The sequence below is a fragment of the Fulmarus glacialis genome, unplaced genomic scaffold (genome assembly GCF_000690835.1).
Source record: "Fulmarus glacialis isolate BGI_N327 unplaced genomic scaffold, ASM69083v1 scaffold5296, whole genome shotgun sequence".
NCBI lineage: Eukaryota > Metazoa > Chordata > Aves > Procellariiformes > Procellariidae > Fulmarus > Fulmarus glacialis.
Window position 1 is genome coordinate 49,778 of NW_009218617.1, and position 67,493 is coordinate 117,270.

Sequence of the window (67,493 nt, forward strand, 5' to 3'; positions counted from 1 at the left end):
ATAATATGAACCTGAAAATAAAAAATTTCCACTGCTGGTTTGACCTTCTGCCCTCTTTTTTATATAAGCAAATACAAAGACATAAACAAGACTGCTCATGTCAGCGAGGATTAGATTAAAGTTTGTAAGATCTGATCATATCAATTGTCCAATTAGACTGCCAGGTTATGGTAAAAACATTGCAAGTTCTGTAATTTTGTTCCCAAAGATTATCTTTCTCTGTATAGAAAAACATATCTTAGAATCCTGACATAATTTAATCTGTTTCTTCTTCAGGGGTGGTGAAAGAGGTTGGTTTTGGTTTGATTTTTTGCAGCAAGTTGCTATAGAACCAGTTGCTATGAGCATGGTAGAGAAAAAAAAGTTAGATAGCAATTCCATTATATGTAAAAAAGGAAACAAAGTTGTTTAGGGTCTGTTGAAATCAGTCTGTATTTTTCCCGCTGAATTCTCTAAGGTTCATTTTAAAACTGTTTCCTTTTGTAACATAGAGGATTCTAATGACTTGATGGTACACAATAGCCCTACACAAAAGGCTAAAGTGTGTTCTGTGATAACAATTAAATAATTCAGATGACAACAATGCTCAGAAATTAATCATAAACTGAGCTGAAAAATTAATACTTTTATACAGGAAAGCACATAGTTAAACTTATGTTTTAATTCATCCCTATTCAGCACATCATGAAAGCATGGGAATTTAATGGCATATTAAAGTTCACAGAAGTCAAGTTAAACATAAGAGAGACTTAAAGTTGCTTTAAAACTAAATGCCCAAGTGCTTTCCTAAATCATGGCCTTACAGCCTTGTCCTGGTGTATTCAATGAATTTTTTGCTAAAGAATTACATGACAAAAAACCTTGCAAGTTCATCCCCTGCAAAAGATTCAAAGGGGACTAAAGTGACTGGGCCATTAGTAAAAATCCAATTGCTATTGGAGGCAAAAAGCCAAGGCTTCACTAGTCAGAAGGATACTTGAATTAATGAGTGGCAAGGAGACTGGGACATATTGTGAGACATGCTGTCACAGCAGTTGTGTGATATTGTATCTGATAAGGCTGATAGTGTAGTGATTGATAAATTAAATAATCTGGAGTGAATAACAACAGAACAGATCAGTCATCAATACAGACACACTTTCATAAAAAAGCTCCTTTAGCAAACTAAGGACTTGTTCTAGTAATTTTCCCCACAATGACATTACTTGAAATCATGTCATTTACGGACTCTACCAAGATAAAATATGGGAGGCTGGAGAAAGATGACCTCAAAAGAACTGGACACCATAGAACTGGGGACCAAAGGCACATCTGTGCTGAGGTGAATAAATCCACTACTTATAACCCTAAACGGACACTTATGGTGCAAGTACATTGTCTGCTTTACCCTGTTGCTCTCCTGTATATAGAATAAGACAGAAGTGCAGGACCAAATTATCTGTTGGTATAAACTAGTCTTAAGCTGAACTTCACCAATTTACTACTGCAGCAGACTTCACCCACAGATAAAACTGTCCCTTAGATCTTAAAACAGAGAGCTGGCTTTGAGGTTGCTATTTACGTGGCCTAGTGCTGGTTCTTTGCATTTGGGTGATCTGGCCCACAGAAAGAATGGAGCACTGGGAATCAGTAGTGTGGACATATTTCTACCACTGAGCTGGGAACAAAACTCCTTAAACTGAATGTGAGCTTTGCTCATGGATATATGACAGTCTATGAGCCACAGTATTTAAATATTAGCATTCACAAATATTTACGAACCAAGAAAGCAAGAGTGTAATTAGTAGAGGGTATTTTAATGCTATTTACTTTTTTTTAATTAAAAAAAAATATACAACTGAAAATCAATGCTCTCCTCTTCATTGGTTCAATCTATAGCAAGGTATTATACAAGTTGAATCATTTCAAATACCATACTTAGAAAAAAAGAATGCAGAAGACTTCCATGCTATACAGCGACTTTCATGTTAAAATAGCTTAGTTTTAAAATTGTTTTGAAGTTACATGTCATACAGATTACTGAGAGGGGAGGAGGTTAACTGCAGTGTGACTAGCTCCCCTGGAAGATTTTCCAAACAAAAGAGTAAAGCATCTTATAATTGGAAGTTGTCTTTTTTTCCTCTAAACCAATAATTAGAAAGTACAATATTTCTAAGACAAAAAGTCTAATCTATTTTAGAAAAGAGCTAATGTTTGCTGCATATTTTTCATGGTACATTTAAATTATAGTTTTAATAAAATACATCTTTAGATCAAAGCTGAAAGAAGTCATCAGTAGTAGGCCAGTGTACTCCATATTTTTTTGTTCTTCCAGATGATGGATGGCTTATGTTGTTCAGATTTCCACAAACAATCTCATTCAGTATTGTTTTTCGTCTTCTAATACATATAAACAGGAGAACTGGTAGACAAAACAAGAACAAAATCCTTGTGTCCAATCACATGTTTAGACGTTCATCAGCTTAATGAGTTCATGCAGTTTTATATATAAGTTTAGAAATGGTAGTGCTGATGATGAAAGGTGGGTTTTGTTTTTCTTTTCTTTAAGATGACAGCATGAAATACAGCATTTTGTTTATATCTCAGGCAAAAGAGAAAGCAAAACTTGCCTGCTGAAGAACTTTTTGAGCAGTAAGCTAGGTCCAGGTGAGTTATCATCCTTGAAACTCCGGTCTTTCTGGTCTTAGAGCAGAGAGGAAGGACTTACTAGGAAAGTTAGAAATGGATTTTATTTAAACCTGGTGGAAATTGTTTGAACTTTCCACTCTTGTAAACATCCACATAATGCCATGAAAAAGTTCATGAATATTGCATTTTTTTCCAGTTATCTGTCTATACAAGTTTCTACTTGGATGAGGTTCCTAGAGGTAATGCAGCTCAGACACTCCGTGGTGCCCTCTCAAATTCATGGGTCCTCCTGTTCCTACCTTTTTTATTCTCTTGTAGGTGCTTCCACTTATTTGTATTCACCTGCGCATTGGCAGGCCTTTGCCGGCGTTGTTTGCGGTCTCTTTTCCAAACCTGCTCACAGAACTCATCCATTGTGTTGAGATTGGGGTGATTGATTAACTGCATGAAGTCTCTATACCAAATCTTTTGACTGGGGGTCATGCTATTGGTAGCATCCTTGGTCTTGGAGGCATCACCATCTTCTTCTTTATGGAGCAGCTCTTCCAGATGGTCAGTATCAATTATTTCCAGGGTCACTTTGAGCAAAGTTTGCATGAAACCATGCTCCACAGCATGACAAAAATAAATACCAGAGTCTCTCCGTTGAAGACTTCGTAGCAACAGGCCCTGTTCTGTCCGGATCATGCGATCATCCACTTTTATCTGTATTGGAAAAAAGTGGTAATTTCAATAGTTATCTTTCATATATGTGCAAAATTATCCTCTAACCATAGTAGTTCCGTAGTACTGCTCCTTTAAGCTGGTAAAACTTGACCAAAAATCCCTAAAACCACATGAATGGAAAACCCCTTGCCAGTCATCTGTAGTTATGGAAGGCTCAAATACTCTGAAAAAACTACTCAAGTACTGCAAAGAGTTTGGGGGATTAAGAATTTACTCCTTAGCCCCTACTGCTGCTGAACAAAGATCTGTATCAACTCTGTCAGATGGACTTGCTGTTAAGATTACAGAAGATGCAAGCCTGTAATCAGCAGAGTCAACACGGATGCATTTGGCTATATTACCAAGGTCATATTTATCATTATCTTTTAGTCAAGCCTAGATATACTTGTGAGAAAGGTTCTCTGTCTTCCTATTGTTCCTTACTACAAAAGCTCTTATGCATAGAAGTGGGTTCTGCATAAGTGGAGAATTTACAAAGAAACAATAAGGATTAAATCTCAAAATTTTAATATTCAAAAAGCAGCTGTCCAAAATACTGTATTTTTCTGAATTAATTAATATCTAGAATACAATTTCATTCTCCGAATGCACATGTCACTGCAGACAGAAAGGGCACAAACCTGTTTGCTGCTCTCTCCACCAAGAATAAATTCTAAATAATTCACTACTTATGCAAACAAAGCAAGCAACAAAAATATCTAAAGCTGTTAATGTAATTAAGTATTTAGTACGTGCTTTAAAAAAAATATGCTTCGGAGTAATTTGGGTATATTTACAAATACTTCAATGCAAAACCAGATCTACCTACCAGAGTAGATTATTCTCTTAAGATATGTGTGACCCAGCTTGATAGTAACATGACTTGAGAACCGGGGTGAGTAATAACATAAGAATGTTTGTGACAAGAGAAGGAGAAAAATAAAGTATCAGCTTAGTGTAATGCAAGCAGGGAAAGTCAGTGCTTTTGCCTCTGAGTATTGCTTTTGATGAAAAAAAAAAGTACAAGTTTTCATACCCTTGTGTCCACCCTTGTGTTCCCAGTTCTTCATTGTGTCTCTGTCTTATCTGCAGCAAAGTCTCAGAGCATGCAGTACATAGGAAATGCTCCTATTAGACTGTTTCAGTCAAACACTATAATTAGATGAATGCAGTTAGACTTTTTTTCAGAGGCATTTTAAAGGTCTTTGTAATATTTAAGTTAAATATAATCCTTGTACGATGCTTTAGGTGTCACTTATATAGCATGCTACCTTTCTGTATTTCTGAGATATCTACAGGAAAACCAGTGTGTTTTGCAGGTGGTCTGACCAGGGAGAGGATAAGAATATTTTCTGATGTAACAGTCTGTGAAACCTATTAGAGAGCTTATGGGATTTTATGGTGATAAGAGTAAGAATATGGTGAAGAACAACAGAAATTGTAAGATTCCAGAGAAATTCTGCTAAACTAAAAAACAGATGGACATTACTCTGGGAAGGATTCAGGTTCAGGTATATCTTCCTAGAGAAGACTAGTCGCATCTCTTAATTTTTTCTACTGTACCTCTTCTTTGCGGTCATCATTTTGCTTCTGGAATTGCCAGTAGACTACAGCACGCTGAGATTTTGGACTGCACTCAAGAAAAGTGCTGCTATTCTCTACTCCATAGATAATCTTTTCCTCCAGGGTCTGACCACTTGGGTTATCTGTAAAGCAAGAAAAAAAAGAAAAAAAAAAATTAAAATTACCAGGAAAGAAAAATCTTAATTGCTAAGTGAATTTGGTTGTTTAGAAATTGGGCTCCCTTAAGGTGTTTAGAGATAAAAACCTTAAAAGAAAAAAATTCCCTGTATCAATAAGCCATTTGGAAAATCTCCATCAAACATCTTTATCTTTGTAAGGATCCCTGGTAGGTTTTTTTTATTATTATTTTTGTATTTTAAATCCTAACAGCTGCTAACATCTCAATATGTGAAGTTAATGAATTTCATTGTGAAATTTTGTGTAAACCTCATTATTATTCATCAAGGAAAACATCTAGGACATGACAAGAATTTTTAATAGCAAACTGTATGCAGTGAGAAAACTCAGAGTGTAGTTGCGGAATGTCTGTAATGATGTCTCCTGGGCTCTATGATCATAATACTTTAGAGCAAAGTAATAAAACATGAGGCTATTTAAAAGTAGTATAATGTGTTGGATTATATGGCACTGCAGTTTGCTGAAGCTGTTAATGACCAAGAATAATGTTTTTGAGGAAACAATCTTCAATTAATCGTTTCCTCTCATACTGATATAATTTATGGAAATGTAACGAGGTCAATAAACCAGACATTATGGGAGGGGAAAAAGAAAGTTAAATAAATTACTTCCTTTTGTAACAACAATGTTTCAAGATATTCATCAACTTGCTGGAAATATCACATAGCTATAGGACTTATATGGCATTTGATTCTTCTCCAATACCGCAGAGGCTGTTAGGCATCATATTTCAACTCTCCACCTTAGGTCTTTAAAATGCTGTTATGGACTTAAGTGGCAACAGCACAATAATCCTGGAGAGTAGATGGGGAGGAAGGGGTTGGTAAGCTATTTAATGCTATGTTGATCTCATGGGGTTTCCTGTCTCTTTGCCATTATTTGTTATTCTTTCCATTTTCCATATTTGATCTTTAGCACTGGAAATCTTTAAGTGACTTCTATTGATACGTTTTAACAGGAAAATGATGTCTAATTAAAATCCTCTCAGAGAAATCCTTTGTCAAGTTTTGTTTGCTTTCACTGTGCCTTTATCATATTGGCCATGTTGTTTAGCAAACACAGGCTGTTTGCTAGATGACTGAGCCAAAGGTAAAAATAAAATTGAGCTCCTGGTTTATGTTGATACAGCAATCATATGTCTTTCCATAATGACTTGCAGCCCTGAGAGAGGATGGGAGAAGGGATGGGGGAGAGAATAGGAACTGGTGCTTGCCCAGTTCTCAGTAAGGAAACATCAAATGGCCTATTAACACTAAACAAATAGGGAAGGGGTTAGCTTGCTTTCCTCTGCTGGATTGTGAACCTTTCCAGCAAGTAAGTGGGGCGCTATATAAACAACTAAGTGAAACAACTTTTATGACACCTCTCAGAAACCACATCCCTATGAAGAATGTCGGTGCAGGTTTGGGCCAGAAAGATGGGGAGCAATGGAGGAATTAATTAGAAAACAAAGCAGCAAGAGAAGGGTAAGACAGCTGGAAGATAATGTAGCCACAGGTAACAGTTGTAAGGTCTGAGATGGAGCATGGGTGAATTTGTGTCATTGAAACAGAGGAACTGGAAGTATGTGAAGAGATTAACTGAATATAACTAGAAGTGATAAGATAAAGATTGGAAATGGAAACAATTGGCTAATAACTCATGGGTCCAGATTCAACATTGTGAATGGCTGACTGATGTCCTGACTCTTCTGTTTCAAGTTAGGTACTCTAATCTAGGAACAGAATTCACATGGCTGAGCTGGCAGCCAGAGATCCTCACATAGTCAACAAGAGGTAGTCTGATATCTGAACTGGGATCCAAAACAGATAGCACATGCAGGGCTGCAGCGTAAGACGGTCAGTAGGAAATGTCCCCTTTTATAGCCTGGGACACATATGTTACGGCTCCAGCAATGTGTTTCTGTGAAACAGAGATTTACAGGCTTCTAGAATAAAGGATGGAAACACAGGGATTTCACCTTAGGATGCATGCTCTATTTCAGTTCCTCTCTCCCAGGCTCCATGAACTTTGACTCATGGTTGCAGAATGGCCCAACTTCAACAAGAACAATCTGATAGTTTGGGTGCTTGTATTGGAAGTAGAGCTATCAAGTCAATCTCCTAAGCCTAAGTGGACTTTGAGTCCTCTTCTCCCACATCCTAAATAGCTGATTTAACCAGCAGGTTACTCATTAGGTGGCTTGTAGTACCACTTGACTATATTTTCCTGAACACAGGAACACACACATGGTCCAAGTGAATTATACAGGAGCAGAGCACATGTAACACTGGTCTTATTAGATCCAAGCAGACAGTCTTCTAGATCCTAAATATCAGTATGAAGGACAAAAATAGATATTTCTTTGGGAAAGGTCCTACTGACCACGAGCAGTAGCATATTTTTAAGTATACAGAGAAGTTTCTGCTGGAAAACTTACGTACCTAGGATATCCTTAGTATCTAAGAAGCTAGTCACAAGTTTTCATGGAAGTTACCTTGAAGGTGGGTGCTCTCATGTAATTTCAAACTTCTGAGTGTTTTCTTGGATCTGGTCCCTGGCATTCTAGTGTGTTAGAGATCACCATGGAAAGTGGCAGAAGCCCCCTTTAAATTTCTCACAGTTTCAGAAAATACAGTATGGGTGACAGTCATGCAATAAGAGAGGAAGGATTTAAGAGATCCTTTAAATTCCATTTCCATGATTTAAGGGAGCAGAAGGCAGGTCCAGAAATGTCTATAAAGTTCATGTAATATTGAGCACATGGAGTGCAAGAAAGTAAGCAGAGTGGTGGAATAATCACAGGATCAGAGTGCAGCTCTGGGACTGAGGAAGAAGCTGAAGAGACTAGAAGGAAGAATGAAAGTCTGGGAAGTTCAGAAGAGCAGCTGGAGGAATTAGAAAACTATAGAAGTCATGAAGTTGGTTATGAAATTCAACCCAAAATCCTGTCTGAGAGCTGTAATTCCCAAAATGAACCCAACAGCACTATCAGTTTACTACCCTGATAAATATTCTTTAAATACATAATTTCTGACATAACTGAACAAGTATGAAAGGCTAAGTACTTACACTAAGATTGCTTTGCAGATAAATGAATTTCACTATACAGTTAAATTCAGAGTGATTCTTTGAGCTTCCCCTGGGATAAATCACCTAAAAAAATGTGCCTCTTCTTTTACAAATTCTTCAAAAAAAAACTTGATAAGTTTCTTGATAGCACTAGTATGTTACGCTTTAAAAAAAAAAATTGTTCTTTAGCTGACACAAAGGTGATTGTGCTTTTAGATTTAAGCATTAATGTCTGGCCAAACACCTGTACAGCTAAGGATCCTCAGCTCCCTCTAATGTTGCTGTGTAGTCATTCTATACTACTTCTTATACATTTGCACAAAAGGGCAACTGAAAGAGCTACCTAAACCTTATTAAAAGCATTAGTGCTTCAGACTGATATCAAAGTAAGTTTCTGCAATGTCTTTAAAAGTGAGATATACGTTAAGAGATTGTTCTTTTTTCTTGTTTCTGTTCGTTCACATGGAGAATTAACTGGCAGTTACTGCAAAGGAATGTGTAGACAAGTAGTAAACGATTGCTGGAGCTTATTTTTGGCTATAGACAAACCCAGTTCTTCATCTGTTGTCCAGGAAACTACTAGTCATAACCAAGGAAAAAACTCAGCATAAGTTGGCATAGGAAGTTTATGGGCCATGCAGCTGTCTGTACAATGCAAGATCATGTGTAAATGGCAAGTAAATATAGGAAAATTTTATAGGTTTACAACTCAGAATTAATTCAGAGAAAATTTCACTCAAGAACAATCTAAAATATTCATTAAGTAAAGTATTTTGACAGTGCATCCTTAAAGTCTAAGACCTAGAACTGCATTCCCTCAGTATTTTTTGTAAGTTACTGATTCTTCTAATCATGCTGTCTTAATTTCACTGTTAAGTAAACTTTTTAGTGATACCTTGTCTCATACTTGCTCTGCTCATTTTGACAAAGCTGTATTAAAGCTCCTTGTGATCAGGTGTGCCATATAATAGTTTTCTCCTGACTTTGAGTTATCATGGTTGTTGTCATGAAAAAACTGCACTAGATTACTTTCTTCCCTTTGGACAGAAGATATGCTTTTATACAAACATTTTTACCAAATATGGGAAGACATAAAAAACAAAGTGTTTTGAAATCCTTTTCTTGTCTACGAAGATAAAGAACAGACCTGCAGTTGTATATAGCACAACTAGCAAGGGCAAGAGAATGTTAAAGAAACTGGACATGTCGTAGCCCAGATCACCATTTTATTCATGAGTAAAATGTCCAGATAGTAAAAAGGTAAAGCTAAGACATGCTTCTGTTGGTAATAAAATCCATGTTTAGTGCCTGGTGAAATTTTCCTATTGGGGAACTGAAAATGTCATCTCAGCCCCAATATATGGATGGTCTCATCTGTACTGTATAAGCATTACTAGATATCATGCAACTGGAAATTTGTGAACTTTCTACTAGTCCACGTAGACTAGTTCCAATCTAAACTAGTTGTACGTTCATGAGTTCTCAAAATGTGACAACTACATATTGATCATAGACTATTCATGCACTTGCCCAAACCCTTTTCCCCTCTCAGTAGCTTGGCCTGAGTCTGACAGTCAAGAAGTAAAAAAAAGTGCTATAGTAATATTAGCTGTGAGTTTCAAATGATTAAAAGGAAGATAGAGAAAACTATTACTGAAATGTAGTGGTGGTGAATTATAGCTGACACAAAAGTACAACTTTGGACTCTTTATCATTCTTGCTATTACAAGGACTGGAAGAACATGAGGGTTTTGAGGTATCTCCACTTTCAGCCACCTCTTCTTTATTTTTCCCAGAAATCTGTCCAGTGGTTTAACTGTTATTATAGATGTACCACAAACAAGAGTAATCATTTTTTTCCAGCAGAGGGAAGTATTGCCTAAGTGTTCTCTTCACTAACAGCAAAATGGACATCTTTCATTTTCTGAGTGAAGATCTTCTGAAGAATTTGGCAACAAATTAGTAACTGTGAGAAGTTTATCAGCCAAACAATTCAAGAAAGGAAGATCTGGCCAATACACTGTGAAAATGAAACAACCAACAAAAAACAAAACCAAAAGATGTCAAAGAAAACCCATGCTGAAAGCACATGGGACAGACCTACTACAAGGAACATCCTGACCTTAAGGGCTGCTAATGTGGCACCTACAACACAGACCATTCCATATTTAGCCGAGGTAGTTAATTATGCATTGGGTTATCATCCTATGCAAACTATATGAAGCAACATGTACATACTTCTTGCTATTCTGAAGAAGATACGACTCTTCTCTGACATAATATGCCTAGCCTGATGGTATGGTATTATCAGGTAGGCAAAGCAGAAAAATGAAAATGCTTAAAACTGTTAACTTGAGGGAAAAAAAAAAACCCAAACAACCCAATTTTTAGTGTCTGATCCAGGCCATTGTAAGCAATCTAAATTGGGATAACAATGTATTATATTCATCTTTCGCACATGTTCAAGACAATTTCACCAGCAAATCATTCATGTGCTTCCTACTCTACTCATGCATAGTCTGTAAATTACATACAAATTAGTTGTACTTCAGTCATACCCATAACTTACCATGATGCTGCAGGTCTGAGCAGTGGGTAAGCGGGTCTCCATTTCGGATGTCTTGTCGCCTAGTACGTCTGCAAATATCGTATTTGAAAACTGTTAGTGACCTTCTCAGTGGTCAGCATTCACATTTGACATGACTGAGGAGCAACAAATGGAACATATATATAATTACACAGGTCACAAGGGCACCTAAACAATACTAGGAAGGAAATCATATTGTTACTACTATATTCTATGCGTTATCACAGTTTGTAGAATCAGCTTTACTCTTACAGGTAAAGTCTTCAGAAAATACATACCTCTTGCACTGAGCCTATGAAGTTTATTTTCATTGGGCAATATTGATCACAGACAAATTCGTTACTTGATTCATAGATACAGTGACTTCTAAGAGATCAAAGTATATACAGTTTAACATGCACAAAACCCACGAAGAAGCTACAGCTTTTCTGCAACTACAGAATACTTTAAGTATCATGGCATCTTTTAGATAAATGAAATGTTAGGATGGATGGCTTTGAAAGAATGTCAAAGTGCTGTATTTTCTACAAAATGTAAATTAAAAAACACAGATCATTTCAGCCACTACAGATCTCACCATAACATTTCTGACAAAACCTTTTCAAAACTGTTGCCAATGGCTTTGTCTTTAGAATAAACAGAATAAAACACTTGGATAGGAAGATTTTGAAAAGTCATTTATTCCATCCTCTGTAGCTTGAGTCTGGGTTCTAGCTTTTATTGCATGTTCATTTAACATAGTATATTCTTTCCCCAGTTTGATTTCCACTGGCTTTTTTTGAAAACATACTGATCTGTGCTAAAAAATGCTGTATTTCACAAAAGAAACCTTTTTAATACGGTTTTATTTTGCATTTGTTGTTCTCTCTTTGTCTGCTCCTATTTTTATTTAAATAGCTGTGACACAAAATTCAACTGAGCCAGAGAAAAGCGTTTCGTATAAAAAAAAGAAAAAAGAACAAGGCAAACAAAGATGTGTTTCAAGTGTGAGCACTTTACTTTAGGAATCGGAGAAAGCCTGAGGGCTTGCAAAATTAGAAGAGAACAAAGAGGATTAGGCTGCTGAACAATGCTGTGATTTCAGATTATGGCATCCAGCAACGGATATGCAAAAGTCAAGTAGCCTTGTAAAAAACACTGTTGGTCACTCCCTTGTGACAACAGCCCACATTTTTAAAAAGCCATTGTTCTGCAGTACAGAGACCATCTCTCTTCTGTTCACTAGCCCTATTTGCAGACTCTCACTTACAGCCCAGCATCAGCACACACTAAGAGTTCTCACAGAGGTACCATCAGCTGCACAGCTGACTCCTCTTGGCTGAAAGATTTTAACCATATTTTTTTCCACTGAAAATTACTGAAATGTTAAACCTGAAATTAGTTATGTGAAGTATGGCAACAGTTTTTTGTTTTGTTTTGTTTTTTTGTTTGTTTGTTTGTTTTTTTGAAAAAAAATAGTCAGAATGTGTATTTTTTATATTTTTCTGAATAAAACTTTAAAATTATGAATTAGGACATCTTAGCATGCTTTAGTAAGAAGGAATCTTCTGTCGATTAATATATGATCCAAAAAATGTACTAATGCTAATTTCAGATATCATCTTCATATTACTCATTACCAATGAATAAAAATACACCCAAGACATGAGGAACCATAAAATTTTGTTACTTCTTCCTAAATTTTGAAATGCAGCATATTTATAGGATATTATTTGTAGAAAAGAAATCTGTGGAAAGACTCACATTACTGTCAATGGAGTTTGGATGAGATGTTTAGTTAGAATCTCAGGAAAATGTTGCACATATCACCATTGTATCAACACAATGATTTATGAAATATGAACCAGAACACCTCTGCATGGGGTAAAGTTAAGTGGTCACACTAGAGGAGCTCTGAACTGTCATTTAGACTTGTAAAATACACAAAGAAAGAAAAGTAAATTAAAATCATAAAAGCTCCTTTTTGAAAAAGAAAAAAAAAAAAACAAACCAAACCAAAACAAAAAACAAAACCCCAAACCCAACTATTAGTAAAGCATCTGTGCAATTGCCTCAAGACTTAACTTTCCCAATATTTCTGGAGCCTAAAATTACAAGGATTCATTATTAGGAAAATGTTGACATTTAAGCTGTTTCCAGCAATGCTGATTTTGTCATAGATGCATTCAAAGCTGCCTCGAGGCAGTGGGTACAGCAGGTACCAGGTAAATGGAGGATCCTCTCCCTGAGTAACACAGACCTTTATTCTGCTGCTGCTGCCAAGGGAAAAATGGGGGGAACTACGGGGGACAGCAGTTTTTTCTGAATGCACTGTCAGGGTCCCAGCTACCCAGGACTGACTTTTTCTTTCATAGTGGCCTCAAGAAGAGTAAACTCTGCACCCCAAGGTTTTCCTGTAGCTGTGGAACCCAGTTTAGCCCCAGTAACCTTGCCCCTTAATCCCTGTAAGAAGAGGTCCCAGTCCCTTTACCCCTGATGGCAACAGTGAGCTTGGTCTGCTATTTAATAAGTTGGAGAGATGGATAAGGAAAAGACGAAGAGCCCTATTTCTTCCATCAGTGTAAGCAGATGAAGGACAGGATGATGTGCTGTATGGGTCTTGAGATGGGCTGAGAGTGGGAACGGGTGCTAGTGAATGCTGAGAAAGGATGAGGTTCGGGATAAAGATTAGTAGGGAGGTAGCAGAGAAGAGTGATTCAGTGATTCCTGACCTTACTGTTTCCTTCGACTCAGAGGCAGTACTCAACCACACTGACTTCTAACTCTTAAAACTTTCAGATCAAATTAATCTCTCAGACTCTCCTTGAAAACCTCACTGTTCCCTCCCCTCTCTTTCCTCCTCAACCTACAGAGAAACTGCTGTGCTCCCACCACAAATTTGAATTTAGCCCATGCAGCTGAGAAAATTTGTCCAGCTCTTCTTTTGGAATGGGTTCAGTTTCTCCTTTCTAATTCTTCTCTAAAGAATTTCACAAAAAGCTTGTCTCAGATTAACTCTGTTTCCTGGTGCAAAACAGAACCTGATGTTCCATAAGCAGCTTTTTCTTTTGTCATCCGTGTTTGTTTAGGATGCATTGTAATGCAAACCTTGAAATTTTAATCCCCTCCATCTGAAAAGTCTGTGACACAAACGCTACTTCCTACCCTTTACTACATTTCACCTCCTTCAACAACCAATCCAAATCTGGAATTTGGAATCCCTACATTCTCAGCTAAGTATTTGCTACTAATTTAAAAATAAAGATAAAGGCTCCTTATGCATATAAACCCTTGGACTCCTTGTTTCTTTAAAAGGGTGAGATGTTTGGCGTATTTGATTTAATGTGAGCACGTATTTATCATTTTAGCCAATTTATCATGGGAATCTCAACACTACACCAATATGTGTTCTTATTTGCAAGTGATTATCAATTCAGTTATTCCTAATTTCTACTTCAGTAGCTAAGAGCTGTTCAGTAACTAGTTTATGTACTTTAAGATAAAGAATTTCAGAGATAAAGGCAGGCAAAGAAAGTATTATTTCAAATTTTCAGATCAGGCAACTAGGACTTGTAGATTTTTTATAAAAATGATATTTTTTTACTTGCAGATCTGTTTGCCCTTAACCTTCGCATTGCAAAACATTTAGCATCAGTGCAGAGTGAATGTAAAATAGTGACTGTGCTGATCTGGTAGCATTTAGACACACATCAACGCATACAAGTTATACTTTTGAATAACAACAATAATGTTATATGCCACTAAAAAATAACTTTCCATTCATGCTCAAACACTTTATAAATATTTCCTTCGAATTAGAATTCATGAAAATGTAGGTTAATTTACCTGGGCAAGTAGTTCTTTTATTTTAATATCAAGCCCCCTCCTCATGTTAGAGAAAGTGATTTTTTTCCTTTTGCTGTTTATTACTGAATATAAAGTTATGAATACATTTCAGAGACAACTCTTTTCTGAATGTTTTTTTACAACAGCTTTTTAAGCCAACCCAAGAAGTAGCAGTGTTCACTTTAAATCAACCAAGACTTCATAATGCTTGTAACTCCAACAATTATGTTTTCTTTGGAAGAGAAAGGGCTCCAGTTAACCATCCCATCAAAAATCTCCAAAGCCCTCTGGTCATATTGAGACCATCAGTTAAAACAAATAGCAAACCACGCAGACATCTGAAACTGTCCCTACCTCTTAGCAGTGGGGAAGTAACGTGAGCAAGATGAACCATCCCAGGCACAGTAAGGGTCTCTCGCAAGGCAACACTCAGCACATGCTTTTCCATACACATCACAGCGGTGTAAAGGAAGCTGTGAAACTCCAGTGGCTGAGCCAATGTAGAGCTGTTGCTGTTATAAAAGTTTTTTTTTTTTTTAAAAAAAAAAAAAGCAAATTACCAGGTTTTTGCTAGGAAAGTATAAAAAGAAGTTATATAACAATATGTTAGGACCATTAAAAATACAATAAAGGATCATGATCTTCATGTACACTAAAGGGATGAGAAAAGAATTGCCCTCAGGATAAAAAAGTCAAATAGGAAAAACTTTGATTTTTGTATGAAGCTCTTGGTGGCTTCTCTAAACAGTCAGAAAAATTAAAGTAATCTTCCATTTTTTCTTTTGTATTCAGATCCCTGCAGTGGAAAAACACTGCAATCACTGACAGAACACAATGCACAATATGCTTTTCAATTTAAATAAAAAGAAAAACAACTTTAACATAAGTTTCCTATATATGAATTTGATTTGTGTATGTGTGGGGAAAAACCTAAAGTAAATTATTTCAGACTGATGCTAAGATATTTCAGCTTGGAAGTGCTGCCATGCACACACTTCTTTGCATGTCTGATAATTCTGATGTTTCATACTTTTTTCTAAAGGTCACATACTCTAATTGAAACATATCTTTAATGAGGGAAGATGTCTTACTTTATTTTGGATAAAAAGCAGTGTTGAGTGGAAGATGTAGTTCAAATGCAGAGAGAAGCCATGAAGTAAATAAAAAAACATGCATACAAAATTAACTACAGCTTTGTATGGCATCACAACAGAATATCTTGTCTCTCTCAATTTCCTCTCTGATATCAAATTCATGTGGTCCGTTAGGGAAATTGGTCCCCAGAGGGACATAAGGAAACTAAACTACTGATCCTACGTGAACGTCCAAACAGAGATATTCCAGCGTAGCACTAATTCACAAAGAAAACAAGTATGAGTGTAGTAAGTAAATAAAGTTCCCTCTGAGATGCAAAACTAGGGGAAAACTAAAACAGATAAACAAAAATTAAATGGCATAATGCTTCTGTTTTGGAAACACTGACACTTTGCTATCAAAAGCTTAAACTTTGTTACCCAGAACCCATGGTGGAGCAATTAACACATGTCTTTCTAAGGTCTCATTCCATGAAGTCCCACCAAGAAAACACAAATTTGTATTCATTTTTCTTTCTTAGAAAACACAAGGCTGGTGTGAAAAAATAGGATTTCAAGACATGTTATCAAAATTCTTCATCTCCTGCATTGTGATGTCCCAAAGGTACCATTTCCAGAGAAGTAGGGGATGGAAGGTGGCTGAGGTTACCTACCTACTAGAAATGATGAACACTGGATACCAGGAGACATCAAAACCAAAAATACTCGTAAAAGGTGTTGTGTTAACTTTTTTCAGAGACAGCAGCTTGGCAGTTTATACAGACATATTAATTGTAACAGAAACATCCTGTGCATTTATACAAACACCAGTATTTTCTCAAGCAAAATATGACAAGGAAAGCACCCAAAGGAAAACTCACTGGTAAATTGAAAACTAAGCCCTTTCTAAGCAGCTGCTTCGGTCTATTATAGTGTCATAGCTGGGTTGTAAAACCACATTCTCTGGGCAAAAATCCCTGGCCACAAAGAGCTCTACACAAAGCCTTGACTGTACACACCAGTCCCCAGTTAGTGCTGTATCCCTGAGGAGCAGACGACAGGCAGCAGACATAAGCTGATTCTCTCTAACTTAGATCACTTAATGAAGTACCCAGCTTAGGGGTACATTCTGCAGTAAAAAGAGCAGCAATTCAAATCTTAGGTGACCTAACCATTTCTCAAGGGACGCCTTTTCTCTTTACTGATTATGGAGGCAGCATAGGTCAAATTAGAGCTTCAGTTAAGTATCTTAAATGTCCAGATGGTATTGATCTGAGTCCTATGTAATTGGGGCATTAATATCTATATAAGCATGTAGCAATGTGTGCTGCAACTAATATAAAAATCAACCCAGAGAACACATATGGGAAAACAAAGAATGGTGTAATGGTTTTCTATGCACCCCTGTAACAAATTTCATTTTGTCAAAAACCCCTTCCTGATTTCTAATAAATGTCTTCAGAATTAAAGAATGACCAGAAACACATAAGAAAAAAAAAGTGAGGCCAAAATAGGGTTACTTAAAGACTCTTCCTTGTAGATAAGTTCATAAAGTTCAGTCAGTGACCTATAGCATGTGTTTCAGGTGCTGGACAGCCTGAAGGCTGATGCCCTGTTTGCTGCTCTTCTGATCGTGGTTTTAGACTCCAGCTGGTGATCATTATTCTGGAGACTTAGTAATATATAAATCCAGGCAGCATGCAATTCAGAAAATAGTAATAGAATGATTTGCACCAATGGTCTGACCTTACTTTGCCATAGACAGTCAAACTGCCTTTTGGGCAAAGAGTCTTTCCCAAGAGGTTGTTAATTTAATAAGTCAGCTGATTATCAGATCAAACCAGAGGGAAAAAAAAAAGTTGTCCTCTAAAAATTCTTGCAGGCCTATCAGAACTCCAGAAAAGCTGAGGAGACTAATGTTTTAAGTAATCCGGTGGTTTCTGTTTGCCCCACAGTGCTGCCCAAAATGCAGTCTTTCCCAAAAAAAAATGGAAACATGTTGCCATATACTTACTTGATACAGAGACACAGTGCCAAAAGCTTGTCATACTGTATCATGATTCTGTCATTTTTAGCCTGAGGCTGGCTGATTTTTCATGAGCTTAACTCTGCCTGAATAACTTGTGTTTTATGCTCTTTTTTAACTTTAGACAATTTTAGCAGTGTAAATTTGTTTTCAAAAGACTCAGGGAAAAATGAAATCTCTCCTGAATAACTGAAGTTGCTTTGAAGAAGAAGTTGTATGAAAATGCATGGTCCATTATCAAATATGATTGGCTGCTTTAAGGGAATGTACTTATAAAAATAATCCAAAGCACAGCATTTTGGTATGATGTGAACATATATACAACTTGACAGGTTTGTTTTTAAATATTCCAATATTCAATAGTACATTTTTTTTTGTCCTGCCATTTTTGTTGTTTTAGGTGGTAAACTATGTTAGAAGAGTGTCCCCAAACAAAATGTTTTCTGTCAAATACATGAATGTTTTCAGACAACTTTCTGAAATACAGTGAATTCTGAGTTAAACATGCAGCGCTTCAAACATAATATTGGGCTCTGTCTGTAACAGAATTAATTCAACTTCTGTTTAATAATGTATAGGGTGAGGTAGATGAATTAACTAAATCTTATTTATAACACACAATTTTTAGTACACCCAGTTCTGGAAGTAATACCAAATCTCTTCTTTACTGACAATGACATTAATGGAAAAATGAGTGTGAACAAGTTGCTTGCATTTACTGAATTAGGCTCCAAATGAACACAGATATGAAAAAGGAAAAAAAAAAAAAAAGTTTTATTATGTTAAATTTGACACTAAATTTTATGTTTCAGACTTCTGAGACAGGAAATGGCAGTGGCTGGGATCCATCTACTTAATTCCAGGCAGAACTGGAAGATAGGACCCTAATACCCGCTTCACTCTCGGAGTGCAACCCAATGTTTTTTGCATGACTACATAATTCATCAGCTGCTTCACAAAGAAGCCTATTATTGATTGCCCATAATTGCTCAGAAATGCAGGAATCACCTTTACTGTAAATCAGACAAAACTTTACCTCCATCCATCAAGAAGTCCAGTTCATTTTAGTTATGGTCTGGTCTACAACAAAGGCTATAATACATATATTTTCTTTAAGAACTTAGTTATTATGCACTCAACAGAAAGTAGGAAATATAAATTCTGGAGTCTGGAACCCATATCCTAACTATGTCACTGAACCAGAAGGCCATAGAAAATCTGGACTAAATCAGATCTACCCTCTTTGTTAAAGCTGAATGCTGCACATCCAGGAATGGAATAGTCATTGGACAGAAAGACAGAAGGATGTCTCATTTCCAGTCTTTCCTTCTGCTATCCGCATTTTGTACTAGACTATTCCTACAGAGACCAGAACTAGTCCCATTAAGGCAAGGGACCAAGTTTGGCCACTCCTTTTGAACAGTTTCTCTGTCATGAGAACATTCCATAATGTGGAATTTGTTTTTCTTGACAGCCTCCAGACAGCTGGTTAGTTTGTGTTTAGTTTCCACCTTTCCAGTAAGTAACACAAACTAGACTTTTCCTTTCTCCTTTGCATGTCACATTTTCCTGAGAAACTACTGATGTTTATGTAAAGGGATGAGATGCTGCTGCTGTAATTAATATGTCTCTACTGACTGCCAAGTTACTGTCTCTAAAAGACAGAGACCAATAAATATTTAGAAGTGATTTAAAGTTTGTGCACATAGTACCTGTTTTGTGGAAATCTTCATTGCTGAAATAACAGTGGGTTCCTAGGGGAAAAAAAAGAGTTAAAATATAAAATGAGCTCTATAAACATAAAAATTCTGCTAGAATGCTATTTGCCCAACCTAGAAACCCTGAAATTAAACTAGACACTCCTTAGTAATAGTGCTTCTTGTCTTTTGCAGTGGAATAGTTTCTAGCTGTAAGTCAATTAGAATGCATGTACATATCCGGGTGCATCTTTGATTGCTATGTTGATTGTAGACATATAATTTTCTATGATTATTACAGTTTCATTGTGATTACTTTGTTACTAGTTTCATATCTTGAAATTAATTTCTACATTTAATATTAAAACTACATTTAAAGAACCTCTTCGCTAATATGAAAATAATAATGGCTGTATCAAAATACGTAGATACTATACATTAAAGGTGGTAACACGGAAATAAGCAACATGTTTTAACCATATCAAGGTGAAAAACCCATTCCTGCAAAATTTTATTCATAAGAACAAGCCTTAATCCCAAGCATAATATTGTTGACTGCACCACATTATTCACGTACAAAGAAGTTACTCACATTCACAGAACACAGAACTAAAACTGGCAAGAGGCTTTTTGCACCCTGGAATACCCATTATTTAACCAACCAAATGGGTGACTAGGAGAATTATTGTTCTCCTAGATAAGTCTACTCCTAATTATATTTATCTGTAGCAAGCAGATGTCAAACCAATATCTACTTTCTTACATGGAAGACTGTAGGAAATATTTAACAGAATAGGTAAGTTTAGATCTGATTAAAAGACTGTTACACCTTTTAGGCCCAGCTGCTTGAATGGATTTGAATCCTGAGAGTAAAAGCAGCATAATTTAGTTACAAAGTGTGCAAGTCAATTTTGTATGAACATTATTCTGTCTAAAAATCTACTATTGATCCCACGCATCATACTTTTGGTTATGTACATTAATAAAGTCCTTATTAAGCTTTTACACTTGTGTAGCTTTCAGCTAGTTTATCCTGAGAGAATTTGATATGGGTCAGTGGATGTTAAGCATGTGGACTTGCCTTTACAAATGGGTTAATAGACCTTATATTAGAAAGCATCAATTAAGTGTAACATTTGAATGAAAATTGAACTCATTAGTGTGTTTGCTCAGCTGTTCAGAGAAATATTGCACAAATGGGATTAAAAGAGGCATGTGTTATCAGTGTAATAGATATGGAAGACTTTCATTTTCAGGGAATTATAAATGGAAAGCATTGTGTTCTGCACATTGCAGTTTAAGCAATACATTTAAGCATACAAAACCAAAATACACTGTTTATGATGCATGTAGACTCTTTAGTAACTAAAGAAAGCTTACATTTGGTTAAGGTACATGTAAAATCTGTTCCAAATTCCCTATTGAAAGATCCATATCTTATGCATACAAATTCTGCCTATTCCACTGAAGCACATTAATGGCCTCTTTAAGGCTTAAATACATACCAAAGGAGATAAATGAGCTTTCAAGTAAATCAGAACACCAAAATCCTTTGTGTAACGAATAAGTACACATGTATTTATGTGTAAGTAAAATACCAGATTTGAATTTGCCATTAACCATTCTACTTCTGTAAAGCCTTTTTGAACTAAAACTTTCACTCCATTTATTTTCTTTCTTTCACTTTTATATTTCTCTGATCTACTTTAACTTGGCACTTCTACTTGATTTAGGGAAGGGACTCATACATTATCAACAATTGCCAAATTACCCAACGTTAATGTAATGACTTTTGCAAGTATAAAAAAGAAAAAAAGCTGGGAGCCACAAATTACTTGTCTCATTTTCTCCTCATAGTTTCTACTTTATTTTTCTGTTAAAAAAAAGGAAAGAAAAAAACCTACATTTCTGCCCTCAAAAAAACCCATGGATTGCAGAAACAGAGATACCCATTTTTCAGTGGTATCTTGCACTCAAAACAGTGGTTGCTGTGCAAGATTGGTACCAGTAAAGGCAAGATTGCTCATAAGAAAAAAAAAAAAATATTGAAAATAGTAATAAAAAGATATACAAGCTCTGTTCAGAAACCAAAGATAAAGGGATGGCAACTGTGTCTGACGAGGATATGGTGGCTGGGCCCCTGTGGCAGGTTCGCAGCACAGTCCTTGTCAGCACATCTGGAGTGAGACGACGCGACGTGGGGCTCTCTGAGCATGCAAGCATCATCTTCACACTGTCAGATTAACCTTGCCCTCCCAGCTAGGTATCAGCTCCCCGAAAGCCTGGAGCCTGTGAAATGGTGCTATGAAATGGCACTGACAAAAAGAATAATGTGGGGAATGTAAATGATTCGTTGTGTACAAAACACGAGACATCCCTGGGTTCTGTCTGGAAAGTGTTTGAAAGGTTTACTCAGCCTCGACTTGCAGGAGTGCCTATAGGATGCCTTATTTTTTAGGTGGCTCAGATGGGAAAACTGGAAGAGATTGATTTTCACAAAAAGTACTAAAGATTAGGGGGTGTTTACGGTGTCTTGTGTCAAACCATGAAAATGAGACCCTAAAGTCACCTTTGAAAATATAAACACTTTCTTTGTTTCTCAGATTATTGGGCATAAGAAAACTGTGTAGACCACTGTTTTTCCTAAAGTATCTTCCTGAGTTACATTATGCTGACAGTCTGAATACTGTTAAGAGTTTATGCACCTATAAAATTTGTGTATCGCATATCTCTGTGGGAGAAAACAGACAGGCATTATTCCCAGACTTGCACAGATACATATTTAACTATAGCGTGTAACGGCACTAAGATTCAGAGGTATTAATTTACTTTTTAAAGCACAAAACAAGAGCCCAGAATGCCATTTCTTTTATCATTAACCTCCACCTAGCACTGAATGTTTCAAGGTTTATTTTGACTAATGTCTGGGTCTCTAAATGACAAGCTAATTAGAGGGGTATGCCAGGCTATTCCTTGGCTACACTGCAAGAAGTTTAGTTTGCAGCTGTCCACAGAGAAATCTACAACCTGACACTTGAAATTTAGCTGCACTTACCCGAAAGACTGTCATTTCTTCCAGCAAGACTTCCTCTAATTCATGCCAAGTCTCCTTAGGAATTGAAACCACTTTAAGAACTGTTCCAATATCTTGAAAAGGAAAAAAAAAAAAAAAAAAGCTTTCAGGTGCTTGAGAAGCTTACTTCAGTTTCAGAGCAGCCAGAGGTTCTTGTAATATATAATTATTTCACATATAAAGATTGTGAAGCTACATATCACCGAGCGCTCGTTGTTCAAAATACCAACAGCTATTTAAAATAACCCAGAAAAACATTGACTTTCAGTAGGACAATTCTCTGAAGTCTTTCAATTATCGAAATGCAACAAAGAAGATAAATACTACTATATTTATTAAAGAATGAAAAGGACTGAAATACTGTTTAAGTGACAGTATAAAATGACAGATGTTTCAGTCATTTAATTGAGGAAGGAAATGCACTAAATTTACCCAGGCACGTCTTATTGTCCATTTTGAATATGATGTTTGTCATTCTTAAAATGCATGTGAAGATGCTGTCAGAAGGCTCAGTATGGATATAAAAACATCTGGACAAATGTTGTTAGACAGATGAAGCTGTTAGATCTCTTAAGTACAGGCGATCTTCCCCGTGTCAAACAAAGTACCTAAGATGTATAAACCCCTTAAGGCATCTATGTTTCTCTGTGTGTTAGATACTATTCTTTGCTGAGGGGTAAAAGGCAACACAACTTGTATCTTCTGTTCAGAAATAGGTGTGTGCCAGCATTTTAATTCTGTATCCATTTACATTCTTGGGGTTTTGCAATTGGCTTTAAAATGAACAAGGCCAACGCTTGAAATTCCAGAGCTACAGCCTCTGGTTTTGTGAATATGGTTTGTGACTTAAGACCATCTCTGTTTTACAGCTTCTGCATCTGTGATTTATTTGTTTGTTTTCATGAACAGGATTTTCAGGAGGCAAAAAAAAAAAGGATCATTTCTAGGATGGCACACATCACTGCAGACTCTTTGAAATGGAAACAACTCTGGATGCAACTTTTCTTTTTAACCAACCAAGTGTAGTGCTATGTAAATATATCATAGGAATAACAACTGTGTCCCAGAGGACCCTTCATGTTGCACATTCTATACCAGTAATAGTTTAGGAAAATATAAGGCATTTTAAAATGGCTAAAATTCTCAAAGTAACAGAACTGTAAGGTCAACATTCTCAAAACAAGAATTAAACAACAATTACACAAAAATCAAAACGTATTTTGTACTTATATATATTTGTGTGTGTTAGTGAAACTTCTGATTAAAAACATGACAACTTCTATATTGAAAATACAGACAAAATTGAAACAAATAGATTACACAGGTTGAAAATGTCATTTTTATAAGGTGACTATCTTAAAAGCTATTGATTTCACAAGAAAATTCTGGTATTTCAACTTCTTTACAGGAATTTGGATTAAAATATTCTAGAAATCCTAGAATATCATGCAGAACTGAGATTTTCATTTTTCCATCTGGTTCCCTTTAAGCAGCTGTTGGTTTCTAAGTACGTATTTTTTGAAGTTTAGAAAGATGTGACTTTTTTCCACAGAATATCTACATCACTGTTTTCTTTCATTAGTCACAAATTCATAGATTCTTTTTTAAAAGGAAAAACCAGTTCTTTCTTAAAACAACAACAAAGCAAAGCACAACTTTCTTTTTATTTAGGCAGCCACATGTACAAACTGAGCTAGTAAAATATACTAGATAAGTTGTTTTGGAAGTGTTTTTCATTATGGTTACTGCTACTAGTTGAATATATCTAATTCAAGAAATACTGAGAACAATACAGAACAAATGCAATATAAACTCTAAAACAAGAAGAAAAAGAATCCACATTTCTACAAAAGAGTAATTCAGAACAACAGAGTAATTCAGAACAACAGATAATTTAACATTAGTTATATTTGTAATTTAATGGATGAGTTCATTTCCTTAATTATCCTGATAATTTGATGGTTGTGGTTTTGAGGAAAATACATTGTGCGAGCGAAAAGGAGAACTCAGATCTGATAAATATAACAGTGTAACAGCGTGTCATGACTGTGCTCTGTGTTGGACTATGGCTGTCCTCAGTCACAGTCCATCAAATGTCGTATTCTAGAAATAAAAGGGGATTTTTGATAAAACAGCACGAAGGAAACTGTGGAGCCTGCGTGGGGCACTGAGCAGCCAGGAGTTCGCCACAGAATGTTGTTTCAAAAACGGTCTGACTTTCAAGTGGATTCTGCAACAATTACAGTTGCTTGATGCTCGAGAAAGCCTCTAAGGTCAAAGATACACTGTGTTAATCACTACGGCGACTCTGGTCAGGCCACAGGTACCAAAGTGGGGCTTTATCTGAGTTCTAGATCAAGTTTTACAGAGTAGTATTTCAAACAGTTTCACACAAATGGAAGCAGGCTTCTCCTTAAGGATCAATAGGCTCTGCTCAGTAAGATAAGATTACTGTTATTAATTTGCTTTACTGACAGATGTACTTTGACTGTGCCAAATGATCCCAAACATCAGACACTCAGGATATGCATTAAGTGCATATCTTAAATCCTGTTTTTTTCTGATATAATTTCAAGCATGCCGATATGATTTTATTTCCATTGTGAAACACACTGGTACAATCACAGTGGGAAAGAAACTGCTCGGCTAAAGATTTCACCCACAGGAAAGGAAAATGTGACCACACTGGATGGCTATTAATTATGTTGTGTTCAATTATCATCAGTTATTCAACGAAAAGGGAAAAAAAAGTATTTCTTCAACATATTGAAGTTCAGCAGCATGTGGGAATAATGTAGATTACTGCAACGGCAATGGGAAAATACAGAGAAATATATCTAACGTGATGGGACAGACCTGCTAGAAAAATCCAGTCATACCCCAGAGAGCTTAATTTTGGCTTTGTCACAGGTTCAAATCATCAAGTGGGAAACTGGACTGTGACTAGAGTCCCTAATCTGCTCCCTGTCTTGTTCTTTTCTTGGGGAAGTTGTAATATGCACTGATTGTGTATCTCTTTCTGGTTCTTTTGACTTTGACCAGCTGGCTCAGTGCAGCTTTCTGGCAGAAGGCAGGCAGGGCCTCAGTTCTGCCTCTTTTCCTTTACCCCTGCCTGGAGGATGCCCTTTCCTCATTCTGAAAACCGCAATAAGCACAGCGAGCTCAGAGGAACACGGAGGATCTTTTGTGCCCCAGCTCCAAGCACAGGTGTTGTAACGCCTGTTCTTGTCCCATGAGGGTATAACCTCCTGTTGGAAAAAGAACAGCTTCTATGGACAAAAGTAATATTTCAAGAAATAATAACACTCTGCACTTACAAAGCTGGGGTTTTGGTGCTGAAATCTCTTTTGGCAAGTGCAAGTAATAATCTTTCAATACTTTTCTTACAGTTCTTGGGTACAACTATAAGCAATGTTGGATGGGATCCAGAGCACTTACCACACACCTAAATATTAGTGGTTTAGGGAATTAAGTGAGTGCCTAAATTCCCAACTCAAAGGTAAGAGCTACGTATCATTGAGGCTCTTTCAGAGGGAGACCTTGCCTGACTAATTTAGATAAGAACCCCTATACTTGATAATAACTATCTAAAAGCTATAGCTCAGGTTTAAGCAAGTCTTCCTGTACTGCCTGAAAACAGACAGGAACTTCTGCATAACTCCTCATCTTACTCTAGTAGATGTCTCGAAGAAAAGTACAATGAATCTCTCTCTGGAAGTACTTATCAAAGCATCTTTCTTAGACTGAATGCCAAACTTTGGTGAGATAAATGCCACCTCTTGTGCTCAAGATGTAGACATAAATCAGCTCCTTATGTTTGTTCAGCATCGTACTCTGGATGCTGAAGGGCTTGTTCCCTCACATCGCAGCCAAGGGGAGTATTGCCATTAATTTTTTTTCTGGGCTGAATCAGGTCACAGAAGACTTGTTGAAAGGCACAAAACACTGCCAATTGTAGATGGCATTGAAGTCTCTAATGTGTGATGGAAAATATATGTGTTGTGTAAAATCATATGAAACTACTTTTCAGTGTTTTATGCAAGAACATATTGTAGCACTGGTATCTAATAACTGAGTTCACAGCTATAAAGAGCTGGAACACTTTCTGCAGAGCTGCATTTCCTGCAGTGAATGTTCTGAATCACTACGCATGCACTGTGTTTGGTACATAAAGCTTCATCAGCTCTCAGTTTACTCATAATATATTTCAGGCATCAACATGAAAGACACCTTGAGATTTATTGCTTTGGAAATCTGACCCCAGGTCTAAGTACCAGAACTGTACTTAAAGCAAGTCAAAAATTGGACTGTTATAAGACAGACAGCCAGACAGATATTTTTTGGTCCAAAGCTGACAAAAAACAGTGGGGTTTGGGTTTGCTTTGTTTTGGCTTCATGATGCCAACATCTAATTACTAGCAATTATGTTCAACAGAAGTTTAAAATACTTTTATTCAACATAACTGAAACACTAGCCAACTAATGGAAAATCTTCAAAGGTGAAGAAGCAGATCCACCAACTGCTAATCAGCAGAGTTCTGAAGATCCTGAGCTTAGGCAAATGCATATCAGCTAATTTCTGGCCACTGTTATTTCTCATTATTACCTTTCAGAAAAAAATGTCTTTTCTGAGTTCATATTTCCACTTCTATAAAATGCCCGAGCTGTATGATTCTGCAAATGCTTTAGAAAGGATATCATGTTTCTATTTTAATACCAACCCTTCCTAAAACCCTTTGTATGTGCCAGGTATCTTCATCTCAAGTAAAATGATGCAGTCTTCTGGCTAAAGAGCTGGGCATCATAAGGCAATACTTGAAATACTTGAAAGGCACACAAGACATTTCCCATACCTGGATACTTGCCTCATTCATGTTAATACTTCTTATGCTGCGCTTCAAAATGGGTACCTCAAAACCCTCATCTTAATACTAAATTATAATTAATAAGGCAAGATATTTCTAATAAAATTCCCTAATAACAGTAGTTGAAAAGAGAGTGGTTTGATCTTAATCCAGTTGGCAAAGCTCCTAAAGAATTAAGCTATGCAGGCCACGGCCTGAACCTGTAACAGCGAATGTATGTAACAAAGACCTCCCCACGCGCACCGTTTTGAGTCTTGCCCCAAATTTTCACAGGTATACACTGTTCTGTCAGTGTTCTGCCTTTCAGACTATGAAATTTTATCTGATCTATGTCTCCATAACGCTTGGAGGAGCATACGGTGGATTCAAGACTTCTCACCTGTGCCAATGAACATCACATCATATTGGCCATCTTCTGCATCTACTCGATCTACTACTATCTGTGTGAACTGGTAATCCACATCAGTTTTGATCATGATTGGACGGTTGTTGATAGGGAATACTGGGTTGTACATGGCTGGATGACTTCTTGCAAATGTTATAACTTCATCAGGAAGGTCCTTGGTGGAATCAAAGCCTCCAAATGTTTTACTGGGACACTGGAAATAAAAAAGAAAATGTTTTACATTTTATTATCGATCACTAGAAACATATTAGAAATCCATTTCATTACAATCATCCCAACTACTGCAGTCTATAATTAAATATGACAGGGGATTTAAGTGTTTCATGACAGACAGCAAAAGTTAATTCTGTTACTAAAAGTTTCTATTTTTTTTTTCATTTTGGATTTAAATCAGAATGTAATGTTAACAGAATGTAAATGATCTTCATACATCATTTTTATTACTACTATGTAGTGCAAAAGGATTTTCAGTCATTTACTGATTAGTATTAGTCTTTAATTGGCAGAAGGAAGAAATCCTGAATTATCTAAAATCATTCAATATGAGACAAGCAATTTCAGTATTTGATTATGTATACAACAGAAAATTAATTAATTATGCCACCGTCTTAGTTTCAAAGTATTGTCTTAAGAAGTTGACTGGAAGTCAATTCCTCTCTGAGGAACCAAATCCTTAAATGCTGGGACAATTCCCTGTTCTACTGACCTTTCAAACTCCTGCTTGTCTCGACAAGCCTGTGTCATCCGTGTAGTCCTGATAACATGGCTCCTGTTACACTAAATCAAATCAAATGAGTAATGTCCTAAATGTACCTCTTTTCTCTTCATTGATTCTAAAGAAAGCCTCCTGTGAGTGTTGCTGATGATACTGTCCATGTGAACAGTTAGGTGAGACGAGTCTCACTAAAGAACTGAAATAACTCCTCGCTGTTGTGTACTGTGCAGTAACAGAAAAGTTGATGTCCCCTTGGGATTAATCTGGTCCCCAGAAAGTAACACAGTCAAGAGTCCCTTTGCCCCCTTGTATAACCATGGGTGGGCCAGACAGTTTTGCCTCTAATCTGTGAAAGCAGAGGGTTCTGCTTTTCACATTTTGCTCACATTCTCCCACTGTGAGCAAAAAACAGAGGCTGAAAAGGGAAGGAGAGGTAAGACCATGGCTTTGGTAGCCACAAAAATGTTCCTTGACTTTCATCTATCACACATCCCTATGGGGAGACTCAAGGACTGTGGCTAATCACCACCATTTGTCCTCACCTCTTCTGTAGAATTGATAAGTATTTTATGAACAATTAGAGGTTACTTTAGCATAAGCATTAGTAATGTGTTAGTAATGTTGAATGGATGAAGAAAATGAGCCACAATGGCGTTAAATCACCAGTCCGAAGATACTCAGAAAAGAACTTGGTGTTCCTCACTCCCAATCTGTTCAGATACCTATTTAAGACATATAAAACTCTGAAACCCAATTGACAATAATTATGTTTGCAGCATTTGAACCTGAAATATAAACAGCTGGTGTTAAAATGTCCTAGATAATTTGCCCTTCATATCCACATATAGAATATCTTCCAATTAAATTAAAAACCTAGAGGACAACATTTATTAACCAAGAATCCAGACCTTGCAGGATGCTCAGCAGAAGAAATCAATTGCCTTTGCTATCACCTTGATCCAAATTATTAATAATTCATCAGAAACAAAATTAAAAAATCAATGTTGTCAAAAGGAGTAGTTGTTATACTCAGCAAAGGGACGCTTCCAGCATGGACATACAAAGTGTAAATTGTCCCTTTTTGGCATATTTGTTAGTAAGCAAATTCCCGCATTCTGTTCCATTACACGGTATGGAAGGGAGGAAGGGAGGGAGGGAGAATATTTGATTAATGCATGTGGAGCAGACTAAGCAGAAAGCAAGTTAGTTATCTACTTTATTGTGTCAACATTTTCCAGCCTTTTTATTATTGTATGTTCTTGCTGTCTTGTACAGAAATATTACAAAGAGAAAATCAGATAGGCTTTTTGTAATCATTGGCCAAACCATGTCTGTCTCAAAAATTGTGTTTAAAATTCCACACTTCAATTTTAACTTTGCTTTACATCTCGATTAATATTCTAACTACAGTTCAATACTAATTACTCAGATTAATTAGATAATGATTAATTAGATAATATATGTAAAGTGCTTTAAGTATAAAAATCACTACACAAGAACTAAGTATTGTTAAATGCAGCTGGGCAAACACTGAAAAAAACAGTAAATGAATATTCATTTCAATTTTAAATAAATTAATTTCAGCTGTGTTTCAATTGCTTGAATAGTTACTTTCTGGATCATTTTCTAACAAAGGGTTTTACTTGCAGCAATGTTGACCAAGATATATTTTATGCAGAAAAATCATAAAACTAGGATTAGTGTCATAGTTCTGTGTGTTTAACTGAGACTCCCAATTCTAAGAGCCAGATTACTCCTTGGATCCCCTGCTTTTCTGAGAATAAAAAAATAACAGTAACTTTGTGTCTTTATGTCTAACGTTTAAAGTGCGTACCTGGACTAGGCTCACATTCATCCCACCCCACTTTAGGAAACTTACTGAGATGAAATCAAACTCTCACTGCTATAACTCCCTCCCTTTTCAATGGAGTGAAGTGGGCACCATCAGTAGGTGAGATTTAGCCCATCCATAGTGCAAATTGCTTGCAGAGGAATCTCAACTCACATAAAGTCGGAGATAGAACAGAGCAGAGCAGAGCAGAGCAGAGCAGAGCAGAGCAGAGCAGAATAGAATAGAATAGAATAGAATAGAATAGAATAGAATAGAATAGAATAGTTGTCCTGAGGAGGAAAGTCCTGTCATGTTGACTTATGTTATGGTCACAAAACCACGGTACACAACAAAGACATTATCCTTGATGCTAATGACAGGACTGCTTTTGATATTTGTGGGCCTAGGTCAAGCTAATTGGCAAGGCACTTCATCAGAACTCATGTTTATATACCTAATCAATCCCACTGATATCAAGGAAATAGAAAGTTTTCAGGTGCCAAAAGATAGGCATGAATACAAATATCCTGAAAAAGTTTGGAGAAACGAGCTTGATCTTGGATTCAAGTAGAGTCAAAGTCGTCTTGCATTTAACATCCACTTCCAATTGTTAGCCCCCAGTATGCTATGTCAGGGGTTTTGATCAGTCAGGAGGAGGTAACTAGGCTATCCCCTAGCTGGCCTATAAGGGAATCCAACAGAATAAACAGATAGCTACATTTTGGTAGGATCAAAAAGTGCTTTGGTCATAACTGAAGATAGACTGTTGGTACTATGAAGCAGAGAAAACTTGAGCTCTGTAGCTGAGTTCACAGAAAGTCAGATATGAATTCAGGATGGGGTACCACATTCAAGATGAGGTATATCCAAAATCCTTCCTCCTCTCCCAAATATTATTAAAAGGTTAAAAAAAAAAAAAAAGAAAAAGTTCTATAGATCTTAAAGGAAAAATCCTGGAAACTTCTTTGTTAAATGTGAAGCTGATGTAGAATTGTTTACAAAGTTTTTCTGACCTTTGAAAAGAACCATTAACTTTCTTTTTTCTTTACTTGTACTGGGCAAGCCACCAGATGCTCAAGAAGTTTACTGGCACCTCACCTATTAAATTCTTCAGATAATTCAGCACTGTTTAACTGCAATGAGATCTGAAACTGAATCACTGTAAGAAGCTTGGGCTTTCTTTCTCCCTTCCCTTTCCCCGTTTCTTGGAAAAGGAAGCCACAAGTCTGACATCTAAAGGAACTTCAAAATCCTTTCTTCTTTATTCTCAACAGGTCTTCAAAATCATTGAAAACACATCCAGTTTTATCACTTTAGAAACAAAAAGCTTCTTTTCAGACAGAAATGTCTCTCATTTTAAAATTCAGTTTTATCCTACTAATAAAATAGAATGATTTTAGCAACTATGAGGGGAAAATAAAATCTTTTTCAAAGTGGTAGACACCAGGATTAGAGTCACTGGCAGCGGGCGAGAAGAAACTGATAGCCTCAGTCACTCTTTAATTAAGATCATTTACAGCGGCATGGCCTCTTGCACTGCATGATGTGACTGCAGGGCTACGTAGAATTGTATAATTTGGGATCACATTTGCCCTTAGGCAAGAAAAATGTTTACAATGAAATCTGAACATCTTCACATTTTCTTTGTGAATCTTAGTACATTATAGTGAAATTGTAAGCGTAAAATCCATTCTGAAAGGGTAGCCAGAAAAAGAAAAGTGTATGTAACTGAACTGTATTTTTCTACTTTGGCTGAAGATCTGGTGGCTTAGGTCACTTAGCCACTTATTAGGGGCTGGATTCGGGTCCCTGCTTTTCTGCTTGTTCTTGGGAATTTGATCAAGTTATTCTTCTCCCATATGGATCTCAGTTCAAGACCCGCAGACAAGTCTTGGAATAACCCACAGGCTCTGAGGCAGGCAGAGCTGTGTTGCCAGTCTCTAGGGCAAATATTTGAGTTGTGCATTCAGAACCTCAATAGAGCTGCATCCGATCTCTGCTGAGGAATGAATGTAACAGAGCCACTGTGCAGCAGTCAGTTCTTTATCTCAGTCTATTTCTGTGATAGAAACATATAACATTCTTCTTTGTCTGTATTTTTACATAATATCTATTATTTGTTTTTGTTTAGGAAGGTTAATCAATCCTGGAATCAAAGAGGAATATAAATAAACAGGATAATGAACACTTACTTATTAAGTCTGTCAGACTGAAAAGAAGATGACATTAGCTATACAAGAAATACCAAAAATACCTACTCATTCATATTTTCCACAGGGATGTAAAACAATACAAGTTCAAAAAAAAACCCTCTGACATATCAGCATTAACTATAGTAATTAAAAAAAAAAAAAAAAGTTCAGCATCAAATGAGAAATGAAACCTCTCTTATGCTGCAGAGGTTGTATTTTATCTCTGGAAAAAATTAGGAATCCCTTTAGCAGTTGCAGTGAGGGAGCGAGGAGCGCTGAGGAATCTGGCTGTCAGGGAGCCACTGTTTTCTTTTACTTAGGAAGTCATTTTCATTAGCTGAGCATATATATTGTCTAACTGTTGGAGATAGTTGAAAGATCAGGTTTGAAAGAACAACTTCAAAACATACCAGACAAAAGTAGAAAATCTGATGATTTAAAAGAAAGGATCAGAGATATTCCTGGTTTGTTTTGTGCCTTATATTTAAGGAGATTTTTAAAAGAATATTATAGACAGATACATTATTTACATTTACATTTATGTATTTATACGTATACATGTGTACACATAAATTTAATCTTCAGCAATGATATTTCAGAACTTAAATGGGCCAGGCTGGTTTATACTAGCTAAGGAGCTACCCCAAATGTATAAAATTAATGCTTTTTTCATAAATGTCCCATCTTCTTAAGCTACTGGTAATTTCAGAGGCAGTTAAATATTTCTAGAATGTGATGACATCAGTTGGGAATTGTAAATATGGATGTCTTACATACACTGATATTTTAGTCATTCATAAAATAGAAACAGAGAAACAGGCAGAAGCATAGATTTTAAAAAATGCCAGTGGAAGTTAGAAACTATTATAGTCACTCTATCATCCATTGCAGAAATATCTTTCTTATTGTACTAGATTTAACGTCGAGAACAATTGAAAGTTTCTTAACAGCCAGGCGGATGCTCTGTTTTCTGTTCATTCTCACTGAGAATGGCTCAGCCAATATTTGGAACAAAGACAAATTCCAAGGAAAGGATAATGCAGAGTAATTTATTAAACATTTGCCTTTCAGTAAGGCTCTCCAGCCATTGCTCAAACTTCTGCTGAAGTTGTTAATATGAATGCCAAAATTAAAATCCAAATGAAGTTGCTATTGCAGTTTCATACTTTACAAGAAAATCAGTACATTTTGGACCTGGAGGAATTGTTAGCTTTCCCTTCTGCCACCCTATCCATTTCGTTATCTTTTTCAGTTTCTTTCCTGGATCTCAGCTCAAAGACCATGTAATGTGTGAAAATATTTTCCATAGTTTTCCCTTTTTAGACTACTATATTTCTTAGGGTACTTACAGTTCCTGGGCGTGGATATGGCACTCGCCCTTGGTAGGGAACCCACTGGTAGTTTGGGCCATCTCGGTGGGCATAGGGACCAAGAAATACCCTCCTCACATCAGTCATGCTGTACATACACACTGCTGACCCCTTGAAGATATTACTAAAAATGAGGGGAGAAGAAATGAAATCAGGTTCTTTAAATTATCAGTCGGTTTAATCGAGTGGAAGAGCTATGGGAATAGCAGCTTGTTGCTTTCTAATTTATTGCATGTGCTGATTATCAAAACTCTGACATGCTCTCAGAGCAATCCTAACTCACCTCCTGTGAAAGTTCAGCATAACCGATACGATCTCTCAGACGTTTTCCTAAGCAGATGGCTGCTATTCCACTATTTAAAACATATTGTCCCCAGAAGGCCAAAGCCCCAATTTGAGTTAACTTCAACGGGGCTGTCCCTAGAGGACTATTCAATTCTTTCCTACACTTTGCATTTTTCTGTTTTTTTAGCAGTCTCTTCCGTCCTTTAGGCAGCACACACACAAACTTCAGTGTTGTTTCTTACCTTGAGATTTCTTAGACAAGACAGTAAGGACTTGTAAATCTCCCTCTTCTATGCCTGGTTATCACTAGAAACATTCTTTCTGTTTAGAAACTAAAACTTTTGCCCTTCACAGATAAATGTGGCAATGCAACCAGTACTGCAAACCTTCCTCAGGCCAAAGCTACAAGTACAATTTTGTTCTTGGTGAAAGCACAATGAAACCAAAACATTCAAATCACAGTTGTATGTGATTTAATAACAGAACTTTTGAAAGATCATTAAACTTTCCAGATTTCAGCAATATTTTTTACTAATATCTCCTTGAGTAGCCAATTTCTCACACCACAGATTTTGCCCTGCCCCTAGGCAAGCATATTTATGCTTGTGATGTTTTTCCAGGTCTGTGTGGAAAGGGCTACAAATTCTGGTCCCCACTATAAAAAGCCAATTCAACGGCAAGAACAGCCTGAGAAACTGATACTTTGTGATTACTAGCTTCAGAGTGATGATGTACATTGCTCAGAAGAAAAGAAACTTAATTCATTACTTCTCACTGCCACTGACTTCTCAGTTCAAAGGTTAAGAAAATTTTGTGTTTCTTAAAAACATTTTTAACAAAGAGAGCTCTTTAAAACAAGCAGCCACCCAAGTTTCCATGCAAGTAAAATGATACGTTCTATACCTGGAAGTTGTGAACACTCCATAGACTATTGGATTTTTAGGGTCTTTTGAGTTCATTAGGAACACATCCTCTGTAACAATAACAAGAGACAGAAAAGAAAACTAAGTTAAATTCATATGGATAATACCTGAAAACATGTCTGTATTCAAAGCCATTTCTGCCACTTACGCAGTTCATCGAAGTGTGTGTCAATGCCATTGGGTCCCGGCACAGAACAAATCAGACGTGCTTTGAGGAAAGTTGTCCATTTGTTAACAAGGCTCCTGTGCCCACCAAAGTCATTCTAATAACAAAAGTATTTTGCATTAACATCTAGTAACAGTCTTTGAAGTATCAACAGAATACAGAGAAAATATAGTAAATAGCCACAAGATGTTACTTATAGAAAACAGAGAAAAGAATTCACCTTCTACATACAAAAGTATTATTATGTTGTCAAAAACACTAATTCCGAATTGCTTTTATTTTACATTGTATTGCTATATATTTCATAGTAGCACATCATTTAAAAAACAAAACCAAAAAAACCCAAACCTTTTTCTATATTGTAATACATACATAACACTGGAGAAAGACAGACAGGCAGAATATTTTGCTCCAGAGCTCCCAGGCTGCCATGTCCTGGTAAAGCTTAAGGAGTTTATTATTCTTAACTGGGGAGCAACAAAGTAGAAATGCAAGCTGCAAGTGAATAAAGTAGGTAAAAATGCCAGAACAGTGGGACCAGTTGTATAGCTGCAAAACTTATGACTAAAGTGCACCAAGGACTCCATACTTGGTAATTGGTTTTCAAGCAGCTACCTCTGGATTTGAGGAGATAAATTGAAATTGTGTTTATGGATTAACATGAAATTTTACTGTAAACATCACATTTGCCAAAGTTATAACATTTATTAATATCATTTCATTTGTAAAAAATCTTTTTAAAAGTCTGTCAGAAAAATATTTGGATGTTTATCAGCGTGGATGAATAATTCAACCTGAAGCCATTAAGGGTCTTCTGAATGGTTGCCTATTTCTACAGCTAAGCTTAAACAACTGTTTCGTTAAATCTTCCTTTGCCTCTGTTTTAAAGATTTTCACTAGTGTGGGAATGGAAAGGTATTAACATTTCTTTAAAAAGTAAATTCTTCAAATGTTTTTGGCCTACCTGGAAGTATCACATTTCCTGTAAAAGATTCTCTCTTTTGCAGATACATTCTAAGTCTCCGAAGATGCCTATGACTTTTTAAACAAAACAACGTAGTTTGTGAAGCTTCCCCGAACAGAGAAACACTGAGTAGTATACCTTTGGGTGAGTTATCCCCTAACTATTTTTCACTTGGGATGGTCTCTGCTTTAGTACAATGCCAGTGTTAATACTGAATAGTTTACAGGCAAGAAAATGTATTTTCTAAAATCACTCGCAAAGCGTCCTGCAAGTGTATTCAATCTCACATGAAGAAATCATCATTTTACCTTGCAGATCTGCCCTATTCTGGCATGAGTGGCTTTTCCAGTGTGTTCTCCATCAATTGCATTTTCACGGAAGAAGAAATAGATTTTGTCATCTTCTGGATTGTCGCTCTCTGGTATCAGGTGAGCACTAATAAATCTAGGATCTGAGAAGACAATGCCGTTGTGCATGTTACTACTCCATGAGTTGAATCACTTGCCCTCCTTATATAAATGAATTGTGAGTTTGCTTCCCAAGAATCAATCTTTGCACCAAATGACAAATATATCTATGTTGGGTACACCATCACCCATTAATATACGACAAGTATTTACATTCCTCTTATTTTTAATACATAGAGGTGTTTGCTACAGATACTTAATAAACAGATCTTAACTTTGTTATTGGAGCAATTAAACATTCATGAAATCTCTTTATAAATGGTTGTATAACATTACAGCATGGCTTCCTAATTCCATGTATGTATTACTGACATTTTTCTTGTTTCTTTGGATGTTTTGACTTTGGTCAATAATCTTTCTGTATGTGTCGCCCATAAAATGAGAGAATTATTGAGATAAATGTAATATTCCAAATTTTAACAATAATGAAGAATATATAAAGAAAGTATTTTACATCTGGAAAAGTATTAATGTGTTGCTGTCAAAAAAATTGAGTTAAAAAATACAGTTTTGATTGATATTGTCTACTTTCACACTATGATACCACAAACCCCAACATTTTTGTCTCGTTTTCAGAAGAGAAATGCATTTGTGAATTTCTATTCAAGTTTTGAAATACTGTGTCTTGTTATTTTTTAAAGAACTTTTTTTCATAGAAAATCTTTATTTATAGAATCATAGAATCATAGAATCATTAAGGTTGGAAGAGACCTCTAAGATCATCGAGTCCAACCATTAACCCAACACCACCATGCCCACTAAACCATGTCCCTAAGCGCCTCATCTACACGTCTTCTAAATACTTCCAGGGATGGTGACTCGACCACTTCCCTGGGCAGCCTGTTCCAAGGCCTGACCACTCTTTCAGTAAAGAAATTTTTCCTAATGTCCAGTCTAAACCTCCCCTGGTGCAACTTGAGGCCATTTCCTCTCGTCCTATAGCTAGTTACTTGGCAGAAGAAACCAACCCCCACCGCACTACAACCTCCTTTCAGGTAGTTGTAGAGCATGATGAGGTCTCCCCTCAGCCTCCTCTTCTCCAGGCTAAACAGCCCCAGTTCCCTCAGCCGCTCCTCATAAGACTTGTTCTCTAGACCCTTCACCAGCTTCGTTGCCCTTCTCTGGACACGCTCCAGCACCTCAGTGTCCTTCTTGGAGTGAGGGGCCCAAAACTGAACACAGGATTTGAGGTGCGGCCTCACCAGGGCCGAGTACAGGGGCACGATCACCTCCCTACTCCTGCTGGCCACATTTGACAATTAGAGTGACAACATTATTTGGTGATAAAGAAGATACATCAACAAATGAAAATACATATAATGCAGACTGATTTATGTAAAAAAAGGTGGAAAGAAGTTTTGGGAGAGAATTTTATAGAAATCCTAACAGTAAATTCATACCAGTGGTGAATCTGGCTCATCACTGTATTTTACAGAGATACTTCAGCTGGTATATTTCACTATATTTGGAAAAAGAAGGCATGGGCATATCCAACAGATTTACCAATCTGTTTTAGAACCATTTTATGTCCCGCTGGGATAATTAACTGTAAACTATATTTAACTACTCAGAGTCCTGTTCCTATGTGAAATTATAAGCTATTTTAGTGTCATGCATTAACATCTTTTCAGTGTATGTTTATTGCTATATAGTCATGGAAATAATGAACTGTACTTTGTTTTGCCAGTTTGCACTAGCTGTCCTGTGACACTGCCTTATTAAAGATGGCAGTGTTTGTAAGAAACATATTTTGTTATATTTATATATATGCATGTATGTGTTTAGATGTTTCTATTATATAAGTACATACTGCATAATTTTGTGTGTGTGTGTATATTCTCATGTACTCTGTGTGTGTATATATATGTGTGTGTATATATATATATTCTTGTGTACTCTGTGTGTGTGTGTATACACAGTACACGAGAATGACCATACTGGCTTAGACCAAGGTTTACTTAGATCAATATACAGACTCCAACATTGTCCAGAAGTAATTATCTGGGACAAAGAAAGAATATGTTAAGTACAAATAATACTCTCCCAGAATAATCTCCCTTCCTCCAACTATTTTCAGTGTAGCTGATTCCCTGAGCTTGGTTGCTTTCCCCGTGCTTAGTAACTCTCAATAGATTTTTCATCCAGTTATCTGTCTAGACTCTTCTTGAACCCATGCAAATTTCCAGCATTCATAGTGTCCTTTTGCAATTTGTTCCTCACGTAGACAATCTAATGAACTAAAATCTACTTCTGATTTTGTGTTTTGAACATTGATCTTACTAATTTCATTTGGTGCCTCTTAATTCCTGTACTGGAAATACCCACAGTGTTCAAGATGTGGATCAATTGTGCTCTTATACAAGGGCTATAGCAATGCTCTTTGTTGAATTCTCTGTTCTTTTTCTATTAATTCGTAACATTTAAAATGGATTTGACAGTTCCTAAGCAGTAATCTGAAATTTTCATGGAGCTTTATCTGCCATAACCCCAGAACCTCACTCTTCATGCTCAGTCCACAGCCCATCGTTTTATACGTGAAGATAGGCATGTTTTCCTCATGGTTTTCCCCATGGTTTATCACTACATCATTCATCAAGAATAATTTAATTTGTCATTTGATTGCTTAGCTACCCAGTTGCATAAGATCCTTTTGTAATTCTTCACAGTCTTCCTTTGTCTCACTATGTTGAATAACTTAGTATCGTGTGAAAAATTTTCTCATCCTGCTGCTCAACCTCTTTTTCAGGTTATTTATGAACACGTTGAACAACACAGGCCACAGAACAGATCTCTGTGGAATGTGTCTATTACCTATTGTTTATTAAAATAAATCTTTTTAGACATCTGAAAACATCAAAAATCTGTAAACAGCTTAAGGTCTCCACTCCGAACCCCAGTAAATTAAGCTACTAAATTCACTTCCTTTCTTTCTAGCATGCATTTAATAGCCTTCAAGTTACACTGACACAAGGCCCAAGATAAATAATATCTAGACTATATTATACCATGGTAAATATCTGTTACTTCATATACGATCTGTGAGGGCTTTGAACACAACTTGTATCACAAGAAAGACAAGGCTTCAGCTTGAAAATTCCTGCATCGCAGCATGTGCAAGGATACATCAGAGAAAGAGGATACCCATTAGTAGACACTGGTCTGGGCTACTGGGTCTGGAGAATCTCTTGTCTGAATACACTGTTTTTACAATCTTAAGGTCTTAATGAAAAGGGTAAAAAAAATCATTCAACCAAAACCTAAATACATTCCCAAATGGTTGAATAATTTGTTTTTAGCACAATGGGTTTTGTAAATCACAAGATATCAAATTCTAAAATAAATCACTATATTATCAGGCATCAAAAATCTAACTTTACATTGGCCTATGAAGATACTGTGGGGAGTCCCATTTGAGTCAATAATATTGCTGATGTAGTATGGGTTATATAAACTTGCCCTCGGTTAGCATGTTATTATTCTTTTCTTTCCCTCTGATAATTTTGCAAGTGAACCTAGAAACAGTAAGAGAGTCTGGCAAGAATGATAGCAAAATAGTTTAAGAAGTGGAAAATACATATTTCAAATAATTCTGTCAGAGTGGTAGCAGAGGAGAAGGGTGTGAGGAAGGCAGGTATAACTAACACCATAGCCAGAGCGCATGTGAATATGCTTTGTATATATTTCTTACCAGTGTCATCTGGGATGAATCCAGATTTTCAATTAGTGATTAATAATCCTAACTACATCCCTGAAAATAAAGCAGTTCACACAGTCTCATATTAGAACACGTCCATTGTACATCATGGAATAGGTATTTTTGAATAATACTGGTGTTTCTTACTGAGCAAACCTCAGGCTATTTTGCTGTCTATCTGGTTAAATTGATATGTTTTAGTCAATAAAAGAGTGGTTCTTCATGTTATGGGGCCCTTGCTCTGGTTACCTGGTGGTGTTTGGTTTTTTGCCCCTCTTCCATATAACAGATCTATGCCTATGCAATGAAGCAAATAAAGGAAGAACAGGCCACATGTGTTCTGTTGCATATAGAAATAGATTCATTTCTGTTCAGAATGAACATAATGATCATAAAAGCAACATCATGATTATATGTGTGGAGAAAGGGAAAGAAACGTGGTTGATAATTTCTTAGGTTATAAAGCTAAGAAGTGGGTGGTGTGAACTAGTGATCTGTAGTGTGTTCTTTATTGTTTCATTAGCAGAGGAGCTGTTTGACTTGCCTGAGGCTTGATGCACACTTGCATTTAACTCCAGGGCTTCCGACCATGCTTAGAACTAACTGTTTAGGGTCATGATGAATCAATCAGCCAGATGGCCGGCAGTCACGCAACACAGCGCTCTCCATGGACTACATAGCATTTTTTTATTGCTTTTCTTTGAGGAAGGGAAGGGAGATGTTGTCCACAGACGAGGGACTTCTCCTTGATTCTCCTAATTGCTCACCCATGCAGCAGAAGAAAGAATGTCATCCATGAATGTGTATATTCAAGTATTGAGACTGCCCTGACTTACCCTGCAAAATTAAACAGGTTTGGTATCAAGGGGTCCCCATGGGAAGTTTAAAATAATTCAGTCCGGGTTGACCTATTTCATACATTTAACACAGCCACAGAATAAGTGCTGGAATGAACTTCAAGCAAGTTTTACTGAATGGAAAGTGGGACTTTGATCCAAACCCACTGGTGACAACTGTAAAAGTCGGTGTACTGCAGCTATCGTGGGTAGATAGGATGGCTTCAAATTTCTGTGTATGAATTATGGGGTATTCTGCAACCCTAAAACTGTCTCCAATCTGTGAAGCTCTCAGAAATGTTGTTACAATAGTTCAACACTTTCTTGTTTAAAAGCAGTCTCCCATTGGCTAAAAGTCCAGAAAGCATGTTTTGGGAAAATTAATTTAAGAAATAATTTGACAGCAAATATTTTGCAATGATTCATTGCTTTAAAAAAACACAAGCAGACAACGTGGAAGAGTGCTTTAAAAAACAGCATACATCAAACAAACATGTCTGAAACATGTTTAAGCATGATCAAAGGAGAAACAAAGCCACAGCATAAACATGATCAAAATAAAATTACAGCTAAAAACACTTCTCTGATCTTGCAGCCAATGTGAACAAGCTAAAAATAAAAACTTAGATTTTCACTTAAAAAAATCAGCCTCAAGAAGCAAATTATTAAAGCACACACCTTTTTCAGTCTCCTTTTTCCAGTTGTCTTGGCTGTGGGGCTATTTCTCAGCTTCCACACGACACCTTTCTAGTGCCACTTTTTGTGTGCCCTCCTGCAATTACCAGCTCTGCAGACATTTCACTGGCAGCAGCCCATTAAACTGTCCTTCAGGAGAAATCTGGCTCTTTATGAAAACGACACCTTGGTCCAGCTGCCTCTATGATTTATATGCCATTGTTTGCTTAGTTAAGTAATGGAAACATGCTTTGCTTGTCTCAGCACTTCAGGTTGAGAAAAAGCTAAGGAAAATCAATCTGCATTTGTTCTTTTACAAATGTTGCTCTTTAGCAGCAACAACCGCACAAACACACACCCCCCCCAATAGCAAGAAACAATAAAAGTCAGAAATTGGATTTCTAACTGAATTGTATTAGCATTTTAATGAAGATCTATAAACTTGAAGGCACAGAAATTACCTTTAGCTGTCAAGATTGAGTAAGCTGAAGAAAGAGAAGCTGGGGTCATCTCTTCATTGCGTGACAGGAGCCAAAGGGCAGTTCTCTCAGGAAATGTTTTGTAAAGAGTTCGAACTAGATCCCCCTATTATTGTATATTTACGGTCAAAATGACTAATTTATCAGTTCACAGCAAGAAAATTCTAGGAAACTAGGGAAATTTTATGCTCAGTAAAACTGCAATTGCTGTAATTCAATGAAAAGTACTGGAGGGTGACTGGGGCCCTGAGGAAAGAAACAAGACTAGGGAAACTGAAATTAAAAAAATTAACAACAGAAATAGACAGCTACTCAGGACTTCATAAATACGTACAGTGCCCGTCCACTGAGACCCAGCACAGAGAAGCAAGCACTGTCCTCAGAAAATCTGAACTTGAAATTACAGTGAGCTCTACTACCCACAGAGAGGACTTTGCAGCACCAGTCACAAATGTGCACAGCAGAGCCGTCTGCCACGGGTGCGCTCGGCAACGTCACCAGAAGACAAAGCTTTTAATATACGGTGATGAGAGAGCTAAGTTGGTTTGTGGTTTTACACACTCGAATGTAGTTTACAAAACACCAGAGCTTTCAGTGATGTTCTTCCAAAGTCCCTTCATTTTAATTCTTCAACTTTCACATCTCTCTTGTTGCCAATGACTCAGGCAAATGCAGTGGAGCTGTCATGGATTCACTGCTTAGTGAAGCTCCTCAATGACACGGATGGCATCAGACCACATCCTCAGGGTGGGAATGCTCTTTGCACAAGGGATAACTTGTGGCTATTACGGAGCTAATATGAGAGTTTTGTGGCCACTTGCTTTTAGATGCTGCCATGGAGAGTAGTACCAGGGACAGACCACAGAGTAGAGATGTGATTTAAAGACACTGTTTTCAAAGCTATGGGTAGGCAGAGGTGGATGTGTGACACGCAGGCCATGCATGATTGAGATGTTAGCAGCTATCACAGGGTAAGAAGCACTATGGTCACTCATCGATGTTGCAATGGAAATTCTCATCAGAAAGAGTTTTAAAGACTGATGATATTTATCAAGTGGTTTGAGTCAAGCCAGACTGATGCTGAGGAACGATGAACTTAAAATACTGTGTTAGCTATGACAGTTAGTTTCTCCTTCTTAGAAGTCATATCCTGGTTTTTCTTATTATTTTTCAAAGACTAGTAAAAGTAGTTTTGGTGACATAGTCAGGTTATAATATGGGCTAATAAGTTCAAGGTTTAGCTAAGGCTTCTTGTAATTTCAATTGCATACATATTCTTCATTTTTTTTCTGATTCAAAACTCTTTGCAGAATTAAGGAAAAAACATCTTCCTCTCTGCAGACTCTGGCTGTTCTGTTTCACTGGTGACTTGTGTGAATTTTTTTGTGACATAAAGGGATTACAGATTTTCAAGGATGAAAGGTATTAAAAATAATATTAACATATCATTCTTCCATCATTTCAATACATGGATGCAACAGCAACATAACAAGCAAAAAGACACACATAAAAAAAGATGCACAAAGCTTTTACACATGTAAATTCCTCCACATCTTACATACACAGCAACAGGAATCTAGTCATTGTGGCTTTTCAGTCCTTTGACCTTGAGTGTCACCAATGGATCACTCTCAGTGTGAGAGACGTTAAATCTGAATTAAGTGGTGGGTTTTTTTAAGGAATTACTGATTTATAGTTGGGGCAAAAGCCAAGAAGGGGAAGCGCAGTTCTGAGTGTCAATAACATACTAAGGCATATAAGCTCAGGCTGGCTGGGTAGCTATAAGGAGACATGAAGAACTCTGTAGGGTTACTCAGCTGAGTCAGGGGACCGAGCTCCGGCGAGCCGGCCTCAGTGCTGCAGTACCAAGTGACTTTAAGGGGAGCGCAATCTTAATTTGCGGTACCTAGCTCCTCTAAAGTAGTGTAAATAAGCCTCTGAGCACCAGCCAAGGCTTAAATCTCCAGGAGGTGCCACTACCCTGAGATCTCTCTCCTCCCTTGCCTTAGAGGCGCAATTCGGTATGAGTATTTCTTGGGAGTAACATTTTAGCTCATGCAGGAAGGAGAAGGAAGAAACTGTTGATCTCTGATGCAATTATCGGTTGCTGAAGCCTTTTTTCTAAAAAGACAACAATAGTTTTGATTCCCTGTAATGACTAATTATATGGTGAAGAAAAGTGAATACAAAAGTTCAGTAAAATTATAGCTTAATTCTCAACGTAAATTAGATTTCTCACAAAATAATGCTTATGATCAACCCACCCTATTTAATTTAAAAGAGGTGATTATTATCTCTTTACAGAACAACAACCAAAATTAACACCTCTTTTCCATTGCTGACTATGTTTTAAGGTGTTGTATATCTATCAACACTGTTAATTTTAAACTGATTTACTTGTCCCTCAGAGAGAATAATTGGGCAACTGAGAAAACCAGTGTCCTTCACAGAACAGACAGGAAGGCTTGCAGCATATTGTCTCCATTTAAGAATACTTTAATCTCAATTTTCTGTATTTCTTAACCTCTCTGCAGAAAAAGCTAACGAGAGTTTCAGCTAAGAGCCTGTTTCTTCCTCTCTCAGTCATTTATCTGAAGTTTTTGACATTGATGCTTGGAAATAAAAACACTGGAAAGCCTGTGTCTTAACTGTGTAACCTACATCTTTAGACCTCTGGATGAGTGACAAAACCTAAATATCACAGTCTTTGTGTTAAAACATGATGTATTAAGGGAGGAAGTGGAGCATGGAGGCACTGAAACAAAAGATGTTTCTGATTTGGGGTGTTACAAACTTTTGGCAATCAAAGTCATGCTACGGGCCTGCCTTTTGTAAGCTCTGAAGATTCACAGGTGGCGCACAGGTCCCTGGAGATGCCCAAGCAGTTTATGGTAGATGACCCAAAACTCAGAGACCAAACCTGTTCCTCTCCACTAACATGATTTTCTCAGGCCTTCCAGAATGCTGAGAGACGTGTGATTATGTCTGGATGGAATATTCTTCGTCTTTGCAACTTGGAAATTAGAGGGTACAAGAAAGTGTCCTGAAGGCAGAGAGAACATGCCGCAGCAACACCATCAGCCAACCTCCTGACACAGCACGTTGCAGGAGACAAGTCCTTGGCTGAGTGTGAGGAATAGCTGGGGATTAACAAGGCAAACACATTTCACTGAAGGGAAAGTGGGACAGCCTTCAGCAGTACGATTGGCAAAAGCATGAAACACCAAACTGAACAACAGTGGCTTGACAAAGTATGTCTTCAGCCTCCATAAATCTCCTGAAACCTAAACTCTTAAGATTTCTCTGTCAGAAATCTGTGCACAACCCTGTCTCCAGCAGGACCCTTTGTCCATGCATATAGTAATTTTTTTTTCTTCCTACACTGTGAACAAATATGGCCTTTGTGTCAAAAATCATCTCTTTTCAAAATAGGAAGAAAACTTCCAAATTTTGAACTGCCAGGTTCAATTTGAAGTGTGTGGAAGGGGCTGTGTAGTTGTAAAAACAATCTCCTCCCCGATGTCATGTCAAAAAACTGGACAGGACTCTGCCATCATCTCAATTCTCAGTGAGAGATGTTCATTCATCGGGAAATGATCATCAGCCCGAGCCAGTTCCCAAGGAATGATCCAGCAGACAACACTCCTGTAGCAATTTCCTAACCTATCCAATCTCCTGTAATTTAATTTCTTTGTTAAATCCTTTAGATTTGGCCACAAAACTGAGGTCATTTTGTCAAACTATGAAAAAGCTTTTGTTGTTATAATTAACTTTTACAGCTAGTGTAAAGCAACTTGACACAAAATCCATTAAAGTAAGATTAATGAGGGATGGCAGCAAAGACTGAAAAAAGGGCTGGGTGAATGACTGGTTTTAACTGATCTGTCAATGTATCCCAGCAACATAAAATGCAGTAAGGCATCTGTAAGCGGAAACAAAACCCCTCAGCACAACCTGAGGTATTCAGTATGATAACATCAGTTATGACAACCTCTTTCAGTAGTCATGTGAGAATAATATGTGATTCCAACTTAATTTAGCTTCAGTCAACATAAGGTATTAACAGGATTTGTACCCAACTGAAATATGATGTGAAACTTAGTTCTGCTCATTGAAAAAAAAAAAAAAAAAAAAAAAGGAGAAAGTATTTGATAGCACAGGTGTGATGAAAACCATGGAGTTGCAACATTACCTTTTACGCTGCTCTGTCAGAAAGTTGTTCTCGAACTCTGTTTAATTGGTATGCACTTTTATTCTGTACAAGCAAACCCTCCTTTTTTTTTATTCACTGACAGCATTTCAGAAATATTTGATGTAATTACTGTGACTTTTAAGAATGAAAACCTTCTTGGAGTAACATTGTATCAGACTCAAAATTTTAACATTTTTTAAAAGCAGTGGGGGAGGAATTTACAGCACACATGCTTGTGATACATGAGAGGAATTAGCAGAAAGTTTAGCAAAAGTATTTAAAAAGTAATAAAAGAATGAAATGCAGTAAAAAATATAAGTCCTGTAATAAATGGGAAAACGTGGAATATTTTTTTAAAAAATGTTTTCTACCAACAGGTCTGGCAAAAAAAAAAAGCTGAAAGTATGTCAAATATGGAGCAGAACTGAGTATTAATAACGACAACCCATTTACACAATCTTGTGAAAAAAGCTGATGACTCACTAGTCCATGCAAAATATCTCATAGGAAGGTTTGTGCACCTTTCCTTCTCATGGAGCTTTTTCCGCCTTTAGTGGAAGTTCCTTCAGAGAAACCGAAGGGGTGGGGAAGCGAAGAGAGCTGTGCCCTGCGACTGTCAGATTTTACAAATGTGTCAAATGTTATCATAGAGCTCAGGAAATATGATTAACTTCACTGACATCAGTGGAACACTTTTTACTATTTATAAAGGTATTGAATTTTGCTCAAACAGCAGCAAAAGAATCAATAAACACCAATCCACAGGTATATGGCCATATTCACAGATAATGTGTTGTCATGAATGCTTTCAAATATTTCCTAAGAGCTGTGGAGCAAAAATATGGAATCCAGTCTTTAAAATAACTTTTGTTCTATTTTTCTGAATGATTATCTGTAAAAAAGCTCTGTCCCTGAAAGGTTATGTGGTTTCTTCTTATACCAACTCATCTAATAAAATCGTCCTACAAATCTTGCTGCATTTACATGAACAGAAAACTTTACAAACCTACCAACAGGAAATGAAATTTATATATATAAACATATATTAAAAATACTTGTTTCTATAATCCAGGAATCTAACCAAAACACAGGCCAGCCTACCACTTTAAAAGATAAATCAGAAAGGGAACTATTTTGTCTTTATTTACTTAGTAGGTTGGGGCAGCCCTAAGAGCCCAGGAACACCAAATTCTGCTGGATGTTGTACACGAGATAGTGGTCTCAAAGATTTACAGTTTAACCCTTGTCTTTGAACGAGGTAATTTTCCCTGATAACACTGCAGGATGTCTCACCTTCCCAACATGTGAAACATTCAGCCTATAGCCGCCAGTGATATGGACCTGAGACTAGAGGGAAAAAAGAGCTAAAAAAGGTGTATCAGCTGGGAGTTCAGTTTTGGTGGGTTACTCTCAAGAGTATGGAAACTTTCAGACAACACTGCTGTTTTTCAGATTGAGATTCTTAAAAGCAGTGTTACCACATTTCAATAATATAGTCATTTATCTGTACACTACCACATTATCTGAGACATTCACTGCTTCTGAGTATCAGCTATTAGCTGGTGAATACCTGTATACCTTGACATATCTTAAATGCTACCGTAAAGTTTACCATTTCTTTTTTACTGGTTGATGTGTAAAAGCACCATACAGTAAAAGCACCATTTTTTAGAAAATAAAATCTAACAGCCAGCTATTCAACAAAGATAGATTGATATAAATCCATGGAATCCAATGGAAGAGAAAAGGATGGGATACTTTTGACACCACTTTGAAACCTAAAAGCTCGGCATTGAAGTCTGAGATAAGTAATATAGGGTGTTCCAAAGATCAAGGGGAAAAAAGAAGTAGCACTTTGGCAATGCAACAAAATGGGAAGTTCAGGATCTATTGCTCTGTCAAAACTTAAAGGCATCAAATGAGGAACCATTTGTCAAGCTTTTTTTTTTTTTTTTTGATCTGTCCATCATACCTTAGAACAGTGATTCTGTGAATAAGGTATTTGGGTCTTCTTTGTTTATTTTCTCTGTTATTTAGTCGAACATGCCACCTTTACAAGTGAAAAATAAGTACCCGTTTGTCTCTCCCATTTGTCCTTTTCTCTTCCTGTTCTCTCTTCCTTACACCATGGTCATGAATAAGGCTCTACAAAATGGCTAAATGGTGCTGGTGGTGACATTTGTTTCACCCTTTTGTTTTGCAGGTGTTGCCTGGTGGAACCTGTAGAAGAACCCAGTGAAGTTACTCAAGTGGGACTGGAGCAGTATCTATCATGGAAACATGGGTTTGCAGAATTAAATAAAGAAAAATTACTAAAAGATTTTGTATTAATTAAAACCCTGAAAAGGATGAAAACTGATCTGCTGGGAAATTACATGCCATATTAAATATGCAGGTTTGTAACTAAGTGTTATCTCTCCTTCCCTGTTTAAAGGTTACAGAGATATTAAAATGTCCTGCAGTTACAGCACAAAAGGCCTGACAGTATTTCAGAAATAATGAAACTATAAAATCTACAAGGAACTAACAAATCTGAATTTAACTACAACAGATGCTTTATCTACATTTCTTGATGTTATACGCTCTTTGTATTGCATTAGGCCCAGTCCTGCTCTAGTAAAGTTAACAGCCACAACTCTGCTAAATACAGAAGTCGGAGTGTATCCTTGAGAATGGAGCTTAATATTAGCGTTGCAATTCTTTGCTAGTGTGACTTTTGAGTTGTGCTCTTGAACTACCTGAATGTGTTATCAATGTTTTAAATACATTGATGTTTTCACTTTGTTCTAAAAATAGGCTTTTAATACAAGACAGTATTTAGCAACCTAGTACCAGCCATCAGTTTGATATCAGCCGTGACATTATTTAATTTTCAGAATCAGAGAGGTTAAAGCTCACTGAACTATAAACAGTTGGAAACATGGAGTGTAATCCCAAGGCACAGCTCTGCACAAGCTGTAATTTAAATCATATTGCATGCTAAGCTGAAAAGGCAGTGCAGGTCCCAAAGGGCATGAATAAATCTGCAGTCACTGATTTGCCACACACATTTGTGTTGGGATTCTGTAACTGTGCAAATGTGATGTCTTCCTTTAGTGCAGAGGACCTGTCATCTACTGAGATTTGTAATTAAATAACCCAAAGAACAAAAGCAATTACTTAGCCTTACAAGCATTCAGACTGGAATTTACACGATTTCATGAACAAAGAGAAGGGGAAGTCATGGAGACAGACAGAGAGGGAGGCTTTGAGTCTGCGACTTAATTCAGCTGTGTCTAGTGCTAGCTGAGATTTTAATGTATAGACCAGGTATTCACATACCTGGCTTACTTTGAACTAATAATTCCGTCATCGCAAACTCCACTCTGAAGTGGATGTTTCTCCATCTAAGGAGCCAATTATGTTTCCAGCTGGCTACATGCCACATCAGGTGCCGGCTTTGAGCAATCAGTTGTGTTAATTGCAAGCAACACTGAATGCCTTCTGGGACAAGCAATTCACGGTTCAGGAATGTTAGTGTAAAGGGGTTAGGTTCAGCCCCATTACCAAGAACAAATCACAAAGTTTGCATAGGTTGCAAACTAACAGTTGTAATTTTATGGAATGGGGGAAAGAGGTAGGAACAGACTAAGGGGCTGTATCCTCACGTCATTAACAGATGCTGGGCATCTGTTACTTGATGGGGTGATGGCTATGTGGTGGTGGAGCCCTTCATCTTTTCAGCTCAGCAGTTCTGTCCTCCCATCCCCCTAGTTCTGTCAGGTATTCTGATAAAGGCCAACAGGGCCAAGACATTGGCTCAAGAGAAGACTACATCAACTGCCCATGAACATGATCTCCACATTTGTTGGCATTTTCCTTCTTTCTATTTGTCATACTGGGAAAATAATAATAAAAAAAATACATAGGGGTTGTTTGATGTAAAGGAAATATTATAAGGGTATAAATAACAGTGAATGCCATAAATGGATGTTGAAGGGCAGATATATATAAAAAACAGCTATTGAAGAAGTAAAGCATATTAATGAAATAAGCTGAGCACTGCAGTGAGTAGAAATCAGTAGATCTTTCTTGGCTGCATTGGGGATATTCTTATTTATTATCAGCTAAAGATCTGGCCTGTGGTATTTTTTAGTATCTAACTTTTGTCTCAGTACCAGAATAACGAGTTTTAGCTAGTCTATCTATTTGCAAGGGTTGATTTCTAATACGTTTGCGAATGAATCGCGGCACCAGCACTATTTAAAAGAAGAAACCTGCCCAAATGTTGGAGATGATGAATGGGAGGCTTGGGTTGAATCTTTAGAGATAAAGGGAGTTAGTGTGTGGCGGGGAGGGGGAGGAACTGGTGCAAACCTCAAAGTCTGCAGGTGCTTAGAAACAGCGTAAAGGCTCAGGAAGTGTCTCTAACACCCTTTAGAGGCTCAGTCCCTGGTGTCCGCATGACTGTACAAAGAAAACTTCTTAAAACAAAGCCATCTTATTTCTCCCTTTAACACAGACTAAACCATTGCCAAACAGTTTTGCGTCTGAAGCTGTGAATTTCATTAAATTCAATGCAACTCGCTCAGCACTCTCCATTTTTGTGTGGCTGAAACCTCTAATTCTCCCCCCACCGCCCCGCGGCCAGCGTGCTCTAGTCACATCACACTTAACCTTTGCCTTGGCTTCTCAAAAAAGAATTTGTTTCACTCTATTCACGGCTTCAACAGTTTGGCAAACTCCACTTGAGTGCCGCGCTGGGCCTTTATATTGAACACACTAATCTGATTGTTTTTCCACTCTACAAACTTTGGGTCAACAATCAAGCTGCTGCCAGAAACTAATTAATTTGCAAACAGGCCCCATTTTCACAGGGGGAGAGCTTTTGAAACCTATGTCAGCAGAGCTGGTCACACCATGGTGACATGCATTGTCATGGCATCCACTTTTCTGGGTAATTCTCCTCACTAATTTTTCACCACACACATGAACTCAAATTACCCAGTCAACAGTAAATCTCTATTGAATGCCCACCAAACTCTGAACGTGGTGGCCTGAGAAGAGGAAATTGGTATTGACAGGGTCAACACTCATTAAATTGATGGCTATAGCAGAAGAAGAAAAAAACCAAACACAAGAACATAAAAAAAAAAGATTCAGATGTATGTCATATCCCAATGAAGGGGGCTGTAACAGACCCATTCCAGCTTTGTTTAAATCAATTAGTATTCTGCTGTGTGATTCCCTACAAGTAGATTTCTGGTTAACTTTTCTTGAAAAACTGGTTAGTTACTTCTGTGAACAGGAAAGGAGGCATAAGATGGTAGCTAAAAGTCACTGTTTTCCAAGCATCAGAGCTGTGATGAGCCCCCATAGAGATCTCAGAAATCATGGGAAACTTACTTGAAATTGCAAGGACTATAACACATAGGCTTTGTCTTTGGCATCCTGCCACCTAATCTGAACTTTCTTTTTCCTTAAGCTGATGCGGATTTTTGTAAAAATCATAAAGAAACCCATGTTGTGTAATTTAAAGTGGGGCCTACAAAAAAGCAAAGCAAAGTGCAGTCTTAGAATCTGAACACTACACCTGTCCTGGACAAATTACCTTTTTTCCCCTATTAAAATTCATCTCCAGGGCAAGAGGAGAAGCTTCCCATGAACTGATGTATGTGGGTAATGTGTTTATATTTATACATATATATATACATACAAATGAACAATCCTTCTTAATTTAAAAAAAAAAAAAAGTTTTCTAGAGAACATAGAACATCACTGGGATTACTGGTAATCAGACAATTGCTGGTGTTTTACTATTCAGTGTGAGAAGGGTACAGAGCTGGAGACATCCAGGATCAAGAGTGTGACTCCTGGAGCTGGGTTTTAACACAGCTCCTACTGCTGGAGGTGGCAGATGAGACTCAGATTTGTTTATGTAAAGCTATCTCTATAAAAAGCAAATCACCTGGGTCATCAAATTTGATTCTGAACACTCAAGCGAGATCACCTGATTTGCCCTATACAGCCAGGTGCATTGATTTATCCACATCTAGCATCTAGCCAGAGCTTGTTCTGGCTCATTCGTTCAATTTCCTCCCAAAAAAAGTCAGAGCATAGGTGATGGGAAGGGCTACGCTCTCAGGTCTCTCCCCGACATGAAGCTTACCAGGATTTACTGGGTCATTGACCTGATTATCACATTCACCACTGACATAAAACCCCTAAAATTTAGCAATTCTAAGGCACATCACCAATATATCAATTCAGTGTGCATGAGTGAGTGTAGACCCCAAGCTGGCAATCACTCCCAAGTCTCTGTTTAGAGAGAGACTATGCCCTGATCTGTTTGGGACTGGGGTCATATCCCACGGTGCTTGTTTTGAGAGCTATGAACATCTTTCCTAAAACTGTACTGTGTGCAGCAGACAAAATTCTCTGGTCTCCAGTGGAAACAGTGCACAAAACACTCTGAACTCCCCCATTGTTTTTGATCTTACATGCTCTATAAAGACAGCCCAGAGTATGAATTGCAGCAAAGCATGGCTTCTAATCTACACTTCCAGCTATTATTTTTTGGTGTGGATAATAAGGCTGACCAATCTGAAACCCATAAATGAGCCCACGGTTAACCATATAATATACACATATCCTAAGTCAGGTGTTCCTGAACTAATTTGTATCCTAACTTCCCCAAGCATATTGTGGCTATAGCTCAGACCAATATGTTTACTGATGGAAGTCTTTTTGCCCCAGGTCATATTCTCTGGAGTGTCAGGACGTTCTCAAAATGTGTGGTCAAACCAGGGAAATGCCCTCTTCTGCTTCATCTTTCCTTCCCGCTTTTTCCACTCCAGCCTCAAAACTTATCCTTTGGTACTTTAACCAGTTTTTCATACCTAAACGCAACAAAATCTCATCCACATGAAGAAAATGACCTAATCCTAGACGATGGTGGGGGAAGGAGGAGAGAGAGAGAGGGAAGATCTATTTCCTAGAAGGATTTAAAATAATGTCATTCAGGCCACTTGATGGGAGATTATAATTTTTCTGGTTGTCTTTACCCACCATCTTCATGATCGTCCTCACATCCAGAGCAACTGTAAAGCACATTCTCTAATTGCTACTTAGTCTTTGATTTCTGAATAAAATGTTATAAAGATACAGATAGCAGTTATCAGACAGGATGAGTCAACTGGTTCAAATACACAAGTATCTTCTGATCAAGTATTCAGGGGGACTTATGGCTTCCTGAGTTGTAACCGTTTCAGATCAGTGACAGTATAAATGTCAAGTAATACCATTAAGAAAGAAGTGATTATTTTGTGATTTCAGAAATTCTACATTTCTTCCAAGAGAAAAAGAACGGGTTGTAATAAAAATGTATAGAGAAAAGACTTGTTAGATTGCAATGAGAAAAACAATCTAAAATTCATATTCAGTCTCTCAAATTTGGTTCTAAAGACTTAAGGGAGGAAAAAAACCCTGTAAATTGAGTTTGTATGCCATTCTGTTCACATTATTATGCCACCGTCACCATAGTTTCTGAGTACTTCCTAGCACTCTGTTAGGTGACATTAGCATTTGTCACACATGGAATTTATCACTGTGAAATTATTTATTACTATTCTTAGCAATGAAGATAATGGGAATGGGGGTGGGAGGGCGTATTGAGTGAGAAACGAGACTTGCATATATGGACATGTTTTGTTCCTGCAAGGGTCGGAGTTGTTCATGCCTGTATAAGCAGTGGTAGGAAAGTGCGGGACTTGGTCCACACTACGGCCTGCATGATAGGAGATATCAGCTGATTAATTTGGTTCAAATATAGAAATGCATATTTTAAATGCAAGAGATCCTTTCAGGGCAAAACAAAACCAAACAGAAGGACAACAACAAAAACACACACACAAAAAAATCCCCTCACTGTTTTCACTGGTAAGGTTGTTTAAATATGCCCTTGTAAACTTATGGGAATGGAGACCTGGGAGAGACTTCTTAGGCTACTCACTGCAGTCCCTTGTGATGTCAGGCAAGCATGTATATGACAACACACGAAATGTTATCTAAGTTCCTCTTAAAACCAGCTAGGCTGCTTCACTGACTACTTCTATTGGGCAGCTTTTTCTAATTTCATTGCCCCCACGGTTTAAGACTTCTAATTTGAAGACTAAATATATTCATATGCAGTTCATACCCTGTTTTTTTAGTTTTTTTTTTTAAAGTCCTTTATTTAAATAGCTCTTTTCTTGCTGGATATTTATTGTATTTGTAGCATCCATCACCTCCTTTCTCCAAGAATATCTCAGATGTACTTTATGAAATAATCCCCAGGTACCAGGGTGGCTGTCTATGCTGGGTCCTGTCTATGCTGGTAGGTCAGCCATCTTCCACATCTGCTTACCTTTGGTGGCATGCATTTTAGTGCTTTCTGCATATCTGGATTGGGAATGTGTAGGAGGTGAGCTGGAAAGTGGGAAACTAGGAAGGCATTTAGGGACAAGGGAGTGGCACAGAAGAGGGGGACATCAGTGGGTATGTATAGGTGGGAATAGGGTTTGGTGTGGATGACCAAAGACAAATTATAGATTCAAGGATGCAGCAATGAACACATCCAGCTCTCAGCAAGAGTAGTTGCAAAAGAACAATTATTCATTTCTAAACATCTTGACACATTTAATACTTTTTTATTAGAGAGGTAAAAATCCTATAAACTAACTACAGTCTTGTCTTTCTCTTGCCATACATTCCTCTTCTGTGCAATACATATATATTCAAAATTATGTGTGTATGTTGCCAGTGCTGGGACATCCTACAAACTGCCATAAGTGGAAACAACATAAAGTGATGGCTAAAGTTCTGTATGAATGCCAGGAGAGTATCAAGTCCATGTTTCCTGCCTTGGAGCCTGTGAAATTTAAGAGGGCATTTTCTTTTTTATTGAACAGTCGCTCAGCTTCTATAATTCTCAGCTGTTTATGTAGCCGTAAAGTAAAGATTACCAAGGACAATAACCCCAGGGGACTAAGCACAGCTACTACCCCACTTTAAAAATTAAGCCATGGAAAGTATGCTAAAATAATATCATAGAGCTGGCTTAAACCCATAAAAAGCAAGGAAATTCCAAGACAAGGCTGGAAATCCAGACTGACAGTCTCTCTTAACCCGAGGTCTAGTAATGAGGGTGAGCGAGGCCAGTATTCCCTCACTTTTCTGGGGTGCAAACCAGATTCACAGTACTACCTTAATGCAGCTTTTGTGATTTAATTTCCTTTCAAATCTTCTGCAGCCCAACTCTGTTTTGCTTTTAAAATAAATGTTTATGGTTATTCATTTTACAAAATGTTAACAATTTAAGGCCAGATCCCCTGTGCTCAAGTCAGGGAAGATGAGAGCGGCTCCAAGCTTTCCTTCCACTCCCCTAATCTTCAGCTTGAAAACTGCCGTCAGTACATTGCTTTTGCATTGCTTAGCATTTGCTTTGGTACACTGCACTGCCATTTCTGCCTCCTTGCCTCCAGCCATGCCCTCAGCCCTTCCATGAACGCTGCCGCGGATGGTGTACAGCAAACGCTGCGTGTAGTTCATCGGGGAACTCCCTGGTACCAGGGGAAGCTGTTCTGACCTGCTCGGGCCTCCTACTCATCTTTTTTTATTGCTGAAGCAGTTCGTAGAAGCAGGACCTGATCTACGTTTTCTTGAAATAACACTAGCTTCTGATGGCTCTGAACTGTAAGAGGCAACGGCACATTTAAAAGAAAACATGGGTTTTGCCTGTAGGCAAGACTCTAAGATGTATGTGTAACATTAAAGCCATTGCTACTTATAGTAAAGCTGGACAGGAGATGTTTTTCAATTTCAAGATTTTTTTTTCTGAGTGTTCAAAACTATTCTTGACCCTTGCTGGGACCAACTAAGACTGTCAAAGCTTTTTGTGCGGAGAAACCCCATGCACTTAGCAGGGGGGCCAATAATGTCCAGGGTGAGCATGCACATGGCTTGTAACAAAGTACATGATTCAGTCTGGGGCACTGAACTGCAGCTTTTCATATCCAAGATGAAACACCAACATATTTTACTGTGGTTTTGCAAATGCCTCCATGTCACATCTGGCCAACTCTGTATCAATAATTAAATATACACTGCTACAGTGACTGATGTATGGTCCCCTACCTTCTAGATGAATGCCCCAACTACATGGCTATAGAATCAGTCTCCCTTGCTTTATTTGGCTTGGTGACTGTTTAATTATTTATACAAAACAAAATGTCTTTAGAAGCCTGTGAGTATTTAATACCTTTAAAAGACTTAAAAAGCCTTTAAGAGCTGCCGGTCAGCACCTTCCCTTGGGCCGGGCACAGTTCAAAGCTCTCTTCCCAGCAACATTTAACTTCTTATGAAAGGTGGAGCATCTCCAAAAAGTGACTGTGTGATCTCATAGAATCATGGAACCATAGAATCCCAGGTTGGAAGGGACCTCAAGGATCATCTGGTCCAACCTGTCTTGGCAAAAGCACCCTGTCCAGCTGAATCTTAAAAGCGTCCAATGTTGAGGAATCCACCACTTCCCTGGAGAGATTATTCCAATGGCTGATTGTTCTCATTGTGAAAAAGGAACTCTGTATTCATACTTAAATCCAAGAAACTAATTGCTTTGTGCAGTGTTGTCCTACTTTTACGTCAGTTCAGGATGATATTTAAATTCTAAGAGAAGTTTGCAAGCTCTTAATGTCTTCTCCTCTCCATTTTTGGTACCAAACGGCTGTTTTTTCCACACCCTGTCAGCTCTGACCTTAGTGTTGGTATGGGAAAAGCAGTTTCAAGTTCCTGCTCTGAATGAAGTAAACTTTAGCAAGGACTTAAAACTGGATGTCTCACCATCTAGCTATTAAACTCCAAGGGGATGAGGATTTCTCTTTGTGAGTTTGATCAGAACTGCTGTTCTTATCCAGATTTCAGTATATGTCCATTAGAATAGTGGGCTTTAACCTGAAGCTGAGCACACTGTAGAAAGCAACTAGAGAAGCAAACCCACCACTACATAGCAATCCATGTCTTTACTAAAAAATGCATAAAGGTCTGCAAACATAAGGTTCAAAACTAGTTTATACAGATCTTTAAGAAAGTAAAGTACACCTCATCCTTCAATAAGAGCTTATTTCATTAGAAGTATATCCATTTTAAATACATGCAAACACAAAGCTTCTTTTACAATTAATTTAAAAGAGACAAATGACAAAAGAAAAAAAAAAAAATCAAAGGACTGGCATGCCTGCAGAGTTCAAACTCAAACAATTATAATTTTTGGATTTCCCTGTTAGATGCTGAAATTAGGAGTGCTGTGTGGAAAGGCTGCCGGGACCTTATCACTGGGAAATTAACAGCAAAGTCTTAGAGCCTTTAATAGGAACGTTGTAGTGCAGATTTTAAGCCAACCTCTCCCTATTAGGAATGTAAACTTATTAAGTTGCAATGGAGAGATAGCTTTCAAAAATGTACTTAAGGATCATTTTCTATTAAATTATAGACAGTTATGAGAATAATTTCTAAAGGCCTCAGCTTGATTCTTACCTGTTTTTAAATTAGCTTGAAATTTTCCATACAGGAATATGTGTAAAAACTATACATAGAGTTGAAATTCATCTTCACCCTGTGCTACGATAAATGCTGCCTTTCTACTTTTATGCTCATTTTGGATGATACTTTAATTCTAGAGAGCTTGAGGTTCGTCAGCTCTTTATGTGCAACTGTCTTCTCCTCCCCGTCTTGAGCACAAAGCAGTTGTGGTTTCTGCACCCTGTCAGATGTAACCTTAGTGCTAATTTGGGAAAAGTTCTCACATTCAGTGCTGAAAGACTGATAACCGAATCCACAAAGGAATGACACATTTTCAGCGATGAAGTACAGGGGCTGTGGACAATGGCTGTGCTTTCCCACTGCATAAATTCTCCTGACTCAGCTGTCATTGTGCAAATCTACTGCACAAAAGCAGATTTTGCTTGCATGATTGGACTTTATGTCATCATGACTATCATAACAAAAGTGGGTGTTGTGTTATCTTTAACACATTATTACTCTACCAGGTACCAAGATAGATGGATATGTCTGTAACCCTTGTACTTTACTATCTATTGAAGTCCAGAAATCTTGTCTATTATCATAATAAAATAAACCAATGAACAATATTTCTGGGTTACTGGGCAAGCACGGGCTGCAGGACTGAAACGTGATAGACCTGAATCTGTCCTCACAACAGTCCACATGAATTATGACAAAACTAAATTTAACAGGACAAAAATCAGATTCATACAACTTGTCATATCAAAATACAGATTCATACAACTCATCATATACACATTTATCTGATACATATATCCAATGCATATATCATATACAGTTGTTTATCCAACCTGCAATAGCACATTTTGTGATTTTAATTATGAGTCAGGGATTGGTTTTGTTATGGATTGTATACAGAGCTAATATGATAACCAGTAGGATACTAGAAGTTCCTGACTGTAGCTAATATGAAACTGTGTTGTTAAAACATAGTCTGCTCTTACACATTAAAAATTTGCGTGAACAGTTTGCACTAAATTGCAAAACCACATAAGAAAACGTGGACCTCAGCACAGACATAAATAATGTGGCTAGGAGTGAAAAATATCTAAGAACAAAATACTTTGTGAATTCAAAACCAGGAGTGCAGATGCAAGCAGCGTGTACAGCAAAAGTGGCTAGTCAACTCTTCAAAAATTAAAATATAAATTAACTCAGAGTAACTACAGTTAGCATTACTGGCTCACTTAAATCAAATGTCAGCTTTTTCAAATGATGAATTCTCATTTCCAAAATGCTCATATCCTTGTACAGCTAAAGCCAAGTGTAATTCCATTTAAGTTATTGGAACTTTGACTTCAGTAGAACTTGGATAGAATACTCGGATGCATTTTAAAGTATTTTGGTACATGAAGCCAAAACCAGATTTTCTCTGAAACCATCCCCCTCTCCCCATACACACAAACAACCAACTCCAGGCCTGATTAGTAATATCCATACAATAACGTAAGCTATTGTCCCTTGTTAAACTATTGAACATTTTGAAACCAAATAGTTTGGAATACCCAGGACGCTTTTCACTTTTTCCAAACTATTGACAACTCTGGCCTGCTCAGGAAGCTCTGTTGATTCACTTTCTGCTGGACTTTGGTGACCAGTGTCAGATTCCCTTCAATCCAGCCAAAAATTAAAGCCTGTACAAGGCACAGTCCTGCCCAAGGCTTTGTAGCTACTTTGTATTGATGTGTGGCTGATGCCTCCACAAGCCTTGAGCTTCGGTCCAACTTGCACCCTACAGCGATCTGCTCCTGTGGCATGACTGCATTAGCTGTAGTGTCTGTATATATTTTAAATTTAATCACACTCCACAAATCTCAACGTAATTAAAACAAAAATGCTTCTTTATAAATCACTTTTGATTAGTTTAACTGGTTTAAGACAAAATTCTGCTCCAAATAAAAGAGGGGTGAATATGTCACAGATGTTGCTGGAACGAAGCTGTGTGCTAGTCTTTAATGGCTAGATGAACTTATCTGGATAAATGTACATTTTACATACCATTTAGCCACCGGGAGTCATGCTGCTCTGTTCTGATAGGATGATGATGCCCCAGAGTTCGGAAAATGGCAAAGTCCCTGCCCATGAAGTCTGCCGCTGTGCCAGAGTACAGTTCTCCATCTGTGGGAAGACGTAATTGTAAGCAACACGTCTCAATTTTCCAGTCATGGTAAGTCAGAGAAAACTGTCAGTCCTATGTTTATATTACGCTAATAGGGATAACAAGAAAATTACAAAGCAATAAGCCAAATGCAATGTATTGTCATTGAAAATATGTAATTAGACTCACTTTCTCACTGCAGAGTTTAACTGTAACCTCTCTCAAACAAACTGTATCTCCCAACTGCTAGTGCAGCCTCTTTTCAAAAATATGTTTCGATTCTTAGGCTGGAATAATGACAGCTTGTACACCTATCCCTGGCAGGCAGTAGTATGCAGCCCCCAAAAACCCTACCTAACTGTGAAGTTACCCTGTTTTGAAAAGGAGTTTGGACTGGAGACCTCCAGAGGTTCCTCCCAACCTACTGGGTTTTTGTGACTCTGTGTTTGGAATTAGAGAGTCCAGCTTATTCACTCTCGGTTCAGAAAATCATCAAGTCCCTTGAATTTTTCATATAGAAACTGTCTTTTGGTTGATCTTTGGTTTTGTTTTGCTTTTTTTTTTCCCCCCTGCTTTTTTTTCTGAGCAAGCAAATCCTCTGAAAACAGTTATCTTCTACAGGAAAGACAGAACATGCCTTTCTCCTCCTGCCACCTTTGTAACTGTGATGTTGGCAAAGGGCAACAGCTAAGGGAAAGAATAAATGAGATCATTCCCTGCTACCTTGACCCCATGCATATCACAGTGAACAAGTGAATTAAAAATTGACCTGTGATACTTCAGCCCATAAATGGCACATACATAGCCTAGCTGGAGAAGAAACATAACATTAGAGTCCCAGTGTGCCCCTCCTCAGCCATCTAGAAGTATCATGGAGGAGACAGAGAGAGACACAGTCTAAATTCAAAGGACCAAGTCAACTTAAGTACCTGCCAACTGGTAAAGAGAATAGTAAGTACATAGCAATCAGACCCACAGAAAACAACCAGGAATCAAAGAACAATGTGTATCTTTCTGGCATTAATGTAGAGTGTGTCCATGAAATTACTCTGAATTCAAATTGCTAAAAATGCATTTTTTAGGACTGTGCCCTTTTACACCCGTATGTGAAATGAGATGCTTTACCCTATACTTTTAATGTGGAATTAAAAAGTATTATTCTTTCCAACTGCTATTTTCAAGCTACCCATCTTAAATGGGTCTTCTGTGAAAAACACAAGTTTGAGGATAAAATAACTCTTTCTTTAAGCTAAGGTAATAAGTTTTTCATGGTCATGATGAACTCTACCATACCCTCATTTTAAAACACCCTTTAGGAACAAGTTCATCATTTTCATGGCAATTTTAGATATTTCCATGGCGGGACAACCACGTCCAAGCATGCCTGCTGGATATCACTGGCATCTTTTCCCCAGAACACTGACACCATGAAATTACCAATTGAACCTGCAGTGGCTCTGTACCATATGGTAGTCATGAAAGTCAGGAAGGGTGAAAACATGATAGCGGAAAGGCGTGGAATTGAATGAATTCACAGCAGAGATTAGAAGCAAATAGACCAGTCGTGCAGCAGGAGGTGTAATCAGAAGTGAAACAGAACAGCATATCATTAATTAACAATTTATCATTCCTCTATGTTATTTTCAACTTTTTTTAAAGGGGAGACAATCACTTAATTATAGTGATTATTATGTACAGGGTATGCAGCTGAGATTTTAAAGAACATAAAACCTTTTTGCTTCTGAAAAGGGCTTTGATGCTGTGCTTAACCTTTCTTTAACCTTATCTTCATTTTCTTGTCTTTCAGTCCCTAGTGAGTTCTGATAAATCAATATAAATCAAAGGGGCAAAGAAAAAACCAACAAGCCCTGTTTTGCCTTCTAGTTATCAACAGATCTAAAGGTCAATCAAGAAAGAAAAAAAATTCTGTATTTAATACTACATTATTAAAATTAAAACAAATATAGCTCAAAAACTCATTAAAATCATATATTTGCAATATTTAGAATCATAAGGGTTTTTGGCACCTCAGCTTCTAACTCAATATATAAACTCCACTGAAAGTAACATGTCTTCCAGTCTTCCAGGTTTGACTTAATTCAACCCAAAACTACATCATGCTACTAGGCTCTTGTAGCTGGTACTTTTTTGTCAGTGGTGATAGTGTCAAGTTTTTGCCAATAATGGGCTTCAGCATGTTCTGAAGGAGAAAGAGTCTGTAGGAAACTAGCTGACCTTTCTTTGCTTTCTACTACAAGCCCTCCAAGCTTCGGTATACGTAGACCAGTGTCTGTAGTTTGAACTGATTTGCTGTAGTCATGCAAAACTGGGCTTCTCCCAGATAGAAATACCAAGGGATACCATGTATTTTTGTAAGGCTTTAGATGATAATTTTTGCTAAATTCAGGGTGAGCGTCAAGTCATGTCCCAGATGTGCACATCCTTTGAGTTAGTACTATTCAAAAGTTATATGAGGATTTTGCCTCCTCTCTAGATAGAAGTACGTTCATCTTTTTTTTCCCTATGCAGACCTTCTTTTGGACAGAAATTTACTCATTGCTGGTCCAGAAAATGATTCTTTAATGTCATGGATAGTCTTCACTGTGCTATTTCCATTGTCAGTAGTTTTAAAATCAGTTTTGATTAACTTTAAGGAGAAAGTGGAAATGAACAGTTTGAAAACTGACAAACATTTCTGAAGGGGAAAGAATGAAGGAAAAAAGAAAAAAGTTGTCCCTTTGTATTTCTAGTCCAGCAGCATAAAGCAATAACTGTCCAGAACAAGTTGATGGCCCTCAGCTGTTTGCACAGGAAGAAGCTTTATGTTTTGGACACAAACCACTTTATTCTAAAGGAGTAGCATGTTGACATATGAATGCACAGAATTACGTATATTGACTTTACTAAATAAAGAGGCAACAATTAAAGCTCAAAGTAATGTTTTTTGGGGGGAGGAACCATTTCCCCACATACTGTACATAGGCAGCATGAAACTGTGAACACCTCCCCAAGCTCATTAGATACAAAGATGTTAAAAACTAAGCAGTATACATTTATTTGCTGAATTGTTTCTATTCAGCTTTTAAAGAAGACTGCATTCTTAAAAAAATATTTTTGGAGAGTACAGAAGTGTAAGCTTCCTTTCTGAAAGAAATAAGAAAGTTGAATGGATGGGGAATATAGGCAAAACCAAGCCTTGAATGTCCTGATTGCTCTCACTGATAAGAGGGTTCCCAAATGAAATCTGCTATCCTTGGTTAGTAGGTTTATTCACTAAAGTTAAGATTTTCAGACATACATAGTAGTGGATTGACTTCATTCCTTTTAAAGTCAACAACTAAATCTTCCCAGAAAGTAGAATAAACTCTAAAATCCTGAACCTCATATGTATTTAGTAGCTAATTTCTAATAAATAAGATAGTAAAGTTCTTCCTTGGTGAGAAGCCACTGTGTTTCAGATCACATTGATCCATATTTGGGACTATTAAGGCACCTAAGCTGATTTAAAAAATAACATTAAATTTTTAAAAAATGTGGGTTTTTGTTTGTTTGTTTGTTTGTTTTTAAATCAGTGATATACAGGAACATAAATAGCTTTGAGGATTCTGGATCATCAGAGCTTTTGAAAATCCCAAAGGGTCATTTCCTAAAGAGCAACTGACTGACAATGGGACAATGCTGTCTCCTTCTCTGAGTTTTTTTCAACTACCCCAATACAATTGCTTTAGACTAATACATTCAGTGACAATTTTCTCCGGTGATTACATTCTGCTGCCTCTCATTTTCCTCCTGCCCTGGAACACACACTAGTGGTGCCCAGGGACTGCTTAGTCTCTACATTTTCATGCACTAGCCCGCTCAGATGAAGATTGCTTAGTTAGCAGCACATAGATGGGAATGGCTGAATAATGTCTTACATTACTAGGAACTAGTTATATCATGTTCCCAGCTGGCGTTTACTTTAGAGTAGAGTAGAAATAACTACCTTTAATGAACAACTCTTAAAAAAATAATGAAAAATGTTTGCAGGTGGATGGAACAAGGAATGTATACTGGAAAAATATTGGAACAATTTAATAATGATGAACTGTTTGTTTTGGTTTGGGTTTTGGGTTTTTTTTCCAAATATTATTGATTTTTTTTTTTTTTTTTTAGGAGAGAGGGAAACTGAAGATCCTTTTTACACTTATAAGTGTTTCTTTCAGCTGAAATATAAAATAAGCATCCTTTAATAGCACTAATGGTTATTAAAGATCTTAAGTTACTCTTTGCAAATTAACCTTGGTGTTTTGCCCAAATTCCAGCTTGGGTAATTACATTTTACTTACCGAAGGTTTACCTTCTAGTTATGGAGTCAAGAACATACTCTTCTTCCACAGTTTGCAAAATCTCTGCTTAGCGTTTCTGAGGAATAACAGGTTATTTTCCCCTCCTGTATTTAACCATATAAATTACTCTTACTTCTCAGCCTTCTTTTATCTTCCTGATAGTTACATTTTTTTACTAATTATAACATTGCATTTTAATGAGTGATGGGTAACTGTTTTACACAGTTGCTCTTTTAAGATAAACCATGGTTGTTTGTGAAGACAAATACTTCTGGCACACGAGGGGCCAGGAGTAGCTGAGCTATCATTCAGCTCAGGAGAAGGGAAGAAGCAGTCCACTCATGTTTTTCTTGGTGTGAGGCATTTCTGGTCAAGAGGCTCCTCTGGCCTTCATAGACCTATTCACTGCTTCACTCCAGTGCTACCTACTTCAGAGAGCAGCTGGACCAAACTTCTCCATGAAGTCATTGCTCGGCCAGTCCATTCCCTGTTCCTCACCTATTTTGGGGGGAGGAAATTATTTTGCCTTGGGTCATCACTTTACCACAAAATTTATGCTTTTTTGGCAAAGACAAGAGTAAGTCATTGCGAACCAGTGGTGAATCTGGTGTACACTTTCTGAAATATCAGGGGAACCTCTGCAGTAAAGGACTGAATTAAATCCAACATTATAATCAGTTACACAATATGACTGTGAGGTAGCTATGAGGAGGCAGAGAAGAAAGGGTGTTCATGCTCAGGATGCAGGAATGTTAATTTTAGCTGCACTCTGAGTTTTGTATAAGTCACTGAAGTAGAAATTAGTCACTGGTTTTGAATGTTGAATTCGCGCCATTTTCTATAGTGCTAATACACCCGTGGCTGTAATTGAAGCCTGATTCAGAACAAAATATCATGCTCAGTCTACTGTTTATTAGGAGGAAAAATACATGGAGTGAAAATTATAGTGATAGGGAGTGGGCTCAAGAAAGCAAAGATGTTTTAAAGACATGAAATCTAAACCAAGGGAAATAAGATAATCATATTTGTGCTGGACTGAGTGAAAAAAAAAAAAAAGGAATGTGAAAAGCTAGACACTGTTGACTTTGTGCAGTTGCATACCGGGTATACCATGTAATACTGGCTTGTCATCATTCTCTTTCTTTATTGTGTATTAAAGTAAATAGTAAAGCCATTCCCTTGAGAGTAGTTCTGCCACAAATTCAAGTCGCTCCAGGCACTAATTTATACACTGGCCTTTTACACACATTTTTTTTTTTTCCTTTCTGTTTGTACAGGGTACAAGTTGGAGCAAGATATGGAGGTCTTTCTTGTTTTTCCTGTTAAAAAGTTCGTGTCCCCAGGGTAGCTCATCACCTATGATCATTAGGGGCTTCGAAGATCAGGAAACGAGGCACATTGAGACTAAATTTTTGTTGCTGTCTTTTTTGAATAGCTTCATTTTTAAATGTAATGTAAATGTAATAAAGGCAGCTGGTAGGCAAGACCATAGACTAGCAATATGGATAAAGTCCTGGAGAAGACAGTGTTATCTGGTTATGTGTCATTTCCCAAAGTCTTCTGAGATAAGAGAATCTGCAATCTTCTGAAACTATTGTTGTCCCTTGGATTTGAAGTTGTAATAAATTGCCAGAAAGTTACATGTTAAGGACAAAGTGGCTACACCTGAAAGAAGAATCTAATCTGTTTCACTCTTAATTTCTTCTCACAAAACATCTTTTTGCCTTTTTCATAAAGGAGCAGGAAGAACAATGAGCACAATTCAATTAGATAAGTTAAATCAATTATATAAATTCAATCAATTGGATTAGTTCAATTAGGTTAACACAGTCCAGGTGCTCTATACTTACATATTCCATTCAATTAAGTATTACTAACTCAAAAATACTTAATTTATTGAAATCTCTCTGTTCTGGCCAGGAGTTTAATTGTATTCACTTCAGATAGATCTCTTCAGCTGAAACATCATCTTAAGGCCTAGACCTGTGAACACTTGAGATTCTCCTGCTCACATGTAGATACAATTGGGTGATAGACCTTCCTTGGCAGCAAAACTGATGTAAGAAATTACTTATTCCTGCTCTCAATTTGCTCTCAGCTGTACTGGTGCAACCGTCAGTGAGGCTAGCCTGTAAACTGGATCATTGAAATACTTCCAGAGTCACCTAGCTCTGGGGAGGAGAAACACTTTGCAGAATCAACGTCTTACAGAGGTGTAAAGCAGCTCTTGTGATAATTGATTCTTGGTTTACACACACCTTGTTTCTCAACACACCTGGGTCAACAGCCAAAAACTCCCCCACTGGCACACACAGAAGGGAGGGGAGCCAGTAATGCAGAAGAATGGACAGTTGCAACGGCAAGGACCAGCAGGAGGAAGAGACTTTCCCCGAAGCCTGAGGTGCCCTTGCAGAACCGCTTCACTGCCCTGCAGGCTGAAGAGGAAAGACCCTCCGTACGCTGGAGCTAAGGCAGCCCGATCTGCTCCCTGTATAACAAACAGCACAACTAAGAAAAGGTGATGGGTGATAGTAGTAGGCGACTCTTTTCTGAGAGGTATGGAGGCACCCATCTGCTGACCTGACACACTCTCTAGAGAGGTGTGCTGCTTACAGAAGGCTCGTATCAGGAATGTCACAAAGAGACTACCAAGCCTTTGCTGCTGTTGTTTCATGTGGGCACCAGTGATACAGCCAGGAGCAGTCTGAGAAGTATCAAGAAGGATCACAGAACCCTGGGAGTGACGGTAAGGGACTCTGGAGCACAGACAGTTTTTTCATCAATCCTCCCGGTCAAAGGGAAAGGGTTTGAAAGGGCCAGTCGAACCTGGCGAATCAACTGGTGCCACAGCCAGGGGTTTGACTACTAGACCATGGGACTCGCTTTGAGAAACCTAGTCTACTGAGGGCTGATGAGGTCCATCTGTCAGAGAAGGGGAAGGGCATCTTTGGTCATAGGCTTTTTCAGTTGAAGAAGACGAGGA

General features: G+C 37.4%; 1 protein-coding gene across 1 annotated transcript; it reads right to left on the reverse strand.

Annotated features, from left to right (window-relative positions):
• Window positions 1-1,777: 1,777 nt before the first annotated feature.
• On the reverse strand, window positions 1,778-60,222 carry SEMA3A (sema domain, immunoglobulin domain (Ig), short basic domain, secreted, (semaphorin) 3A). Its single transcript, XM_009580081.1, has 12 exons — window positions 60,083-60,222; window positions 36,452-36,594; window positions 35,162-35,276; window positions 34,994-35,063; window positions 33,785-33,929; window positions 27,671-27,890; window positions 22,409-22,500; window positions 19,369-19,410; window positions 14,912-15,069; window positions 10,715-10,782; window positions 4,897-5,039; window positions 1,778-3,333 (listed from the first exon to the last, which is right to left on the reverse strand). Exons 1-12 carry the CDS (start codon window positions 60,165-60,167, stop codon window positions 2,878-2,880), a joined length of 1,737 nt encoding a protein of 578 aa, XP_009578376.1. The 5' UTR covers window positions 60,168-60,222; the 3' UTR covers window positions 1,778-2,877.
• Window positions 60,223-67,493: the final 7,271 nt, after the last annotated feature.

What these genes read in the sequence shown, in the direction of transcription:
- SEMA3A (XM_009580081.1), bottom strand. Translation starts at nt 60,167, where the DNA reads ATGGGCAGGGACTTTGCCATTTTCCGAACTCTGGGGCATCATCATCCT. An exon ending in TGACTCCCGGTGGCTAAATG is followed by an intron (nt 36,595 to 60,082) that starts GTATGTAAAATG and finishes TTGTCTTCTCAG; the next exon opens with ATCCTAGATTTATTAGTGCT. An exon ending in GAATAGGGCAGATCTGCAAG is followed by an intron (nt 35,277 to 36,451) that starts GTAAAATGATGA and finishes TTTTGTTATTAG; the next exon opens with AATGACTTTGGTGGGCACAG.